The sequence below is a fragment of the Pyrgilauda ruficollis genome, unplaced genomic scaffold (assembly GCF_017590135.1).
Source record: "Pyrgilauda ruficollis isolate IOZ18807 unplaced genomic scaffold, ASM1759013v1 scaffold123, whole genome shotgun sequence".
NCBI lineage: Eukaryota > Metazoa > Chordata > Aves > Passeriformes > Passeridae > Pyrgilauda > Pyrgilauda ruficollis.
This window is the reverse complement of record NW_024510655.1, coordinates 1,227,428-1,299,516: the sequence shown is the minus strand read 5'-3', so window position 1 is coordinate 1,299,516 and position 72,089 is coordinate 1,227,428. Positions and strand designations below refer to the sequence as shown.

At 44.6% G+C, this 72,089-nt stretch overlaps 2 protein-coding genes across 2 annotated transcripts in view; both read right to left on the bottom strand.

The window, feature by feature from the left end:
* Positions 1-9,356, bottom strand: part of FAM83C (family with sequence similarity 83 member C) — a 22,874-nt gene extending 13,518 nt beyond the window's left edge. Inside the window, exons 1-2 of the mRNA XM_041490479.1 lie at positions 8,679-9,356; positions 1,679-1,846 (exon numbers count right to left, since the gene is read on the bottom strand). Coding sequence (XP_041346413.1) covers positions 1,679-1,846; positions 8,679-9,233 — 723 coding nt within the window. The 5' untranslated portion in view covers positions 9,234-9,356. The remainder of the gene's footprint in view (positions 1-1,678; positions 1,847-8,678) is intronic.
* A 7,780-nt stretch (positions 9,357-17,136) lies between these two features.
* LOC121365917 (ubiquinol-cytochrome-c reductase complex assembly factor 1) lies at positions 17,137-64,023 on the bottom strand. The gene is made up of 10 exons (XM_041490503.1): positions 63,975-64,023; positions 59,721-59,825; positions 58,268-58,372; positions 53,478-53,585; positions 51,103-51,175; positions 45,697-45,754; positions 39,444-39,552; positions 22,829-22,906; positions 21,354-21,467; positions 17,137-18,297 (listed from the first exon to the last, which is right to left on the bottom strand). The coding sequence occupies exons 1-10, from the start codon at positions 63,996-63,998 to the stop codon at positions 18,163-18,165; spliced, it is 909 nt and encodes a 302-aa protein (XP_041346437.1). The 5' UTR covers positions 63,999-64,023; the 3' UTR covers positions 17,137-18,162.
* Positions 64,024-72,089: the final 8,066 nt, after the last annotated feature.

The window sequence follows — 72,089 nt, the reverse complement described above, 5'->3', positions numbered from 1 at the left end:
CTTGGAGGCAGGAATAAAATATGTACCCTCATTCCACTCAGATGTGTATTCAGCCTGCAGGTAATGGACAGCATAGGTGTATCAGCATAAGAGACACTTCAGATGGAGAGCTGCTAGTGAGTCATGGAATGGGGAGGCAAGTGTTATTTACCCATTCAAGCACACGACATGACATCAGACATAACAAAGAGACATAGACACCTCCATGGATATAAACTGATTCTAATTTTAATTTTTAAAATGGCCACCTCTTGGACAAGAAGCAATAAAATATATTTTGGAGAGATGGAATTCATCTGAATGCACCAGGTCACTTCAGTGTGGAAGCTATTTATGGAAACAAACATGCTCCAGCATGGAGCAGTTTTCCTCAAGAGCTGCCATCTCAAGAGTCAGGATGAAATGGGTCTGGCTTGTAAGAAGCAAGACAGGACAGAGCTTCACCAGCACAGTGGAAAAATCACAGAATCATTTAGGTCGGAAAATACATTCAAGGTCATCAAGTCCAACCTTGTCAACTGGACCAGAGCACTGAGTGCTTCTCTAAAAAAGCCTCTGTAAATTAACCTTTGTGTAGACAGGTTAAAAATCAGGGAAAATTAAGACATCTTAGCTGCATCTATTTAGAATATCCTGTGAAACATTGGTTTTGCATTGTCCCTAGCTTGTTTTTAGCTAGGAATACCTTTGAGCTAACTGGAAAATTTCCAAGTGTGCCATGAAACTGGTGGCTGGAGTGGCGTCGGTGCTCCAGGGAATCTTGCACACCTAGGGAAGAAGCAAAGCCAGCACTGCTGGCCTTACAGGAATAACAAATGACAACAAAAAAACAACTTCCATTGATAGGTGGTGGCCAGAAATTGGGATCAGCAGGATACTGGCGTGCATCTCTGAGCCTGCAAGTTCCCAAGAGAGCTTGTGGCACTGTCACATTCATTTTTACTGTTTATTTGCTCTGGGCACCTCATGCTGGGTGATGGGCACCCACTGAGCAGGAATTGGGTTTTTCACAAATCCAAATCATGGACCCACAACTGAATTTCAAAGCCTAAAAGCAGATCTTAACATGAGATTTTTAACCTGTGGGTTCAGCAGAAGGGAGTGATGGGGTTTGCAGCAGGGCATCTGAGGGGACTCACTGCTGCCCTTGCCCTCCCAGCTATTGCCATGCAGCAGCTCTGGGCAGAATTTAAATCCCTGAGCTCAGGGATCTGAACTATGAGCAATTTAAGTCGTGCAATTCTATGTCCTAGAGCAGGGGCTGTGTTCTTTCCCCCTCCATGTCTAGATGATACAGGTTAACATAAATTAAATTTCCAGGCCTCCCTCTGCATCTCTGCAGCAGCCCAGCAAAGTGTTCAGCAACTCACTGCATCTCATTGGCCCCAGCTCCCCAACTTCACACTCCCTGCATGGAAAACTGAAATGAGGACCATAAAACATCAATATATGGGACTAGGAGGCTCCCGCATGCCTTCCTCTGTGCTTCCAGACAGATCTCAATTTCCTAGAGCAAACAGCCTTGGTTTCTTAGCCTGGGACAGGGAGAGGAGGGATGGATTCTGGGGAGAAGGGAAGAGTCCTTATGGACTAGGCAGGGGTAACAGAACATGGGGTACATCGTTTTTATCAATTCCAAGACCGGTTTATCATATCCAGTGTGTGACTGAAAACTTACTGGGAAGCTGTCCTGAGTAAGAGCCATTTTATTGCACATTTCCACAAAATGCTTCAAGTACTCTTCATCCAGGATCAGGTAAACAGGGATGTGCCGTCTGCTCGAGGCCTCCAGCAGGTCACACAGAATTTCCATGTCCGTAAACAGATCCATCACAATTGCTATCACCTAGCCAGGAGAAAAGAGGGAAAGAAACACAAGAGACTGTTGAAATCTCATGCCCAAGTGAATTGTGCTTTAAACTATGTGCTATACACTATTCAAACCTCATGAGTTACTGAGAACCTGTGACCACCTGGAGATGATTCCGGACCTTTGTGTTTAACAACCCTTACCTCCCTGTGGCAGCTAAAATCAAATTTTAATAACTGTGAAGACAACCCCCACCTGGGTACCTCCTGTCTCATCTGCTATTCGCAGAAAGGAATAGCTGAAAGAGTAACACATGCACAAACTCTGAATTTCAGTGGTGCAACAAGTATGTGTTGCCTTAAGAAAATATGCCAAGAATAAAGCATATAAACAAGAGCTGAGACTGAGCAAAATCATTGTTCAATCAGGAAGAGTGACTCTAGATGACTGGCAGATAAATACAAAAAAGTACAAATTTTTTTCAGGACAGACACACTGCCAGGTGAGGGAGAAGGTATTGTGATAAAGTATGTGCAAATCCTCATTTCAAGATTAGATTCTAGGGGGTGCCTAGACAAAATCAGAGAATAATGTGTGTGGAAAGGATCCCTTCCCTTTCCCTGCTGGCAGAACTCCTGCTCATGCAGCCAGGGATGAAAGTGATGGGTATGAAACCTGACAGGAGGAAGAAGGTATAACACTAAGATTATTAAAAAACAAAAATATATGTATCTCAATAAAGCAAAGATAAGGTCTTCAAGGAAGGTGTTTTAAATAGGAAAAGAATTTTAAAGAGAACTGCCAGTTCTTTAAAGAATGATTCTGAAAAAGACCATGGCAAGCCATTCCACTGGAGATGGAGTGGGAGGCAGCAGACTGTCACGGCTACGTGAATTCTCCAAAAACTGGAATGAAAATTCAGAAAACAGAAGGTAAGTCATGACAAGCAGCTACGACAAGTGAGTTGACCCAGGACCAGACAATTCAAAGCACAGAATGACCTTCAACAAGAACAATGCATCAGAGAAATCAGCCATAAATAGATTCAGATGGGATTGGAGACCCTGTTGCTCTGTTCCTCATGGAATGAAGTTGCCAGCAGACAATGCTGAGGGGGCTGTTATTTGGATGAGGAAGTGACTGTTGGGATCCATCTGTTGGCTGTCACTGTCAGGGTCAGGGGGACACCTTGGAGAAAGAAGGAAGGAACAGACAGGAGAGCACTTGCTGAGCAGTATAATTTGTCACTGCACCTGAGGGTGCAGAGCACCTGTGACTCAGATCTTGAACCGTCAGCAGTTAACACTGAGAACGCATGGAAGATGGGAACACACTGCAGGATGGAAAAGGGTAGGGGAGGATTTACCATCAGCCAAACTTCTTTTCAAAAGCTGAAAAAAACCAGTGAAACTACTGCCCAAGTACTTTAGTCCCAGTCTTTACCATATCATAGTCAATAAGGTAACTGGTGCTCGTAAGCTGGCTGTATATCCCTGATTTGTGTTTCTGCACCTGCCAGAGAATGCCCAAATAAAGATGACTCAAAACCCACTAAATCTGGGAGTGAAGCTCTAATAGCCTATTCTGCTTCTCAGTGTTCATGCCCTGCAGCACAGCTGGCACAGAAAACCCAGTCAGTCCTGCTGCCATCATGCCCCCCACGATGAGGGAGCCTGTTTGCCAACACCTCCGCTGCCTGTGTTATGTGCATGGCCACAAATGCAACTCTCCATAGCCCAAATCACCCCGTGGATCTCACCCCTGCAGGGTGAGCCTTCCTCTGCCACTGCTGCTCACCTGCTCCTCTTCAAACCAAGAGCTAAATGCAGAGGATGGCAGTGACGTCAGCTTTTACATGTGCAGTGATTCAAGCTTTAAATAGGAACAGGGGAAATTGAAATCATGGCATGGGGCTGATCAGGAATAGCTTCAGAAAAGAGCAGAGGAGCTCCAAGTTTAACTGTCTTTGGATTTGTGCTCCAGACTGCCACACTGGCCCAGATTGCTCAGTGCCCAGTAGCTCCTCTGCTCTGTTTTCATTAATAAACTGCCTCTTTCCAGGCTCACATCCACGAGCAGTCACAGGCAGAGCAGGGCCCAGGCAGAGCAGTCGCAGACTCAGAGGTCAACAATTTCAGAAGGCTGATTCCTGCTCCCTTGGGAATTGAGCCCTTTTGCAGATGGACAATGATATCGTGGCTCTGTTTTGTCCCCAAAACCCATCCCTGTGATGATGCCCAACACACTGTTGGGCAACATCTTGTTGGGAACATCACTGTTCCTCAATATCTTGCAGGAGGCCCCAGGCCCAGCTCACCACAGCAGGGTTTGGGGAAGAACCTTCCCAGAGGATGGTGTGATCCCAGACATCCATATGGGACACAAGGAAGCTGTCAAGGGCTAAAAATCATTCCTGCTGTCCAGGCCAAAACCACATCTCCACACTCTCACCCTGGCTCCGGGAGATACAGGCTCTAGAATCTGACTCCGAAGGGCACTTCTTCTGTAGCCCTTGTCAGTGTTGTCTTCCCAGAAGCCTTACAAGGGTTTGGCAAACTTCTGCCCTCTTGAAACATGCCCATGTCTCATAGAGAACAGTCAGCCCTGGAGGAGCTCTGCAAGCTCTGAGAAGCATCTTCAACTTCCCAGATTAATGTTGCTGCTGGTCTGTTAGCACAAGGTACCACTGAGACCCACAGTATAAAAGCACTTTGCCACATCTCTGCACACTGTCCTCCAGCCAAAGGCCAACTGCAATTTAGCCAAATTTCTTTGATGGGTCACACATCCTCTGATGATGAAGCACTGTGAAAAAATGATAGCCCAGACCTTGTGTAAAGCCTCAGGCAAGTCCCTCTCAGCCAGACTTCGACTCATGATATTTGAGCTCATCTCAAGCTTAGGTTTGAGGCAGGTTTGTCCTGGGGAAGTCTGTCTGCTTGGGAAGTCAGTGTGATGGAGTCAAGGAAGACCGAAGCTCCTTTGTCCCCAGATCCCACATGTTGAGGGGCAAGGCCTGTACCCAGGGTGCACAGGAGGTCCACACCTTTCCTCTACAGTGCTCGCAGGCTTTGGCAGGGCTGGTTGCCACAATTCAGGCTGATCCTTGCCCCAAACCAGCACTGCTAGGGCCTCAGTGCTCACCGTGAGAGGGATGGGGCTGAGCAGGCAGCAGCACATGGCACAGAATCACCCGTGGCAGCCGATGCCCAGGCTGGATGAAGGTGGCCAGGCTGTGGTGTCAGCCCCAGGCAGCGGGGCCAGCTTGTGCAAGCTGGGTGGAGCCCTGATAGTCACACTCAGGCTTTCCAAAGCGGGTCTTGGCTTGGTCTGGAGGTGGAGCAGGCTGCAGCTCTGCTCACACCTTCCTTTGCAGCGCTCCCGGTGTGCAGCACAGCTGGTGCTGGGCAGGAAGGACAGACCCCGTGAGTGCTGCAGTGGGGACAGAGGGGAGGCTGTGCCCTCCCTGCAGGGGGAGATGCCCACATGGGGCTGTTCATTATAACTGAGGGTATCCATAAGGGCACTGAGATCAGCACACCCTTTTGGAAATCAAAGCAGGCAGCTCTTACAATAACATCAGATCAACCCCAAAGCCAAAAAATTTTGGGGGAAGAAGACCCTGGAAGTTTTTTCCCCTCAAACCCCCTAAAGCAGTGGGAGTTGAGTATCCAAGTACCATCTGCAATTCAGGCTCCCAACAGCTCATGTCTCACATTTAAAGCTTTATGGACATTCAAGTCAATCAGACCATACAAACCTAAACCTGTGTCAGTGCCTCCAGCCCCTCTGTTTCAGTGGTGGGGGCTGCAAGGCTGGCTTGGGGCATCCCTGCTCCTCACCATGCTCACCACGACCTCTGAGCCCATGGCTTGGCCTTGGCAGGTCAGGATGTTAGAGGCACAGCTGCCCCACAGGCTTTACAAAAATTTACACCTTGCCATTGTAGGGTTAAACCATGACATTTCCAAATCCACTTCTGGAAACTCACAATTCAGCAATTACTGGAGTCATCACTTTAGGAATTACAGCACTTACCAGATCACCACTGGGGTTTGCCATCTGTCTGGTTTCTAACCAGCACAGCTGGTTTTACTGGTATTTGCCAATAGCAGTGTGGTTTGGGTCATTACTACAGTGGTGCCATTTGATCTCTTGCTTCCCTGGGGACTATCAGGGACCCTTCTCCCACCACGCACAGACACGAGTATGCAGCCAGAGTCCCAGGGGCACAAGAGGGGTTAAAGAAGCAGCATGAACAGTTCAAACAAGACTGGAGCTCATCCAAGAGCAAAATTTTAACAGTATTATCAAATGAAGGCAAAGGTGTGGCTGCGCTGCATCTTCTTATGTCTGCAAAGAGAAAAGCCCAAATCTGAACATCTGTCTTCAAAGAGAGTTGGTTAAACACAGTGAAGGCAAAAGACCAACCTCACCAGCAAAAGACACCCATGAAACAAATGCTCCTTTTGCTAATTTGTCAGCACAAATATGCTGTTGCAAGAGATGTCAGCTGATGTTGTTCTGTGTGACTCTACCAGGAAGAAGCAAACAGCATTTCAAGACACACACCTCCCTGTCTGCAGGACCTGGGAAAAGCAGTTGGGGATCTCAACATCCTTCCCACATCACACCAGCACTGTGTCCTACATGGGAGGAGAAACTCTCTAAAAGAGGGATCTATGACAAGAGCTAAAAGTCTAGTGGCAAAAATATTGGAAAGGTAGAAACAGTAGCTGCAAACCAAAAACCAGGTGGTTCTTCAAATGGTTCATACTGGCACTTCAAGCAAAGGAAGTTTTTACCTCTGGTTGTTCTTTTGTCATTAAGACACCTAAGTAACATCCTTTTGGATGGTTTGTTGAGCAAAATGATCAGTGAGTACTTAAATATGTATAACTGGGGTCATGAATGAGCTGCAATTGCCATCAGTCAGGGAGTTAATCATGGGAAGCACTGGCCAGATCTGCTAACCCAGAAGCCAGTAGAACACCAGTAATAAATCAGTAAGATACTTAAAAACTCATTCTCACATTTTACACATCAGTAAAAACACTGTGGGAGACCCCAACTCAAACATGAAGGGCAGAAGATTGTCAGGGCTTTGTCAACCCAAGCAAAGAAAGCAAAAAGCTCAGAATGTACTGGAAGTACAATAAAGCAGCCACTGCCCAGGCAACTTGCCCATAGCAACTGAGAAGTTCCTGTGAACTGAGAAAGCAGCAAGATGTTTTTCCTGTGGCTTAAAGGATCATAATATCACTGAAGATCCGGGACACGTGCTGAGTGACGGGAGGACACTTCTTGGTAGTCATTTACTCTGTGCATTCTACCATGACAGTGCCTTAATCCCCACTGCTGACAATGATGGGGTCAATATCACAGAATTTTTCAGATCATTTAAACTACTATAAATCAGCTGCCTGCAAGGACAAACAAAGCTTTTTGTCACTTATTTCCTGGACCAAAACTTCCTGTAATTGCCTATAAGATGGAGTGGAAGTTCAGGCATTAAGCAAGGGCTGCTTACAACTGAGCACCAGCTCATGTGGCAAAATGGTGTTTTGGGCAAAAGAAAAAAAAGATCTCCATTCACCTCATATCACACCCAAACTTCACTGATATGTGGCTCTTTGAGGATGTTTTAATGCTGTGCAGCAATCTGAGCTGCTGGGAATACATAAATTCATTTGCTCAGCTCTGCTGAGGGTTATAGAAGATCACACTTGAGCTGCAGTGATCCAGGTTATTCCTTATCTCCAGCTTTTACACAAGCAACAATGAATATAAGGAGTGACTGAAGTTAAATAGGAACTAGTGGAGTGATAAGAGAAACTGCCAGAACCTGACTGGTTAAAGTGAACTTTGCTCTAAATGTTTCCTCAATATCTCAACACAAATACTACAAAAGAAGATTGATGTGAAACAGCTGAAAAGAACCATGAAGAGGACAAAAAGCTGAAAATGTGTCTGAGATAGTTGTTTGAGCTGCTGCTTTCACACAGAGTACAGTGGCAAAGCGAAAGAAACAACAAGCAGCATAACTGAGTGAATAAATTCATGCCAGCATTGTGCTTGGTAGGCAGGCACTGTAATCACCCAGTTTTTATTACATCCAAGGGTTGTAATAACACACCAGAAGCTCTGCAATGGGGCAAAATGGGCTGATCTTACTCATGCCTGGGGAGGCACAAACATCCTAGGAGACAGGATTCTAACTTAATTCAAACCACTGGCAGGGATTTTCAGTCCCACAAATTTGCTCAGGTCATATGTGGTGAGGTCCTGGCCCAGGTTGCCCAGAGAAGTTGTGGCTGCCCCATCCCTGGTAGCGTCCAAGGTTGGACAGGGCTTGGAGCAGCCTGGGATAGTGGGAGGTATCCCTGCCCATGGCAGGGCATGGAATGAGATGGTCCTTAAGGTTCCTTCCAGCACAGATAATTCTGAGATTTTCTCTGTGACAGCAGCTGACCAGTGGTATTGTCTTGTCCAGCTTAAAATGATATCCAGGGCTGGAGAAGAGCCCCAGCCATGCAGAGGGAGGAGAGCTGGCTGGGACACACAGAGCCAGGGACACTGCAAGCCCTGCCACACACCCTCCTGGGCTCTGGGACTGCTCTGCATCCCTGCAGATATGGACACAGACAGCCTGCGAGGGCACTCCCTGGATGACATGAAATCCAGGCAGAAAGAAATGACAAGAAAGGAAAGGAGCAGGAGCAGCTACAGGTCTGCTGCAGAAAAAGCAATCACATCATGCTAGACATGTAGAGAGCAGTGACAGTGTGGAGCATGTGGTGTGGAGCAGCCACCAGCCCCGGGCACAGTGGCACAAGGCTCCCCTCAAGGGACACAGCTCTGTACGTACCGTCCGTGCCCGGCTGATCAGAGACCGGACCAAATCCTTAATGCTGTTCGTTTTGTTTCTTTGGAAAATCACAGTGGCCTGAGTCTGGCCAGAGACTGTGAGAAGAGGTGTCCCTGGCCACCCCAGCTCCAGCTCTGGAGGGTGCACATCTGACATGAGAGGGAAGTAGGTGCCCGATGTTAGTTCAGAGCTGAGGGAGAATCTGTCTCCAGTGTCCGCATCACCAGGGTCAGCTTCTTTGTCTTTCATTGCACTGGGGTCTGGGAAGCTTTGGTTCCTCTGATGGCTGATGTATTCCATGTCCAAGGTGGAAAGAAATGGCAGCTCCCTCTCCTCGGCGATGGCACTCAGGTAGCCACGCTCCCCCTGCTCCAGAAAGGCGTCGATGGCCAGCCTGGCTGTCTCACTGTGCTGGAGCACCAACGGGGTGGGCTCCCTCCACCACGGCTTCTTCAGCTGCTCCAGGCGGCTCTTCAGTGGCCCAGACACCCCTTGCTGGCTCCCATAGCTGCGGTGGAGCTGGGGCCTCACCTCGACTGCCAGGTAGTTGAACATGACTGGAGCTGCTGATGCCGAGAGGTGTCTCTCCTGCTGGATTAGTCCTGCGTCTGTCTTCACGTCTTTTCTGCCCCTCCTGCGCTCCTGAGCTCCTCCCAACAGGTTCCTTCAGGACTCAGCATAAGCTCAACTTCTTAATCACCAGGTACAGCCTCCCACTCCGGGGGAGGAGCTGCCTTTCCCCAGCTCCCTCACTGGCTTCCCCAGACACGGACCTGATACTCGGTGCCCAGAGTGTCCCCTTTGCAAGGAGAAGAATATCAGCTCTTCAAGCTGCTCCTTCCTTTTCCTTGTAACTGATTAATGTACTGTTCTGCCCTTCCCTTCCCGTCCCTAGAGAGGTCCCCACCCTTGGCCTAGCAGGCTCTAACCTGTTTTGTCCCTCACTGTGCTCGCAGAATAAATGCAGATGCTGGAACTTGTTCCTGCTTGAAATTTGTTCCAAATCAAACACGCTGCTTAGTTTCAGTTGTAATGAAACACAAATATCCCAAGTGGGTAATCAGACTCAGCAGAGAAACTTACTCATCCCTGAGCCACAGATAATGCTCCTCCTTAGCATTTCTTGGGAGCTTGGCTCTGGTCTAGAACAGACCAGAACAGTCTATTTCTTGACACACAGAGTCATGGTGTTTGTAGGAATCACAGCAGGAATCTTGGTCATTAGATACTGCAGGCGAGAAGAGCAATATTTCACATGCTCATTTAGCATCTCCCTGGAAATCCTTCAAGGACATTCAGCCTTAGGAGTCTGGTGCTGTGTGAATGATGATACTGCCCACATGCTGCTTATTGGGGATTAGTTAATTCCAGCTTCCCAAAAGCACAGTGGAGTTATTTTTGGAGGAACAGTACAGGCAGCCATTGCTATGTGAATTAAGGCACTGTGTAGGAACACACCATGAGAACACAACATGTGAAGAACTGCAGAGGAGCAGAGATCAGCTCACCCTGGAGCTACTGAACTGCACACAGGCAACCAGGGAATGAAAAACTGGCTGGAAAGTTGATGTAATCAATTGGGCTTTTATCTACAAAATCCCCTGGGATTAAATTAAATTACGTAATGTAAAAGCTAAATGTGTGCCCTGAAATAATCATGGGGTGATAGTCAGTGGAGTAGGGACGGCCATGCCTGAGTGTGCACCAGCACATCCAGACACCAGGCTCTAAGTCAGCTGGGATGAATCATGTCCCCAAAGGACTATCACTCTCCATGGACCACAGCTGAGTGGGATGATTAGTTTGGATTAGCTGTCTAGTCTCTGGATGCCTGAAGTCAGGATGAAGCCTGAGCGGACTGCAAATGGCAAGAACATTGCACTGATTGAATAAGAAAACAGAAGTTGACTGCCAGTTGGCTGTGATGCAGTGAGCAAGGGCAAAGTAGGGATGGGATAAAACTATAACAAAGCTGCTGGCACAGAAGTGTTATGGGTGAAAGTAAACATTGGAACAGCTTAAAGAATAACTTAAAATGTGAAGTGAACAGCCAACCCAGTGTAAGGAAGTTTGGGGAAGTAACAAAGGGAAGGAGCTCTAACATGGCAGGTGTTTTTCTGGAGCTGCTTTGCCAGGGTGATAACAGAAAACAAGTGTACCATCACCCTACTTTTTGCCTTCCTAAAGAGCTGGAAAGAGTGTGAATTTTAAAAGAAGTAATCAAATGCATATTCTGCTGCTGATTCTGTAAGGGGGATTTGCAAAGGGATTTGCACTGTTTGGTAATGATCTACTCTCCCTCCAGTCATTTCTTATGGTCCTCAGCACATGAAAGCACACACGATGTAAACATCTCCAGCCCAGCTTGTCAGGCTGGGCTCCTCCAGGGCTGGTGGGGAGAGGCAGAGACTTCCAGGAGTCAGTTACCTCACCCTGCAGCAGATACCTGGAACAGGTTGGATGAAATGTGCCTGGGAAGCTCTTACCTCCCCCCACTGACAGCAGGAGCTGGGGCTGCCCAAGTCAGTGACAGAGGTTTGCCATGCAGACATCTAAAATTAGATGAGAGGTGTCCTGTCCCTGCTGTCTGGCAAAAGCGCTCTAATTGGCACTCCAGAGGCTGATTGGCCAACACAGGATGTGGGAATCTCATCAGCCCATTTTTACCGGCTAAAAGCAGGGATCTTATCTGGAAGTCTTGTCTACACACCTTCTGCAATCAGCAGAGAAAGACAAGGGGAAAATTCCCTCTGGCTGAACGCACACCCCAAGTGCCACTTCCAAGTCAATGTCCCTGGGCAGCTCTGCTCTGGCTGATAACTGAGCTCAGCCAAGCATTAGGCAATACTTCATTCTTCCATCCCACAGATGTTCTTGGAGCTCAGCAAACACAAACACCTTGCCTGGGCTCTCCACAGAATGTACCTGCTGCTTCCTCTTCACGCACACATGGGAGGCAGCCTGCCCGCCTGTTTCCTGATAGATCTTGGAGAGCGCTCACCCGGGAACAAGAGAAGCCAGATTTGCTTTTTTTTTCCCCTCTATTTCAGACTGAAATACAATCTTCCATCTTGAAACATCAGGGTGCTCCTCAGTACTGTACCAGCATTTCTGGAAGGCACTGCATAGCAGTGCTCCACTGCAGAATTCACTGGCCAGAAGCACTCAGCCAGCACAGCTGGATGAGAAAAGTCCCAATTTTAGTTCCTGCACTGAGCTCTGTCAGCACTGAACCCACAGAGCAAAGTCAAATCTCCCCCTTTTTTTGTCCAAGATTCCCAACCATGGTGTTACAGAATCTAAGCACAGTGGCAGGACACAATTCCCATGTTTCATCTTTACAATTCATTTGTTAAGACCCTCTCACATCAGGGGAGAGGCAGCCTCACACCTGCACAGCTGAAGGAGGGCACTGGACCAGTTGCCAGGCACAGACCAAATGATCCAACCACAAAGGATGTCAGGGGAGGCAGGGACCCCCCCAGCCCTGCTGCTCCTGCCCAGTGGTGTGCCCAGCACAGAGGTTCTGTCCTGTTGCAGCTCCAAGGTCTCCACCACCCCTGTGCCATGCTGGGAAGCCAATGTGAGTCCATGGAGCTGCTGTGGTGGTCCTCTGAGGTGCAGCCCCAAGCTGCTCAGGGGGCTGATGCACAGCTGGCAGGAGAGGGACCACAGTGTGCTGCTTCCTTCAGCTGCTGTCCCGTACTGAACATGGGAAAAAGCACTTCCAGATACCCCTTCTGTGTTTCCTTCCAAAGGGAATCCACAGAGACAGAACTGGGTGTTGCAACATGACTGGGTCTAGCTGCCAGCAGGAAGAGGGTGCACAGGGAAGGATGTGGGACACTGAGTAAATCTGCCTAAGATGCCTGGTTTTGACAGGATGTGGAGCAGCCCAGGAGCTGGCAGAGGGGATGAGGCATGAAGGAGCCCAGCTCTTTGTGATGTAGTCATTAATGAAGGCTCTGAGTGTGCAGGACTCCTCACTTCCACAATGAGCATGAGGGAGCTCTCACCTCTGGAAGAGCTGCAGTAGCTCCCAACAGGATCCAGGCTCAGCAGCTTGTGCAGGGCCCTCCCAGATGAACACACCTGCATGAGACAGCAACAGCAGGACAGAAGATGTTGCTGATTACAGATGCTGCTCTTTACATGACAAGTTAAACTGAGGAAGTTTGCCTTGGGGGAAAAAAAAAAAAAAAGCATTTTTTGTACACAGAAGGCTTTCTAAAAGAAGATTTTAAAAAATTCAAGGCAGTGTTTGGGAGTGTCTCCACTAACCTACCCCAGGTCCCTCTGGCAGATCTACTGCCACTTGTCCTGAACTCCCTGGCTGCTCCCAGCATGTCACATCTGAACAGACACTGAGATGTAACAGCAGAAGGTGGAATCACTCTCATGTGAGCTCTGCATTCCCAGTGGAAGGATGAGGCCCAGCCATCTCTTCTGTCCCACAAATGAGCAGAGCAAGCTGCCCAGCAGGTCGAATGACTGTAAGCAAAACAACTACTCCCTCAACATGTTCAGCAACTTCAGGAAGAACACACGTGGGATGCACAGGGCAGCCCTGAGCACCTGAAGAAGGGGCAGTGGTCAAAGAAAACCTCACCAGATGAGTCTGGGAAGGATCACAGGATTGTTAATGCATAACTGCCCCATCAGGGTGCCTGGCCTCCACAGGTGACAGTCCCTCTGCAGCCAGAGGAGGGGCAGGCACTTCATAAGCAGCAGAGCCCACTGGTCACTTGTGCTGAGCCTCAGGGACTTTCCTATGTCCTTGCCAACTTTCCCAGGCACTCATGTAAGCTGCTGTCCTCTCCTTGCCTTCCCAGACCTTCAGGAGAACACGGAGCAAGCTGAGGGCCAGGCTGTGCAGACACAATGTGCCCAAAGATGGAGATCCTGTTCCCTCTGGCACAGGAACATCGTCACCAGAGAGTTGAGACAGGTGTTTCTCCAGCCAGAGAGAGCTGGACACAGTGCAGGTCAGTGGGAAGGACAGGACATGGGTTCATCACAGCCTCTTGCAGAGAAAAGAGCAAAGAAGCCTTGATTAGAGTTCATTAATCAAGGAGACAAGAGATCAGACAAAGCAGGGCAGATGTGAAGAGGCAGATGGGGAGGGGAGGAGCCCATACAAGGAGGTCTCCATTAGGAAACCTAGACAATGCTCTCAGGCACAGGGTGGGATTCCTGGGGACCTGTGCACAGCCAGGAGCTGGACTCAGTGATCCTGATGGGTCCCTTCCAGGTCAGGATGTTCCATGATTCTATGATTCTAAATTAGCTGCCACCAGTATCAGCCAACAAAAATGCTCGTGCACAAGGCTGTGGCCAGGACCAAACCTCACACTGGGGCCTGAAATAACCACTGCATTTGTGGCACAGCTCTTTGCAGAAGAATTAGGAAGACACAGCAGTTCTAGGTATGGATTAACTTAAACACTTACAATTCCCTACACTGGGACTTTTCCTGAAAGGAAGCACCCAGTGCAGCTTTGGAGCTCAATGCCTCATTCAGGGCCCCTGGAGAGGGGATCAGCAAATCTCTCCAAATGCTCAAGCAGTACTTTAGCACATCCCTGCGATGCAGACAACCACCAGGATTAAACCATTCTCCAACAAGTAAGAGAATGTGGAAAGTACAAGTGGCTCACAAGGTAGGGCATGGCTTCCACTGCTCCTGAGTGGTTCCAGGCACTGGCAGTGGCACCTTTCACAGGGACCAAGCTTGCACAACCAGTCCCCTCCCAGCTGATGCTCACCCCCCCCCACATTTGCTACTCTTCACCTACTCTACATTCATCTCATTTACAGCTCTGGTTCTTGCTCTTAGTGTCCAGGTTCTGCTTCCCACATTTTCCGGGGCATGGGCAGGGAGACAGGACAGTGCTTAGTTCCGACTGCCAGGTCAGGAGCAGCAGTTCTGACCTAGGGCTTGGTGGGGCAGAGACACGACTGGCAACATCACCTTGAGCAAGGTGAGGACGGGAGTCACAAATCTGGGAAGTGGCAACTGCACTTAAGCACTGGCTAGCACAGGAATGTGGAGATCATCGAGGATGCCTCTGCTCTCAGCACTGCAGCACTTCGAAGCTGCAGGAGGAAGCAGTTCAACACCCAAAGGTGGTGTAAGCACAGCAGCCAAGGTGACACAGGAAAACATTTAACCATCTAAAATAAGAGAGTGGGCATTGAAGAGTATCAGACAATTCTCCCCTACCCCAAAACATCTCAAAAAAAGACACTTAAAAAGCAAGACACTTCCCAAGTTTGACCCTGAGAGGCAAAACATGCTCCTACTCTCCCATGGTGCAAAACAGAAGAGAAAGAAGACAGTGAGTGCTGATCCTTCTACCCACAGAGACCAACCCAGGATCCAGCTGAAATCATGGATGCTTCCTAGGGGCTCATGTCTCTTCATTTTAAGATACCTGGAAAAGTTGAAGAGTAAGTCCATTGGAATCCTAAGGGATGTCCAAATGCTGTATATGAGAAAGGAGATCAGGCTGGATGATGAAGTGGTTCCTTCCAGAAGAAATTCACATGGATATATTAATTTAAATACAGTAAGTGCCTCTAAGCTGGTGGTCTGAAACCACTTTCCAAAAACCCAACAGCATAAACAAAGAACTGTCCATAGGTGAAATACCTTCAATCATTCCCACTGTCAAACTTTGAAAATAGGAAAAGATGGGCTTTAAAATGTTTGGTTAAACCCCTCTGTTCTGCTGCCTTTGAAGGAGAGCTATGCATAGGAATCACTCACCTGCCAATCTCTCCTGCTGGAACACTTGCAGAGGGCAGATTTTGCTACTGGGAATGCATTTTCTTTCCTTCTGTCTTATATAAGACACTGGCAATGGCAGCTTTCCAGCTCACCTTTCTTCACCTCTTGAGAGAAACAGGGGTCACATTAAAATCCCAGAATGGTTTGGGTTGGAAGAGACTTTGAAGTTCATCCCATTCCACCTCCTGCCATGGCAGGGACACCTTCCATTGTCCCAGGCTGCTCCAAGCCCCATCCAACCTGGCCTTGGACACTTCCAGGGATCCAGGGGCAGCCACAGCTGCTCTGGGCACCCTGTGCCAGGGCCTCCCCACTCTCACAGGGAGGGATTTCTTCCTGATATCCAATCTAATACTGCAGGATCCTGACTCTGGGTAACTAATCGCTGGGAAGCAGTCTTGTAGCCTCAGTGGATTTTGCCTCTCTAACAAATTACCCTTTTAACTCAGAGACAGTATCTGCCTTGTTTTTTCACCAGGCCCCACATGCCCAAGCACAGCCCACTGCTGGCTCAGCCCTTACAGCGGGTGGGTGAAGGCATCTCACAGCCCAGCAGAGCCATGATTACAGGCCTTTATCCTCACCCTAATAAAAGGTGCAAGGGCAGATGCCAATGACTCCAATCTGGCACCATCACTTGTGGAGCCTCCTGCCCATAAACACAGGGGAGGGTTCAGTTTGACCACATGCTGTCCCACATTCAGAGCACAAAGGTGTTCTCTCCTCCAGGCCAGCCGGCCCAAGGATTCCAGCAGCTCTCCAGCCTCCCCGCAGCCACGCACGGTCCCTGGGCTGGGTGGTGCTGTGCTCCCAGCCCTGTGTTCCCATGGTATGGAGAACATGAGCTCAGGTTTAAATTACACAGCAGGAAAGGGGTTAAAGTTTAAATAACTGTTTTGTATATGAATTAATGTATGTAGCTTTGAGCCAAAATATCTACCATTAATTTTTCCACCTATTTCAGGAGCAGTAAGATACACAAAGTAAAGTTTATTTTGGTACTTGGTATACTTCACTCTCATTAAAAATAAATTAATCAGCAAATTCCTACACAGCTCAGCCTTCTTTTATGTAAATACAAGCCAGCTGTAATGAATTACAAGGTGTTATTATCTCACACACACTGTATAATACTTCACACATAAGAGGTTTCTCTGCTTAGCTCAGCTTTCAACAAAAGCATCTTAAATAAACTGCAAGCAAGTTGTTTGGGCTGTAATGTTTTCACAGAGAAGGGATACACCTCACACAGAGAGAGGGGCTCTTTACACGCCTCATTTTATAACAAGTTAAACTGAGGAAGCTCATTCTGGAAAAAAAAAAGCCTTTTTATACACAGAAGGCTCTCTGAAAGAAGATTAAAAAAATCCCACAAGTCAGTGTTTGGGAGCCTCTATGCTGCATCCCACTGCTTTTTACATGGGGAAGGGATGGCAAATATTCTCCAACACACACACAAAGAAAGCAACTTGAGAAGGAAGAACAGTCACAAACAGGCACAGTTTCACTTTCACCTGACTAAGGAGTCACAAATTAAGGATTAAATTCATAAATTAAGGATTATCACCTTCTACTTTTCCTTAATACTTTTATTAGGAATTAGTCCTGATTTTATAGGGCTTATTCTTATCAAAAGCACACATGGCACAGAAAACAAACACACAGCAATTTAACCCAGACTGACATTTATTATTGACTCAGATTTTGGACAGGAGAGAAATGAAACCTCTTTTTGCCACTGACCTGGAAACAGCCTGGTGAACCATCCACCCACACAGAGCACCCCAGCCTCTGCTGATCTCATCAGTGCAGCTCCTGCTCCCCTAATTACTGTGTTGGCACCATCTGCCTGCACAGCCATAGAAAGTTTTCACTGGTGTTGAAGGATCTTGCTAAAACGCCCTGGACCGCTGCTTTGGGGGACGGTGGATGGCAGAGTCCTGTCACGGGGACAGGACTCTTTTTTTTGTTCTTTTCACAAATTCCTAGAGCACAATTCTACAAAGAATGTGGAAGTATCAGCAAGGCAGACTGAACATCAGGTTCTGGGGCAGGTTCTGCCAGCCCAGCCACAACTGGGGCTCTAATCTCCCTACGACAGCCAAAGTCATAGAGGATTGCTGGGGACAGTGCATTATTCTTTGCATTCTCTTCTCCTTGTGCAACAAAGTGGAGAGCTCCTAAAAGGGATTTTCACAGAAAACCCTTCAGAATGTGCTAAAGCAATTCTTAACTCCACTAAAGCATTCCATCTTGGTATCAGGCATTTAAAATATATACTTAATATCTAAATATGCAAAGTTCAGATTTACATTTACAACCATTCAGGGAGCAGAGGACACCACTGTGTCTCTGAGTAGCAGCTCTTTAAACAAGGCAAGGGACAGAAATGTCTTTTTGAGAGAACTCTATGTCATGTGAATACCTGGTTTCCTAAAGGCAGAAGGCAGCTCTGTCCATTTGTCAGCAAGGGCCACTTGGGTCCATAAAAAGGACAGAGGTTCTTAAAACAATGAGCATTTATTTGCAGGTGAAGTTTCGGGAGTACGGCTGTCCAGGAGGCTACCGAGGCACCATGGATGGGAGAGCTAATGAAATGTTTTCCTTCCAACAGCAAACTGTTCTTCCCAACCACACAGCCTCAGCCCAGTTCCATTGCAGGCATGCTTCCCAAGCTGTTCTGGCACGTGGATCTCAGAGTCCTTCATCATTGTAAACAGGGGACAGGGGCTTGAGGATGCTGCGGGCGTTGCTCTCCACCAGCGGCCGCCAGCTCACCTCGCCCGTGAGCAGCAGGTCCTCCCCGCTCAGCGCGTCCAGGTGCTGCACCTGCAAGCACAGCAAGTCACTGCCACGTGCCCCACTGCCCAGGCAGCTCCCTCAGCAGCTACACAAACACCTCTTTCCAAAAAGCAAGCACAACAGGGACATTTCAGCCTACTCTGCCATTTGCGTGAGGTGAACCGAAAAAGGTCACTTCCGACTGCGAAGCGTCCTGAGAAGGCCAGGATAAGGATCTGCAGATCCTCTGGAGTCTCCTGCGTCACTGATGCCTCCTCTGAAGGTTTGGCAACAGGGCAAAGAGGAGCCACGCAAAGGTGCAGTGAGTCACTTCATCCTCCTGGTGGTTACTGTAGGGAACACTGCCTGGGCCAGAACCCCATGGAGGGCTCCCATCCTGCACAGAACCGAGGTTTTAGCTACAGAAAAATGGCCTGACCAGCAGGGAACACCTGGGATTTATCACATCAAAGCACATGAGCTGGAAGAGATGAACGTGCAATGAACGTTTATCCTCACAAAAGAAGAAATCCCTGAATGGTTTGGGTTGGAAGGGACCTTAAAGCCCATCCAGTCCCACGGCCTGCCATGGGCAGGAACAGTTTCCACTATCCCAGGGTGCTCCAAGCCCTGTCCAGCTTGGCCTTGAACACTTCTGAGATGGGGCATCCACAACCTCTCTGGGCAAGATATTTGGGATCTATTGTAATTTTAAGCTGTAATGTAAGCAATTTTTTTTAAACCCTCTCATCATATAGCAGAGGGTCAACTTGCTGCCAGTGGTCACCCTATATATGGGAAATGGGGAAAAAAAAAAAGAAAAAAGTCGTTCAAGGATTAGTCAAAGACAACCCATGTCCATTAGCTCAGGAAGGCTGGGAGAGCTGACCAGGGGCACAGTACATGCTGTCCTGTCAGTGTGTTCTCCTCTGGCATCCACTAATAGTCATTGTTAAAGACAGGATCCACAAGAAACTGGGGACAACCTGGTACACAATGCTACTAGAAACAGGATAATTGGACAAGGAGTTTCTCAACAGGGGAATGAATGCACCCATGGCCACAGAGGGTCACACTGGAAAGCCACCTAAGCACAATGTCCCGTTCCTGACAGTCACCACCAGCAGCCTCCCCAGGAGGAGTTAAACACAGTACACAATGCTCTTTTCCTTGTTCATTTCCTCTCCCTCTCAAAATCTGTTCATTCACAGAGTTTGAGTCTGAAGTGGTTGTGGATTTAATAGCCCTGGGCAAACTTTTCTTCCATAAATCTTGCCAGTGACTTTGGAACTCACATGCAATTGCAGCATCCCAATCAACTGTGCCAGTGTTCTGTCCCCACATTCCTGTGTCCCTGAACGCCTTTCTGTGCTCACCTTTCACATGCCTTCAGGACTTCCTAGAGATGTCTCCCATTTTTTCTCCCATTCTTTTTTGGGCAGGGCATTCTACTCATTGCTAATAAAGGAGCAGTTTCACTGTCACCCTCAGTGCTCTTCTCTGAGACTTCTTCAGTTAATGTTTTATCTGTTCTGATGGTCAGCACTCAAACCAGACACATTATGCCAGCTCACAATGGTACCAGACATATAAAACTGGCACCACAGCAGTGTTTTATCCTCTATTTCTTCCCTAGTAGTTCTGAGGATTTTACATTCCTTTAAACAATATAGAGTGCTGAACTGACATTTTTATAATAGAACTGTAATCTCAAGGCCTCATTCCTGTGTGGTAACAGTACAGAGCTCACTGGTACAAATGTGCAGCTGGGAATGCTTTCCTCAAGTGCACCACTTGTCTGCAGGAATGACTGTCTGCACAGAACCTGTGCTCATTCCTCCCCAGTGTGCCACATTTTCCTGCCTGATCACTCTTTCCTATTCAGTTGCTGATTGCTTCAGACCTATCCTTTGCTTGAATATCCAGAAGTGCAAAAAATTCCCCATCTGGCAAGAAATTATCCCAAATTACATACTTTTTATATGTGTTTGTCCCCAGCAAACTTTCCTCCAGCTTCACCACTGAGCATCAGCAACCTTCAGCATTTAATTAAGCCAGTCCCTCCCGAGAACTCTCTGGCATTCCCAAAGTGTCCTCAGTCCCTTAGGAAGCTCAGCCCTTTATTTCCCATTTTCTCAGACAGACACTTACATACTGTCTCTCCATAACTCTATCTGATCCTGAATATGGCATTGGAAACATTACAGAGAATGATGTTGTGAAAGTTCTGGTCTTCAATTTCCTGTCCAACACCCTCCACTTTTACTCAATAACCTCTCTCTCTCTTCTTTGGTGCCCACATGGACTTTATCCCATCAACAGTTCTTAGAGATCTGGTTCACAAACCTCCTCAGGACTGAGAGGTCAAACAACTAGTCAGTGCTGTCTCCTCCAATCAAAATAATTCTGGAAAACAAACCTGTTTGTTTCTTTTCCTCAAAGGTCACCAAGAGACTTTCAAGCTCTATGTACTATTTCACTATGAGGAGAACCCCAGCTCTCTAACATTGATAAGAATTCTGCAGCAAGTTGCAGCCTATTTCTGGCACATTTTGTCAAGCCCCTCCATAGAATAGGTCCAGAAATAGCTGAGCAGGATTGCTTTCAATATTCCAGCAATTTCTCTGCAGCCATTTGTCATCAAACTGCAGTAATGATCTGTTCTCTCTAGTGACCAGGAACAGGACCCAGGGAGTGGCTAGAGCTGTGCCAGGGCAGGCTCAGGCTGGATATCAGGGAAAGGTTCTTCCCCCAGAGGTGCTGGCACTGCCCAGGCTCCCCAGGGAATGGGCACGGCCCCGAGGCTGCCAGAGCTCCAGGAGCGCTGGGACAGCGCTGCCAGGGGTGCCCAGGCTGGGGTTGTTGGGGGGTCTGGGCAGGGCTGGGCTGGGCTGGCTGATCCTTCAGAGTCCCATCCAGCTCAGGACATTCCATGACTCTAATAATAAGTATCATCCAGTTTTCACATTTTTCCTTTCTTCTCCTTAAAAATGATCACTGAATATGAAAATCAGGTTTATTTATGAGACGTGAGCTGCACAGGCAAGCAACAGAAGCAGGCACTGCCCGTCCTGAAGCAGAGGCTGAGGAGAGTGGGGCTGTACCTGTTTGCGCACGTACTCCACAAGCAGCTCCAGGTGCCGAGGGTCATCACAGTTCCTGTTAAAAAGGTTTCTCCAAAGAGCTGATGCCAGAACACGATCATCACACAAGATTCCCTAAAGGGAAGGACAGGGAGAGATTAAAAACTGCACATGAAGAAGGGCTGAACATGAGACACCCCCACTGGTGTACTTGGCCCCTGGCCACAGCACCTGTCCCAGAGCCCACAGCTGCCGTGGGCTCTGCACATGGAAAGGCAGCAACATCACTCTTTCCCAGAATGGAAAAACAGCCCTGGCCTTAAATTAATTTACAGAGCAGCCTGTAACCAATTTTCTGGCAAGTTAATTTGGAAAAAACCTGTGTCAGGGTATTCCTAATGTCAGAGTTGATAACTGCATTTCTATGTTATGAAATCTTTACCATAAAAATAGTGATCTTACAGAGAAGGCAGCACCACCTCATGGGAATGTGTGAAGCCTATGACACTTTAAAAAGAAAAATTAAAGGATATTTAATCCAATGCTTCAGAACTGTAGTCTGGAGTTTGCTATTTTTCTTTGCTTTTTTACTTTTCATTCTAAATGAGAGAGAAATCCTGTTCATCAAGAGCTATCTAGATTTTTACAGTTAAATCTAATATTAGCTTTGGCTTATACAAGAACCACATCCATTAATGCTTTCTGTCCAAATTCTCTTGAACTTTTATTGTCTTTTTAGATTATGTGATGTTGTCACCACAGGCTCGAAACTCCTGTCTCCTGCTGACACATTTACCAAAGTCAAAAGTCTTTAAAATATTCAGTTAAAAAAAGTCAACATTTGTCTTTAATCAAAGCAAACATTTTGTTTCCAAAAAGATTGTCAACAAAGCACAAGCAGACACATCCTGGCTATACTTAAAACTAGATGAAACCTTGCATGTGTAACACTGTCCGCAACTCCATGAGGCTACATTTACAATATAATAATAATGGAAACCACTGTGCAAAAAATAATATCACAATGTGAATAAGAGCATCTGAAGAGCAACACTCACAAGAACAAAAAAACCAATGTAATTGTATTTTCCTCTTGAAGGTCCTGCACACACTTGTGCAGAGTGGTGCTTTTGCCTCCCTCTCTTATTAGGTACTGGCTATAAATATTCTCACATAGACCTCCTATAAATACTCTGTAAATCCTCTCTTTGCTTTCGAAGTACAGCTGAGTAGTAGCAGGATTCACAGGAAGAAATTACTTAGTGGTGGCCAGTAAGGGATGGTGAAGCAGCAGAAAGAAAACCCTATCTTCCATGCCCATGGTTTAAATCCATATGCTCTGTGCAGTTTTCTTCTAAGAAATTTCATTCAAGGCTGCTTCCCTAACGTAATATTTCTCGAAAGAAATGGACAGTGAATGTTTTCTCCATGTGGATTATTGTGTGTTCAGGAATTAGATGGTCTACTTGCACAGTCTCTGAAAACAGCCTTCTTACCTCATCGTATCCAAACAGAGCTGCATAGAAATTTTCTACCATCCTTTTCAAGTCTTCCTTTAGAACAGTAGAATTAATCTGAAAAACAAACCAGAAAACCCTCAGTACAGACTCTAAGGAAGAGGTGAGGAGAAAATATTCCCAGTTTCACTGTGAGTGGACAAAGAAGCACCAGTGCTCCAGCCCACCTGACTGAGATTTGGCTGCAAGCAGGAGTCAGTCACTCTGGAACCCCCCAGACACAGCTCCATTAATTCTGACACAGCTGAGGTCCGTGTTACTCAACTCACAACTGGCAGGAACATCCCAGCCAACAGCTCTGCCACCAGCTGCAGGAGTGGAGAGAAAATGCTGCTGGGGGAGTGTGAAGCAAGGCTGCCCTTGCAGTGGCAGCACAGCCCAAGAGCATGGAGACCCCTCTGCAGTCAACTATTGAGCAGCTATTCCAGACCTTCATTCATCCATAGAAACTCAAAGGTTTTTCAATGTTTTTTTGTCCCCAAAACACTGCAGGTATGGATGCGCTACAACAGTGGAAGTACTGGAATGCTAAAGACAAAGACACCACCCTGCCACTGCTCCTCCTGTACTGTCCAGACTGACTTTCAGCCAGCAAGAACATGAATTCTGCTTCTCCAGCATCTCTAGCAGCTCACACTCACAAGTTTTTGACTATGATTAAACTTCTTTCAGAATCTGTGATGACGCAGCAACTTCCCCCATGCTCTAAGTGTGACTCAGTCCAAGTTCCACACTGACCTTTAACTAAATTTAGTAATTGCTTAAGTATTTGCCAGGTTGGCCTAAGCCATCCATTGGTGTGAGAACTGACCCCATGTCAGCTTAAAATGGGACTGGACCAACTGCTGGGTGCAGAGGGATGGCTAAAATGCCTCCTGTGCATCTCCCTCACCCACACTGTCTGTCCCTCTTGCCTCTACTCATTACCTCTGCCAACAAAGTGATGCAGTTCCTCTCCCAAGGGCCCAGCTACACTTTGGTAAAGCTTCTTTGTGCTTTGGACTCCCAAGAGGGATCCAAGAGACACAAGCATTTCTTTTCTACAGCTCTCACATGCTCCAGAAGTACAAAAGACAAGGCCCATAAGCCCTGCACAGCAGGAGGACACTCAGGTGTAACACTGCACTTTGCAGAGACAGGATTTACACACAAGAAACACCAGCCCATCACACCCACCACCCTGGGAACCCCTTGTCCTGAATTCTCTCTCAGTATCCTTAAGAGTATTCACCTTGGCAATTAAACAACAGCTTTTCTATCAAAATATAAGTGAGTTTCTATCAAGTGAACAAATTTCCAGTTCATACTCTCTTACCTTAAACCACTGTCTTTTTTCATCTGTTGATTTTTATAGCAATGCACATAGTGCAAACACAAGGAAAATTCCTTTTATGTCAGTTACTCATATTTTTCCATTAATACAAACTATTAAAATTCATGCAGATATTTTATAGGCTATCAAGATTTGGAGACTAGTTATTACTGAATGTTTAAAAAAAGAACTAAACATAAGAAATCAGAGGGTTAAATGATGACTGCAACTTCTGTAATGACTTAATTAAATTTTTATTGAGTACATAAACTATGATGTCATTTCTACCCAACCATGCTCAAACCTTCTATGCATGTCAGAGATCGTGGTTTTTCTCAATAGAACATACTTCTAAATAAGCTGCACTTCTACAGCTCTAATAAGGGGGAGCAGGTCTCATGTAACACACTCAATAAATTATCCTTCCATTTTAAACAAACAAATTCCATGAGTTATTATATATTTGCCACGCACTTTTTATGACATAATAAAAATGTTACCTCAAGGATTACTTAGCACATACTACAAATGTTACAGCAGGCAACTGCAAGGGGCAAAGAAAACAAATAGTCCCATTACAGAGACAAGTCCTGGACTATACATCCCTGGGGAAGCAGCTTTCCCTACTAAAACCAAGGAGCAGCAGCTTTAAGTTAGCAAGAAACAGACTGATGAAGGAGATAAGCAAGTTAAACAAACATGGCAATAAATATATCTTAAAAGACAGTTTCAGATTAAAAAAATCTGAGTTAGGGGATGGAGCTGTATCTTATGCAATGAAATGATATTTAAAGAAATATTGCAGTTTCTGAAGAACACAACTGGCATCAGTCAAGTACAAACACTGAAAGAAAAAATCCTTCTTTATAAATAAAGAAAAATGAGCACATCCAAAGCAGTGTTTGCTGGAAGTGCTTCCTCTTTACAAGTTCCTACCACTGGCAAGTTTCAGGATCTGGTTGGTCATGGTTCTGCTGACTCTTCCACAGTTTGTTATTAAGAAGAAAAACTGCTAGAGAATTCCAAGTGAGTAATTGCTAATAACAAGGAAAAAATCAGTAACATCTGGAGCTCTTCTTGGGACTTTGCCCCTTTGCCTTCCTTGGAGCAGCCCAGTGCAGAGCTGTCACTGGACAGATTTATGTGCTGAGTGACACAGGACTATGTGAGTTCAAAACAAGGAACCCATTTTTGGTACACATCTCACCTTTACAAGACCTCTGAAACAAGGAAATGTACAGCTAACATGATCTCCCTGCTACAGGTCACAACTGTTCTCTGAAAGGCTCCATGGGCCTTTCTGTGGGAGCCTTTCTGTTCTGCCTGTGGGACAACTGCAGCAAGCAGCTGCTGGATTTTCCATGTCACAGTGAAGAAATTGTCTTCAGCCTCAGGGAGTTCATGTGCATCATCCAACAGCCACGTGCTGAGGGTGACTCTGCAGCAAAGTCTCACAGAAGGTTTTGTATTCTAAGAAGATTTCTAGGAAAGTAAGAGCACAGTGCTCTCCTGTACTGCGGGACACATAGCAAAAGACCTAACATGTGGACATGGTATTTAAAGTGAATGCTGCTCTAGAATTAGTCCATGGCAGTGTCCTGTGAAAGACCAAGAGCTTCCTCTGGTAATGAATCTCCTCCTCCTCCCCACTTGCTTTGGCTCATGGTGCAGAGTAGGATCAGTGTGCACAAACTGGAAGGTAACAAATGACAGAGCAAGACGAACAGCCTCATGTTGTTCCAGGAAAGGTTTAGATTGCACATGAGGGAAAAGAAACAACAGAAAGACTATTAAAACATTGGCACAGGCTGCCCAGGGCAGTGGTGCAGTCACCACCCCTGGTTCAAAAAATGTGTGGATGTGGCAGTTGAGGACATGGTTTAATGGTGAACATGGAGGTGGTATTACATTGACAGATGGTGACTGCATGATCTGGATGGTGTTTCCCAATCTTAACAATTCCATGGGCTCTGATGTGCTCTGCCTACTCAGAGCCATCAGCCCAGGGGCTGAGGCGCAGCCCATCCCCTCAGGACAGGGGATCCCTGGCAGTGTCACTGCACATCTGTGTCCTGCCAGCACTGCCCCAGCTGGGATGGCCACGGGCTGCATTGCCTGAGAGCACTGCAACAGGAGTTTCTTTCTGCTTCAGCTTCTGCCAGCATGTGTTGCACCCTTAAGCTACTTTAACACATTAATCCTTCCATAGACTGTAAAGCCAGAAGGGGCACTTCTAACTGCCTCATACAAGCACTAGTCATTGAATTCCAGGCAGCAATTCCTCTCTTTAGGCTGTAAGTTATGCTTGAACTAGACTTTTTTATGAAGAGATTTCAGCCAGAAGAAATGATTAGATCATAGAACCTGACCCTCTGCATATCACAGACCATTACATTTCACCGAGTTCCCCCTGTACTAAGCTCACTAAGTTGTGTTTGGCTAAAGCATATCACCCTCACAGTTGAACATGTGTATCTCATTTCATATTTGAATTTTCTGGCTTGGGTTTCCACCCCCTCATTCTCATTATACCAATCCTGCTAGAATAAATAGCCTCTTCTGTACAATGTGTTTGCTCCTGTACCTGTACACGATGGATGTGCCAGCAGAGTCATCTCTTCAAACCAGGACTGGGCTCTTCCAGGTGCACTGTCACACCACACCAGCAGCACACTCCTGGAGTGGTCGAAGTTGCAACAGCAAAGCAGTGGTTTATGCTGATACAGTAAAAATTAATCCATCCCTTGTGCAAAACAAGTTCCACAGGTCTGAGTACACTCATCTTGTCATGACTGAGTCCACTCTGGGGACTTCTGCAGCCCCACTGCCATAAACATCAGCCACTCTCACTGACACTTCTGACTGCTGGAGCAGGAATACCAGCAAAAGTTCCTGAAGGAGATACAGGACCAAACTTTCATGGTAAAAAATGCCACTCCACAAATATTCAGGGTTTTTTATGCCCCTTCTCTCAAGTTGCAATAGGACAGAATTACTTGTAATATGGTTTATGTTATTTATAAATAATATATAAGCATTTACAGTTATATATGGGCTTTTTGAGTGTTTGCTCAAACCACTGCGTTAAAACACACGACATTAAATAGGCAAATGCAGCCTTTTTATTTCATCCTATAACATCACTACTACTTGCAGGACAGTAGTTTTGACATGACTGAGACTATAGCAAGAATCAAAAAGATTAAATGAATAAAAAAGATTAGGAAGATTCCTGTAGCAAGGGGCCATAATGGCCAGTTCCGTCAGGCACATACTTGTGAGATGACAGAGATATTGAAGAAATTATTTTTCCAATCTTCAATTTTTGAGCCTTTTATTAACTGCTCTGCTACTTTGTCTGCAAACCAGATCACTGCTTGCAATTAGCCACAGCTTGAGTCCTGTATGCTTTAAATATTAACTCTTCCGATAATTCTCTATTTTTTTAATTAGAAGTAATTTTGTAACACATCTCCATAATCATTAACTTCAGAAAACAATCTTTAAAGCCTTCTTCAATATTCAGTAATACCCTATTTCAATATTATTTTAACCTAGACAAAAGGTAAATGTTGGGTTGTAGCATAACCAGCTCCTGCCGAAATCTTCAATCCATAAAAACAACATGTTAATGGAAAAAGTTGTGTGTGCTCTACCTTCACAACAATTGTGCAATCATCAATAAGGCTCCTCAGAGCAAGTTTATTCCAAGAAATTTCAACACAGGAAAGCAAGTTATACAACATTATATACCTACATCTTTCAGCAAAAGCAGATGCTTACCCCTGCCTTTCTGCTACCCAGAAAATGAGGTTTGTTCCTATCTTGCAGTTTTTTAATTTGGAAGCTCTGCCATGGTAACAGTTACAGATGCAGAGGAGATCACTGTACAATCTGAACTGTATTCAATGGCTTATTCCAAATTCCTGCTTCTCTGCAGAATGTGGCTGGCAGAGCTCACTGACAACCTCTCAAGAGGAGGATCAGGGAAAAAAGGTCAAACTGCTGTGCTCTGTCAAGTTGTGCTGATTCTCTGTAAGGTGAGCAGTTGTCAAGGGATTTTCCTGTAATGCATCTTGAAAAACCTAGCTGCTAAAAGCCTAAGGCTAACCAATGTGTTTCTGAACACACCAGAATCAGAAATTCAACCCAATAAACTGATAAAGGAAATTTCCGAACAAGTTTGAAAGAAGCACTTGGAGAAGACAGTAACAAAGGCAGATAAATCATTAAGGCAAATATGTGCCACGAGCACTCACGGAGTTCCGGTAAAGCTCCAGCTCCCCACTGAGACAAACCTCAGGGACTGTCAGAAAGTGTCACACACCAGGAACACTGACCAGACCAAGGGGGCACATACCCGGGTATCCTGTCTTCAACAGCAGCCAGAATCCCTGAGAAAAGGCCAGACCCTAGAAAAGCTGACATATGCTTCTTCCAAGGATTCTCCCAACCAATTTCAGCTAAGGATACTTCCCAACTCTTGCTATTTGTTTAGAGAGTAACCTCCAAAAGGTCCCCATGTCCAGCAGCTTTGTCCAGGGAACTTTCCGCACTCACCATGTGCTTCAGCAAGAAGCACCCTGGTCTGCTACCCCTGAGGAGATCCATCTCCTCCTGTGGCTCTCCCCTGAAACTGGCTCCTGCTGTCTTCATCTGCTGCCTCAATCTTTCCACAGGATCAGGCAGTGAATACTCATTTCTCCATCACCTTCTCACAGCACTCATGATTTTGGGAGTCAGAGAATGATCCCAGACTGGTGTGGGTTAGAAGAAGGGACCTTCAAGCCCATCCATTTCCACCTCCTGCCATGGCCAGGGACACCTTCCACCAGACCAGGTTGCTCCAAGCCCTGTCCACACTGGCCTTGGACACTCCCAGTCCATCATATTGCAGGATATATGATCCACCCACAGAGAAAGGCATCTGATAACTTAATAAAAGTCAAGAGCAACAAAATTCCAGGGTTCATAAAGTAGTAAACTAAATGAAACAGCTTGGCTAACATTACCAGGGCTGCAGAGACAGGAAAGGTGTCATCCATTCTAAAAAGTCTTTCAGCAGAAACAGATAAATACAAATTAGTAGAAAATACAATAAATGAAAATAAAAATCACAGGTAATTGTGACCAGTGATATTCAATGCTGATAAAGGTACTTGTAGTAGGTGTTTAAAAAAAAATCCACAAAACCTATTTAACAACATGCACACATTTGGCAGCTACAGTTTTGAAATGGATTTTTAAGAGAAAAAAATTAAGTTGAACAATTCCATAGTGAAGAAAGATACATAAATTTTTGGAATTTTTATGAAAGGAATATAAACTAAAGGAGGAATCCTATTCTGAATAAATCCATAACATACTGCATATAAAATTGTGGCACCTTTTAATCTCTGAACAAATCTAGAAGTAGTCGAAAACACATAGAAAAGACCATGATGATGTGATGACACATATCAGCAAACATTTAGGAAACTTCAGGATGAAGTGAGGAAGAACAGATGATGGAGAGGCAAAATCATGACTGGTATCAAGCAGATCAACAAGGAATTATTGTCCACTGCTTCTCATTAAAAAAAAAATGTAGAAAAGAATCTAATGAAATGACCAAATAATATTTAAAAATACAGCTGTTTTCTCATGCAACACATTTAAGTGGCAGAAGTCATTGCCACAGGGCATTAAAGAGCAAAGATTATGGAAGAAGTAAAAAAGGGCTGCACATTCCTGGAGGATTCCTGTCAGTAATTCCGAACTGGCGGTCCCCATGCAGCGCTCGAGTTACTCATTAGTGAATGCCAGGAGAATGTACCAGAAGGAACTGACCCACAGTTCTGTTTCTCATCCTTTATCCCAAACATCTCTGGTCATTGGCAGCCACAGCACACACTGGATCTTCACCTGACAGGAACAGGAGCTCTGAGCATGTTCAGCTTTGTCCATTTTTTGCTGGCCTTTGCAGATATTGGCTGGTATCTCTCCTCTCTGGGTCTCTGTTCTTTCCTGCCCTGACTTCCAGCAGGACAGGCACAGTTCACTAGATGATCCTGGACACCAGACATCAGGTCACTTTGCTGACTTGGCAGGAATTTCACCTGAAAAGTGCTAGTGCTATTAAAAAAACCGGCTCCCTTACCATAGCCTTTAATACCCTCATGGGAAGAGGCTACATTTTATGTAGTAATATGAGCAAGAATGATCCTGCTTATAACCAAACAGGTCATCCTCCCCAGGGGAAAAATAGTTAAGAACACAAAAAAACATTTTTTTCTCCGGAATTGAGACCAGGTCAAGCTTCTGATGGAGGGGAACAGCAAGGCACCCATCTCCTCCCCTAAAAAAAACTGTCAAAAAATGTTTATTTCATTTCAAATGGAATGACAACTGCTAGAGTCCACACAATTAGTCAGCAATTAACCAGCCTAATCCTTACTGCTAAAATCTTTATCCAGTAACAGAGGCCAGGATAAATGCAAATACTCACAATTACTATCCCCTTTTCAAATTCATTTCTGTATGGCTGGCAGACTGGCTGATTTGTGTTTGTTCCATCAGCCTCCCCACTCTCTCCTGGCAGGGCCCTGCTCATACGTGACCTGTTTGACATTCTCCCATCAGTTCCACATTTGGGTAAAATTCTAATTTGCAGTCACATTGCTTTCACCTTCTACCAATATTCTGCACCTTCTGGTTTCAATCATAAGCTGAGAAAAACCCGATTTCCCCAAGCATTCCTCCTCCCCAGGGCTTCAAACACACACAGGCCACAGAACAGTTAACAGTTAAATATTTTCTTGCCAATATTTTAAGAGTGCAGAAGGTTCCAAATTGCTGGTAAAATAAACAATGCCAGACTGTGAAAACTCCTGCCTGCCATATACTCTGATGTTAACAAGAGTTTCTTTATTACTGTAACCTTTCAGGAGAGAACAAAAATTATTTCTCTACCCTAGTTCTGCCCTCAAGTAAAAGGCAAAGGAGGAAAGTGAACCATGAAAAGTCTGCATGGTAAGATATTGTGAGTTTTCCATCTTCTGCACTTCATTCAGATTTGATGCTGCTGTGAATAAATAAACTTCCAGAAGATCCTAAAAACATGGGCAAGGATTTTTCCTAACACAGTTTCCTGAATAACACAGATTTAACCTATATATGGGTTATCTTCCCTCCTGCAAGGACATAATAAAACAGGAAATACAAAAGGGTAAATTTAGGATGCTCTCAAGGAGACACATTATTTTTAAGCTCTTGGTACCAGGCTTTGTCCTCTGGGGCTTTAGTCCTGTATTTCTACCAATTACAGGGGCTCTGACACTTACCCACTTTAAAAAATGAAGTCTTCAAACAGCACCTCCAAACAGAATTGCTGCTACTCAGCATCAATGATACAAGTGACTCCAAACCTCAGGGGACATTCCCTAAACCCCTGCTCACCCACATTGCTACCTTCTGTTCCCTGCCAGATCCTTCTGGATGCCCAAGCCCTGTGAAAACCCAGTCAGATCAGGGTTGTTCATTTCACATTGACCAAGACTGTAGTGACCCCATCTCTCATCCATGACATCCCAACCATAAAATTGTCCATTTTATGTGCACTTATTCTCCTGGCCTCAAGGCCTCCTGACTAACTTGAAAATCAACATGATGAACACTTCGCTACCAACTTAGAGAGATCTCCAAGATTAGATATCCTGGTATTTTAAGCTTTGGCATGATTTCCTGACCTTTGAATGAAATAAAAACATTCAAGCTCTTACAGAAGTGTAATCAGAATTAAATAATTAATAGAGATAAAGCAAGTGCTGTGTAAGACCAGAAAGAGAAGAGGAAGACTGAGGACAGAAAAAGGAATAGAATCCATTGAGATTCTCAGACCAGAATGGAAAACAAAAAACCACCTCAGTTTCCCTAGATGTCTACAGAAGTATCCTATGCTGTTGCTTTACTAGGGTTGTAAAAGAAACCAGAGGAGTCAGCAAGTGTGGAAGCAGGCACTGGGATTACTGCAGGGACTGCACTTGCACTTCCTGATCATTATCTTTTCTTATCCTGTGGGAGCAGTTAGCAAAGGCAGTCAAAAAAATGTTTCAAAGAGCTGCCAGTTCTGTAAATGGATAAAATGGGCTAGAGAACTCAGAAAATGGAAGAAAAAATAAACAAAACTCTAGCAATAAAATACAACACTCACTCCTGAAGTGGAAGCAGAAGATATCAGTGACTTTCTATCTGCAGAGAAAAGAACAAGCAACAATGCCATTAAAATGTATGGGAACAACAGAGAAGCTCTCAATGGCTTGTTTGGTTTGATTTAGAACAGACTCTGGTCTTGGTATTATTTCTGTTATTATGGAGAAGCTTGAAAGCACATTCTGGGGGAAGAACCTTTCCCTATATAATGGACATAGAGTAATATAATACTGAAAAATACATAATAATGAAAAAAGGTATCTCTAGAAAAGGTGCCACAAGGCTGCTTCCAGTGTAATTCCTACAGGCACTCAAGCAAGACACAGAACAAGCCAACACCACCACCTTACCACAGTAACAGAATTCAACACATCTACGAAATTTAATTTTTTTTTTTTTGTGCCAGAATTTGTTTTTTTTATGCCAGAAAACTGGGGCAAGCTGGCTGAAGAAAACCCAAGCATTTATTATATCTTGATGTCAATACCAGATATCCTCAGCATGGCCCAAACATTTCACCCAGGTGTGCTGGTTCCACAGATGCTGTCTCTAGAACAACTACATAACAAACAACTTGAGAAGGAGACCCATATTTCAAAGCTCCATGTGCTGGTAAAGCTACATTTGCATCATTACAGTTTGTTCCAGACATCACTACAGCTGAGATAATTCAAGGTAACATTCCATGCATGTGCACTATCCTACATATTTAAGTTATTAACATTTCCAGAATCAAATTTACTGAATTTCCTCTGGAAAAGTACCTACTATTATTCATCCATGAAATTACAAAGTACTAGAAACTTAGTGTGAACTTTCAAGCTATTTGAGAAAGGATCATGGGTTGATGAACTTTTTTTTGGTGATGTTCTTGAAACAATAGCTTCAGGTAAAACTAATCATACAATGTCTGGTATCCTATTTAAAAAAACCCACAAAAACTATACAGAACAATTTTGTATCTCGCTACATTGGCAAGGGTATAGTTTCTTTGGTTTTTTTAAAGGGAACACTAGAAACTGGTGAAATGTTATATATTCCAGGTGGTCATCAAAAATCATAACATTTTTCTCCTTAAAATGTCCTAGTAAAGCATTTCAAAATATACATAGATAATTTAAAACTCAAACTTCTCTTCTTTAGTTTTATAGGGTTTTAAAAACCTTTTTCAACTGAACACTATCCTCTGTCTCACATCCCAGTCCATTTCCTCAAACAAAATCAGTACCTTCTCTGCAATGTTTTGCTTCAGTACATTTCCTTAATCCCAACTCGCCATTCCAGCCCTAAAATACTGCACCCACTTTCCTCCTGCCCCATTCTCTCTCAAAAATGTAGTTTCACTCCTGTGCATCCAAAACAGACTCCATGACTTCCCATCAGTTTTTAGAGGCAGGCCTGGAGAGGACCTCTGAACATCCCAGGACAGCAGCTTCCCACTTCAATTCATACAAAGATCAAGTTCTGTTTTAAAACTGTATCCATTTTACACCCTGTCCTTTCATTCTCATTCTGCAATTTGCTGGTCTCACCCTTCTGAGTCTTTAGTCACAAGGCTCAAACTTTTTCTTCTCTGCAGTAAGAATAACTTAAACAGAATTAAACTCAGTTTAGGAAATTCTGTAGCTCCTTAATTAAAAATAAGCATTTTTAATCAACTGAAATTTTCTATTTATGAAAAGAGTATCAAGACAGAAAATGGTGCTCAAGTTCCCAGAGCCAATTTCAGCTCTCAGTTATATGTATTGATTCTGATGCTGTTACTTCAGATGTACATGAGTGTAACTGAGAGCAAATTATGGGTCACTGGGTATAAACAGCTCCAGCTAGAAGTGTAACAAAGGCTGTATTGTGCTACACACAGCAGAGCCAATAAACGAATTCAAAAGACACCTAGATGTGTTCCTGGAAAAAAAAGGGGATAGGAGTCTAAGTGGTCTGGTGGGAAAACAGGAAAGTGAGATTATGACAAATTAAAACATGTTTGGCACGCTGGGCTGGACAGCCCCTCCTAGCCCTATCTCTTTTAGAAAAACTTATTTATTATAAAATGAATTGCAGCTTATAGGACATTTTTATTAATTATAAAATGAATTGCAGCTTTTAGAACATTTATTAATTATAAAATGAATTGTCATTTTGCACTGAAAACAACTTTAATTCATTTCAGCAGCAGAATGCCACCACAGCAAACATGACCAAGGCAGGTAAAGTGAGCTTACAACCAGTTACAAGTATTGGAATAAAGCCTGGTGGATCTTCCTGAGACAGCACAGGATTTGCACCCAGAAGTATTAGTGTGGGGTGTTTGGAGGAGGGAGAAGGGGCTGTGGAGGTTTTTTTTGGGTTGGGATTTTTTGAGTAGTTGAAAGTCTGTTATTTATTTATATAACCCTCATATCTCCTGAACTGTTACCAGCTGAAATCCTGTTCCAGGGAATGTCCTTCCTACCAACTCTGCAGCTTCATCTAAGGGTATTAAAACACACTTAAACTTTTACAACTTTTAAATCCACACAGTTACCAAAGCACAATACTGAGATCAACCAGGTTAGTTCTCAGGTGGCTCCAGAACTTCCCTTAGGGAGAAAACAGCAGCAATGTCCAGTCCTGAGAGAATTCCCTTTCCAAACTGATGAGGCAGCTGCCAGCTTGTAAAGTATAGATCTACTCCCTGCAAGCCACGAGGTGGAGATCTCTGGCAAAGCAGGATCCAAAGGAAGTCTTTTACCCAGCCTAATGTTACTATTAACACTTGGAGCCATTGCATCAAGCCAATTTTTCTGTTTGTTTTTAAAGTTTGATAGAAATGTCACTAATGGAAAAATTAAGTAAAGAGCACTGGTTAGCCACAGAACTGGACACACCTGGCTGCAAACCCACCAAAAGAGACTGACTTCATTAGTACTAGGGACAGCAGAGTAAAATTTATATCTGAAATATGCCTGCACCAGTAGAATTTGCTGAGGCCACAGACTCTCCGTGTGTTTTTACAGCTGTGTCAAGTTTGGGTTTCTGACTCTTGCCGACATTCAGGAGTGCTGAAGGAGCTCAGACTAACAGGTCCCAAAACTTTGTAGCAGAGATTTAGATCTCAGCAGTTTTAACAACCAGGTTTTGAAATAATACAAACTCAATGTGGAGCTGGAGCTGATGTAGATTTGCAGTTAAAATCTTTACATTCTACCCCTTTCGGCTCCAATGAACCAGTTAAGAGCAGATGGCACTTTTCAATAAACCATCAGTATCATCTCAGGAATATAGTGTCCATTTTCTGCATCAAGTGCTGGCATTGTTGCTAGATTGGAAGCAAGCTAAAGAACTGCAACTTTGTATGTCAGCAAGTTAAACTAATTGCATCCAGGCAGCAATTCCATCCAGGTGCTCTGTCACTTGCACCAAAACACAGGAATCAGAGTTAAATCTTTACCTTTGATACACTGCATGAGAGAAAAGGCAAGGAATGGAATTTCCTAACCTCCTAAGATTTATGCAGATGTTAATTTAGTTCTCTGAATGTAGTCAGTAAAGTTTCTTTTCACTTGTCTTACTTCTGAGAAAGACTCAGATTCTGAAATTTAAAAGCATTTACACCAGAACATTAATGTAATCTTCTTTTTATCTACTATTCTTGATGCATTTGACCACCTTCTTTTGGAGGCAGAATATACTGATTGCAGGACTACATCACTTGAAAATAAATTGCTGCTACACGTATCCTTCCATCAGGTCACATATCCTCTGTCACTACCTCAGCTTCAGTTTAAAAAAATCATTAGGGATAAAGAGGTTAAGATGAATAAAAATAATGTAGCACTTGGGAAACTGCCCTTTATTGGTCACTCAAAACTCCTTGCAGTTGCCAAAGGTGAGAAGTGAGAAAGACTACAGTCAGGGTACAGCTCTGTGAAGGGACAGAAGGTGAGTGGAGAAAAGTGAACAAGCATGGAAAAAACAGGAACTGCCCATACAGGGGGAATGAGTGAAGTGGGATATGAAGCCAGAATCACTGGCAATGACGAAGGAAAATGAAGCAGTGATAAGGAGCAACGGAACTGGTAACATCTTTGAACATCAGGACATAGATAATTTTCATCTAACATACAATAATTATTACCAGAAGAGACCAAGAAGCTTGTTCATCTCAACAAAATCCCAGAAATTTTGGGTTGAAGGTCCCTCAAAACTCATCCCATTCCACCTCCTGCCCTGGGCAGGGACACTTTCCACTATCCCAGGCTGCTCCAAGCCCCATCCAACCTGGCCTTGGACATTTCCAGGGATCCATGGGTAGCCACAGCTTCCCTGGGCATCTGTGCCAGGGCCTTCCCACCCTGACAGGGAAGAATTCCTTCCACATGTCTAACCTAAATTCCCCCCCCTTTCAATGTGAAGCCATCCCCCCTTGTCCTGTCACTGCAGATCCTGAGGAAGGGTCCTCCTCTGGCTTCCCTGTAGCCTCTTCACATTCTGGACAGGGGCTGGGAGGTCTCCACACAACCTTCTCTCCTCCAGCCTCAACAGCCCCAACCTTCTCAGCCCTCTCCATAGAGGACTCACTACGAATAACGACTGAAAGACCAGGAATAAATAAAAGATTAAAAAACCAAACTAAACCAAAACAAACCACTGCAGACAACGAAAGCCCTCCCTAACACTACAGTGAAGAGAACAGTCCTGATTTCTACATTTATCCTCCAGGAGAGTCCACTCTGCTTTCTCACCCCCCCTCAGTGCCTGCTCAGGAGTTCACTTCTCACCCAAGGAGGCTCATTAAACCAAGGGGCCCCTGGGCAGCTCAGCTGTACTAAATTCACACACAGGTGTAACGGCCTTGCAGATTAATCCCTGAAATGTGCAGGTTCTTCCTCTGAACATCTGCTCTGGCCACGTGAAGGCTGTGTCAGCACCAGGCCACAGTCTGGTGTATTACAGGAATTACAGTTGGGCAAGCTAAGCACACTGGAGATTCCACTGCAGGGTCATTCCTACAAAGACTGCAAATTTAAATTCAAGGATAAACTGACCAGATGCCTAACCTGACAAGGAAGGGAATGAATGGCATTCCAGCAACTTCATAGCTCCTTGCAGTTGCATCACACAGCAACCATGCTACTACTTGTATAAACACTTCGGGGTACAGACTGGATGAAAAGATGAAGACACTGATGGGTTTTTTATACTCCAAGGAATTTTGTGGAGAAATGGAATAGTTTAGTTTGCATAAATGGAAACCCTGTGCATCCCTTTAAAAATAACTGACTGCAGTCCCCTAAGGTTTACTGTAAAGCTCTCAATATAGGCCTAACCTCCAGCATTCTTCACTTTGGAGCCCTGCATTGCTTGGAAGGGCAGCAAACAGCCAGCTCTGCTCCTCTTTTCTGTCTGCTGCTTCCAACCCTGCACAGAAAACTGCCAGCCAGCACTTTGTTCATACAAGACAAAATCTGGTTCAAAAGAAACAGACAAATCATTTTCTGCTCCAAAGATAATTTTCTCCATGGAATCAGACAGATACTTCAGGTGCTTTCGAAGGTGACAAGTTTGGCTGGGGTTTGTTTTGGGTTTGGGGGGGTTTTTTGCTTTTCAAGAAGAAGAACCTTAAATTTACACCCAGAGTAAAGATCTGAGCTATGTATAGCTCCTAGAGAAAGCAGAATCAACCAGAGGTATAATATGGAAGGCAATGGATAAAGACAAAAATGCAGAAGCTCTTTCATTCAGTCTTTTTCTCCAGTCCATCTGATTTATCAGGTTCACTCACATTGCCCTTCCAGAAATTCCAGAAAGAGGAGATTCCCACATTGGAATTTATCTAAGCACATTAACATCACAAAAAATCCTCAGATGTACGAATTTAGATTTAATTCAAAAGAAGATTAACAGGATGTCTTGTCTTTAAGAGCAACATGCAACAAAGTAAAGCTACGGAAGTCCCAACAACTAGGAACAAATCCTATTGCTAAAGGAATACCTGAAGTTATACCAGAACCAACGCCTTCTAAAACCACATACAAAGTAAAGAATCAGAGAGAAACTTCTTGTATTTCTAATGTGATTGCATCCAAAATCCTAAGTCACTGATTAACTCCCTAGTGGTCTGGCACTGCCAAGGAACATCCTGGCGGCTACTCCAATAGAACTGACAGCTAAGGCTTGAGAATTAGAGAATTAATTACTGCTATATGAAAATTGCCGCTTCTCTAACAGCATAATTTATTTTACTCAGAGACAAACCTCTGTTTAATCACTGAACAGTTCTCTTCCTTTTTGACAACACAGATGTTGCCAGTGCTGTTCTCCCACAGCAGTGCCCTCAACACAGGCAGCCTCACCTGCATCAGGTCTGCTGTCACCTACTTCCACTGCCTCTGCAATGCCTTCTCGTCAGGCAATGACCAACACAGGACTGGAGAAACAAGTATGTTTTCATATTTTAAGTACAGCAACTACCATTACAACCAACTACCACAGCCTTCCTCAGAACAGACCAGAATGATCCAACCTTCCTCTTCCTTCAAACTTGCAAATGAACTCTCCTTGGAACGACCCTCTCTTTGCAACTTCCTTTTTTTTTGTGATAAAGATCAGGTACACTGAAAATCTAAAATGAAAAATACACTAGGACTACTGTATAGTCATATATTTGTCACTTGACAAAAACCCCTTGTTGATTAACTTCCCTTTTACCATTTTAGATATGGAGAACACTCAGAGCTTTGCTGGAATTACTGAAGTTGTAGCTATAGATTTGGCAGCAGTCACATTCCTCCCTACCACAACTGCTTATTCCTATCCCCATTCTGTTGTAGCAGCATCCATTGCTGCAGTCACATGGCAAATCATATAGGAAATTAATCAATTCCAGACATATCGATACCTTTATCCAGGTCACAATGCACTTTCAGAAACAAGGACACTGGATCAATACAGCAGCTCAGAGAATGAATGGTCAGGAGTGAGGGCTGCAGGTACCACATAAGCTAGTAAAGGAATCAACCACTTGGATTCTCAGGTTTCTATGATATTTAAATCCAAAAAAGTACTGAAAGATGGGAATCATCAGGATTAACACCAGCAGAGAGGACTTACCCCCATCACCTTCCCACGCTGCTCAACATCCTCCCACATGCAGTGAACGATGTAGCGGCACATGTACTTCCCCGTGCGGCCCTCCTGCTTCAGCCGCACCAGGCACATCCTGCAAGAGCACACAACACTCAGCTCCTGGGCTTTTTTTAAAAGGGAGAGCGCAAATTAAATACATTCCAGCTCATTTAAGATTTTTCTTACAGTGTACGTTTGTGATCAGGAGGAAAATACACACGGATTTTTTTTTTTTTTTTTAATAAACCACTACAAACATTTCCATTCTGTACTCAGGAGCTGTATCTGCTGGATTTTGGCCAATCCAGCCATGGAAGAGTGACAGTGGACTCTATTCTTGCTGACAGTACTGTAATCTAGTTAAACACTACTGCAACCTAAATTCCTCAGCCTTAAGAACACCTCACCCTCTGGAGCAGGAACACATGGCTTGTCTAAATCCCAGGCCCTGAGCCAGCTGTAGCTCAGTTGGTGCACTCAAGTGCTGTAAGAGACCAACTAGCCAAGCTGGGAAAGCTTAAGCAAGTTACAGATTTCAACCAATCCACATTAGCAATGCACTAAATTACTTCAGCTACAGGGGTATTAGGATGCATGTCCAGCCACCTGGCAAAACCTCCACATGCAAGACCAGCTCAGAGGTTCGTAAGTGCACTGTGAGATCTTATTAAGAACATCAGGTTGAGTTGTTTTACTTTGTTTTTAAGCATTAAAGCCACTTAAACTTCATTGCTGCTGTTCTGTCTACAAAATAAAATAATAATTTTATTTTGCCTCTTATAAAACATCTGTAAAGAGCACAAACTGAAGCCCAGACTGATTCCTCAGTGGGCTGGGACCAGTCCCATCACCTGTCCCATCTTCTCATTCAGCAACTCCTGTGCTGAAAGACAGATGTGCTTGTCCAGGACTGGCTGAGTGACTGCAGACGAGGTGATGCTCAAACACTGGAGGTGAGAGAATTCACTGCTTTTCACAGAAATGCTAGGAAGGAAACTGCTCCCTGTAAATCCGAGACAGCAGAGCTGCTGGAGGCCACTGTGGAGCTGGTGCACACTAACAATGGTGAATGTGCCACAAGAGCTAAAAGGAAAATATGATTATTTATTTGTTAATAGGTTCATTTCTTTAGTGAATATAAGATCTCCAGGCATTAAAAGTATTTGGTGACCCATGAATGCCAGCTCCACAGGGAAAATCACAAACACCTGAAGTATGCTGAGATGACCTGTAAAAGGACAGATGTCCATCTTTATGATGGGTTCTATCTTGTGTACGGATCAGTCAAGGAAACATATTTTTTAACCTGTTAAAAGAAGTAAAACTTACTGCCAGGGACAGTCAGAGACAAAAGCTGAAGGCAGCAAAACTCACAGCAGTCCTATATTCTTCTTGCTAGTCAGAATCACTGTCCCACCACACAAATGCAATTAAGATGGTACCAAAACCAAACCCTCATTTTCTCACAGAAGGATGGCAAAGCTTTCTGTTTAAACAGTGGTCAGAGAACAGCTGTCAAAGAACAGCTGTCCAGGTACCAGACCTTCCACAAAACAAATGCACAAAGAGCTTAAAACTTTCCGTTTACTTCTACCAGTTTCAAAACCTTTGTTCCTCTTGTGCATTTACATAATTGAACTGTACAAAAAGTGAATTACTGAATTGAAAATTCTTACTCTTAACAAGTCAAAGAGAAAAAGACTCCATTAAAAACACTAATTTTATGCTAAGAAAAACATTTTTATACTTCTCTCGCTGAACAGCTGAACTCAGGGGTGAAAAACTCCCCCTGAGCATAAATAGTGTTTCCTATCCTGCGCCTTCGGAGGTGGAGAAGCAGGATGAGAGAGCAGTGCAGAGACCAACAGGCAACAACTGGTCAGTGATGAGCAGGACTGGACTGGTGTGCAGGGGAAATCCTGCTACTCGTGGAGCTTAAAAGGGAGCTCTTGTGTTTGGATGCACAGTGCTGTCACAGAGCTGTTCTGCAACAGCACAAGCGAGATCATGGAATTTTGCAGTTTATTTGGAAGTTTGGTAGTTTGTTACTACACCTGCTGTCTGAGGCAACACAGACTCTTTAAAGCCTATAAACCTCCTAACTAGATCACCATAGCGTGAAACATTTCATCGTTTCACTGCACAATCTGCTCTGTAGTTTAGTCAAATACTGACTCCTCTTCATCAAACCCTGAAAGGAAAATTACTCCAAACTATCTTTAGAAAGCTGTCTACCTCACATTAGTTGGGTTGGATAATTTTTGCTGTATTTAAGTCATGCAGAGAGATTCTCTTAGAAGAAAGGATAGCTGAAAAGGATCAGGAGCATCTGTAACTCAACCCATGTCAGCTGAGATGTAGTTTCTCACAACAGCCTCAGCCAGCTTCTGTCAGTGTTCCCAGGGTGCCAGACTGGCCTAAACACCAGAAGTGGTGGCTGACACCCCCCAGTCACCGCTGTGAGGTGCCCTGAGCCATGCATCAAGGTGTGATGAGCCATTAAGGGTAAAACCCGCTCAAACCTTCCTGTACCTGGCCACTCATTCCTGCTTCCTCAGTTGCTCCAGAGCAACTATTTCTGCAGCTATGCTATAGCTGCTCAAAGAAATTACTCTGGCTTAACAACACAAATATCAACAGCATTTTTGGAAGGCTTTATTCTGTTTAACCCACTCATGAACAGCTGCCAGCTTGAGGGATGCAGGAAACTCCTGAACTGACTTTTCCATCAGCTCTGTTGTGACATTACGCTTCAGGGAATGAAGATTACCAGCAGAATTCTGAACAGGTCCTAATTAGGTTTGCATGTTCTCCTGTGCTCCAGTCTGGCCAGCTCCCCACCACTGCTCTATCCAGCAGACAGAGCCCAGCCTGGCTGTGCAGCCTCCTCTCCCCTGGGGCCTTTGCTTAGGCTGCTGTGACCCAGTCCCTCACGTTAAGGCAGGAGCAACTAAATGCTGGAGACATTCCAAATAAGTTTATTCTTAAAATCCCTCTCAAGCAAGACCATCCTGATGCAAGTAAGACACAAAATATAGACTTTATTCCCCTTCTTCTGAAGCACCACATTTCAAAATGGCACTGTGTCCTCAGGCACCTCTATGCAAATTAGAGAAATCTTTTCTGGCAGGAGCTGTTTTCTACATTTACTTGGTGGTTTTCATTCCCCCCTGGACTTCCTGAGGCTGATCAAAACTTTCGTAAGTGCAGATTCCTTAAGAAAAACAATGCTCAGATGAACTTTTGCAACAAGTCTCTGAGTCTTTCAGAATAGGAATTGTAGCACCAGTCTACTTGATCCTAAATACTTCAGAGATGTCACCATGCTTGGTGTGGTGAAAATATGAAGGGAACTCTAGGTATCTACATGACAAATACCGAACCAAGACATTCCACGGCAGTCACCCAAGTAACTTCTTTGGCAGTTTGGTAACAGCTCTGGATTCAGCCAATACTCCATTTAGATGCATGGGAAAATGCAAACCCAGCAGAAGAAATAAAGAGCTTTTCTAAAGTTATGGACTGTTGTATCGTGCTTTTTGTTTTATCAGTGGGTCTATGGTTTGATTTGTGATTTAGTAGTTTTCCTTGGTGCTGGTATTTCTTTTGTCTCCACCCTTTTCCGCAATGAATTGAGAAAATGAATAAAATTATAGATAAAGTATATAATCAGTAAAAACAAGACAAGTATACGCTAAATTAGACATATCCAAAATTATTTGAGTTTTTGAAAAATTTTTAAAATTTTAATTCGTTTTATTTTGCATTTGTAAAATTTTATGATTTATTACACTAACATTTTTTGTTATTTTAGTCAAACTCCAATGTTCATTTTGTATTTAAGAACGGGCAATGGACTTCTAAATATAAACCAAGAGTCCCCCTGACATCAGAGGAGTGGAGTAACAGAAACAGCCTATGCAAACATGACCTTCAGGAAAGAATAATCATGGGTTGGTTTTCCAAGTAATATTGATGGGTTGACTTTTTAAAAGCATGATTTTAGCACTGCATTGGAAGGCACTGGAGTGTTTCTAAAGGAACATTATCTTAAAAGAAGCTTGCAACAGCTAAAGAGGCTAAACATAAGAATCTGAATTCATCCCTTTTTGAGGGGGGTCAGTAGGAACATTCTATTCACAGACAAGAAGAAGTAGGAGCCAGAGATTCAAAGAGAACCCACCTGAATGTGTAACACAACAACATGCCCTGACAAGCACCTTAAGTCTGTAAAAGCTGGGATGCAAAAAGCATGGAAAAATTGACTAGAACATGCTGGGCAATGGCAACAGTAAGAAAAGGAGACAAGGTTTACCAACGTAGGGAAAATACTCAACTTCTCTGGCTCCAGAAGACACTCTAAATCAGTTGAAAATAAGCTGCTGAATAAGAAGGAAGAAGTAAGTATCTAAGAAAATTGTGCAGACTGCTCTGCTAGGGGGAGCAGGAGCAGATGGTGTTCAGAATCTCCTGGCAGGCTGTTGGCCACCAGATCAGGAAGGTTTCTAGCGCCTAAGGCAAATGGTCCAGCAAAAAAGACGAGAACTGGAGCCTTCACACAGGGGTAGGATGTCCTTGACCTTGTCAAAGCTAGCTGAAGCACTTCTGCTCCCACTTTACTGAGTTCAAACTGCCTAAAGGAAGAGAACCCTAGAGAACAGCAATAAACCTGCCTGGGAAAGCAAAGTACATCATGGCAGGATGCTGGTCACTGATCTCATCACAAGCAAAGCCTACAGCATTTCCCAATGAGCCAGGCAGTGAGCAGGCCTGTCACAGGCTTCTCTGTGTCCTGGAATATCAAACCAGATCTCTGATTTGTGGTCCAGAATGACAGTGCTGACAGGAACACAGAGGATCCAGGCTCATAAACCCTAGAAAAATTAACCCCTAGTGCTAACTCCACACCTGAATTTTCACTGCTGCCACAATGAGGCAGAGGGATTTGGTTCTTTCCTGCTTGTGCAGGATATTGCTGTCAACCTGTCCACCATATCTCACATATAAGAGTATTTCAATTCTCAGCACATCTCCCTACATCACCAGCTCAAAGTGCAGCAACTCTTGGCCAACTGCAAAAGAAGCCAAGGTAGCTTTGATCTTAGAAACTTGTGCCTATCCTATACCAGTTTCATCTCTGTCATAGTTTTCTTGCTGATTTTTATAATTAATCTTGAATTTGATGCTGTGTATTAATCACAGGATACACTGTCCTGTCAATGAGAAATCAAGATGAAAAAAGTGTGTTCTCTGCAGATTCAACTTTAACTCTCTTTGGCTCTCCCAGATACTTACAAACAGTCTGGTTTTTAAGATTTATTACACTAGTTTTCAAAATACCTATATGAATTATTAGCTCATCAATTCATTTTTTCCCACAGGGAACAGTAAGAAATAAATAAACTGCAGATTTCAAGGGTCTTCCTTACTTTGTTCCACTGATTTCATTAACTGATTATAATTTCAATGGTTTTGCTCATTGATTCACTCTTCAGTGTAATGATCTTTCACTATATTGAGGAGTCAGGAAGTAAAAAGGAGAGAAGGGAAAAAGGAGGAGGCAAGGAAACAAGGGGCCTTAAATGCAGCTATTTCAGTACAAACTTCCTTTCAGCCTTTGGACAGCTGAACCCAAATCTATGGATTTCAGTTCCCTGAAAGATCTGGCACTTAAAAAATTACTGTACTCCCTTGTGCATCCTCTGACCTTTATAAGTGTGTAATGCTAGATGAAAACCTGATTTTTTTGGCTACTATTTTCACAAATGAAAAAGGGAAAAAACTTCACGGTTAAGGTGTTAAAATATTTTTACATGCAGCCAAGCTGGCATTCACCACCCTGCACGTACCTTTCAGAAGTGAAAGAATAAATGCCAGTGCTATAATTTGTTAAATGCTTCTCATCACCACAAATTCTCCCAATTTAAATGACTTTTACATAAATTTAAACCTTTCCTAAAACACCCAGGTAGGATTTTTCCACATAGCCTGACCAATGCTTTTAGAAAATGCATGGCAAAGATCACTCCACTAGTGAGGAATTTTGAGATGTAAGAGATGTCAGCTTCTCCATAGGGCCTATTGTTCTTCAGCAAAAAACGGCTTAATTTCAGTCATCAATAAAATGAATATAACCTCTATTATCAACCATGGATAGAAGGCTGTACTTTTTCTCACATTAAGTTGCATATAACTCCATTTCCTGAAAATAATTGTATTATTATTTTCTTTCACTTACCAGACATGAAGCTGGGCTACTAGAAACCATGAATTCAAAGTATCAGGCATTTGGCACCCTTGATGGAAGGGAAAAAAAACCCACAAAGTCAAAACAAAACATTAAATTAATTTAATCACATTTTGTGCTAAACAGAAATTCACTGCACCAAAATCTAAAAGCACTTTAGTAATTTATTTTCAGCAATAACAGTACATACATACTGGAAGCAAACATCATTTACTGTCACATTTGTGCTTAAACTCTAGAACATGCAGCCAAAGGATGCTGTGGATTCTGAAAGATTTCAGGTGTTTAGAGCTCACTTGGATAACTTTTACAGAGGGGGAAAATTCCACAATGGAGAATGAGACAAACATTCTAGTGGCTTCTAGCTTGGAGAGTCTCAAAGTAGCAGTGAGTAACACAGAGGAATCAATGGATGCTTTGCTCCATTCTTATACTCTTCCTTCCCATGTGCTGCTGTCTCCTGCCAGGGACAGAATTCTGTGTTACCTGTGTCTCTGTTCCCACTCCACTGGTTGGATTCATTCCATGGCTGCACAACCCACAGCACTCTGAGTGTTCCAGCCAGGCTACATTAGGATTAAACCCATCAACCAACCACAGAAACAATCTGTTTCCAGATTCAGCTCTACTCCCACAGCCACTGTTTTCCCAGAGATGGCTTGTCCATATGTGTGTTCACATGATGGATTTTCATGTGTTAGGATGTGAGGCTGGAGATTTAGGCCACGTGGCACAAAAACCATATTCCTCTTCCTAATGCTTGAAAAAAATGAACCTGTGAGCTCTGTGCAGGCCAAATCCTTTAGTTCCTGTCAATCTCAAACCTTCCTCCCAGGCACACTTCAGCATCTGTTTCCTGGAGAAGTTTTTAAGGCAAGTCCCTAATGAGAAGGATCTGAGGCAGCCACCTTGGCCTACCCAGCACTTGGTGTTCTCTGCTGAGCTGATCAAACCTAGCTGGAAGAAGGCCAGAGAGCCTTGAGAAAGTGACTCTACAGTCAGATGTGCCCAAGGGAAGTCAACCTCATCTTGTCTGTGCTAAATAGATTCCTTCCTGGCTCCTACGCCTCCTGGCTGTCAGGTATTACAAAGGAGATTCACCCAGCTCATGAAGCAATGCTTTCACAGCCTCTTTCTTTTTATATGCCAGCTCTGGTCAGAAGAACCAAACAGATCTCCACTGTTCCTCCCTCTCCAGAGAGATGACTCCATCAGTCCTAGGAGGTGCCAAGGTTCAGCACCACTGCCCATACATCACCTCTAAGACAGTACAAAGACACTAACAGTCCATGTTTGGAGATTAAACACAAGTCTCCCTCACCCTTCTACCCTTCTGGCTCTCTCATTCCTATTAGAAATAATTCCTGTGCCTAGAAATGACTACTTTGACCTAAAGCCATGCCAAGGCATCTCTAACTAGGGCAGGAGCACACAACGCCTGCATTAACCTAACCACCTCAGTAAATGAAGGTTCCACAGGCAAGAGGCAAACACTCAGTTCAGATCAGACAGAGGTTTCTCCAGTAGGAGTTCCCATGGATCAGTCCCCCACCACAGAAATCACTCTGCAGTGGAAAGCAAAGCTCACACCTCTACTCCTGGAAATACGGAAAGTTTTTAAAGACCTATTCAGTCCCCGGGAGGCAAGAATTTTTCTCTAACTTTCCAAGAGTTGCAATTCTATTTTTATAAATCATTTCTAACTTCTATATTTGGACTGTCTGCACAGTAAATTTAAAGGAAGGGTGGCTCCTTTAAAGCAAGAACTTTTTCATGATGGATCATCTTTGCCACTACCACAGCTTTAGGAAGGACACAATGGGATAACATCCACACATCCTGCAAAAGAACAGGTGTGCTGTGTCAGTGTTCCCCTGAGTGTGGCAAGCAGCAGCAGGAGCCTGGAAGGCATCGAGTCGGGTATGGGAGACATGAGAATCAAGAGTCTTGTAACCTCCAGCCTTTTTGAGCTGCACTGAGCCGCACTAGGAGCCATCCAAAAGGCTGATTTGGTGGGACGAGCTCTCTACTGCTGCTGCCGCCTGACTCTAGAGAATTAACAGCATTAATAGTTCAAGTTCAATTCAAGGTAACCCTACAGTCCATATTCATCTGCCAAACTCCAGTTCAGCTCTGAGTATTACCTGCCTGATCCTAAAAGTTCTTTTGACCTTTCAAACCTGAGGTCAGGCATGAAACTCTCTCCTCATAGGCTGCCTCCTCTGTTGCATCAGAACTATCCAAGCTCGGTGCAAAACCTGGCACCAGCAACTTTGCTATTCTCTTTGCTGCTTCTCTTTTCTCCTTTAAACAAGAAACAGCTGACATCCTAAAATAGCTCCACTTTCCCCATAAGCAGCACAGTGCACACATTTGGGAAATGTGCTCTAAAGCAGAGTTCCAAAAGTTTTGTCCATGAGTGATCCGATATTGAGAGACAAAGGGATGGCAAGCATAATAAAATTAACTGCAGTTTTATACTCAAAAGTCTCAGTTAAAACCTTTATATCCCACAGTGGCCTCATGACCTGCACACCTACAGTCTGTATTTTGGGAACTGCTGTTCCAAGACATATACAGAGACAGTTCACAGGGCTCTCATACTGTGCCACAAAAAGTCTCAGAAATTCCACTGGGCATCAGCAGGAATGCAGTGAGATAGAAGAGAGCCCATAAGACATGAAATGCTACCACTGTCCTAGCCCTCCACCACACTATCCACTCTTTACACTGTCACGTCTGTAAGAGAGCTACCCTACAAACTCCCCACACCAATCCACGTTCCAGAAGGTCACAGTGCAGTTGTTTCTTATGCCACAACATAACCACACCACAAAAGGACATCTAGAAAACACTAAGGAGGCCTCTGTGAAGAACTGGCTCTGCTCACTCAGGTTAACGAGCCCATGAGTGGTTTCACACATGAGTGGCTACAGGTTTCCCAGGTCAGCTCAGCAGGTTAACAGGGCTCACACACAGCTGGGAAGGAGCTAACAAGCTCTCCAGAGAGCAAAGCTGACTCTGAGCAGTTTACCTGATATTAACACCCTCCAGCTAGAGCCAGAAGGGCAGCCGAGCACAAACACAGCACAGGTCAGCACATGGCTCAGACAGCACCATCCCACCCTGGGGCTCCCCGTGGGCATTGGGAGGGGAGCAGCACCCACAGAGCACAGGCTCAGGCACTGCTCTGCTGCAGCACCACGACAGTTCACAGGTACCTGCTTCTCTTCCTACCAGTCCCCCAGGCTGCTCCTTCAGGAGTGAGCAATGGGCTTAAGCAATGTCCATATTTAATTGCAAGAGGGAAAAAACAGCTCTCAACTGACACAGTTTGATGAGGACATGATAACCTCGAGCGAAAGTTGGTTATCTTGCTCCATGCCATGCTCCCCTCTCTATTATGCACTCCCTAGCACCTGCTTTGTGCCACAGCTGCTCTCCACCAGACCCTTCTATGTGCCACTTTAGCTCACCAATACAGCAAACCAGGATGTCAGTAAACTGGGCTGTTCTCCTTCAGTGACCTGAACATTCACCAAGGACATACCTGTGCAGTCCAGAACAGGGGCACAGGAAGATGGAGATGTGAGACTTTCCCCTTTGGCTGCTAATTAAACTCAGCTGCCCATGGAACCACAGCCTAAAGCTTCTCCATGGCAAAATCCTGTTAAAAGCTTCCCACCCATCCCACACTGCTGTGTTTTAGGGAAACTACTTTTTAACATGGATCACAAGCCTCTGAGCTAATCCCCCAAAACAGCTTTATTTCTATGTGACAGAAGTAAAAGAAACTTCTTTTACCTGTTTTGATATGAAAACAATGATTTCTTTAGAACCACAAGCACCGACCCCCACACCACACAAGTTCTTATACCAGTAACAGGTGCATCACGCACTCCATCAATCTCAGAGAACTACCTTGTTCCTTCGGCAACAACTGTCTCAAGTCCATGCAAACATATCCTACTCTTTAAATACATGTTTTCTTTTTAAGACAGTAAGACAACATCAAAAACACAACTGAAGCTATTTTACTTCGTATTGAACCTGAAAATCTGTGCCAGAATTTTTTCCACAGACAAGTTTAGAAATTCCCTTAAATTTTAAGCTAGGGCAACATTTATAGATCTTTGTACAATTAAACAGGGATAGTGAAACACCAGTTAAAGACAGCAAAACCCTTGTCTGAGAGGTAAATACCACAAACAGAGCAGACCCTATCTGAGCAAGCCTGGGAGGGGACTCAGCTGGGAGAGGGTGTGCACAGGCAAAATGAGGTTCTCAAGTTTTGATCACTAGTGATGAATCCTACTGCTTACAGAGTTCTCTCACTCCTTCAACTGCCAAAACCACATCACAGGTTTGGAAAATCTTCTGAAAAACACTTGAAAATTTTGCAGTAGCAACACCATGTAACAAACCACCCTCACTAAGCTCTGCACTGGATGAAGGTGTTACTTCAGCTGGTCTCTCATGAAGCAGCAGCCCCAGCCTGTGCTGTAAGAAAGCATCTGGTAGCTCAGGAATCCAGGCCAGATCCAGCTAATGGGTTTACTACCAGCTAAATCACACTGACATGGGAAATAATTCACATAAGAAAAAAATACTATTGCAGCTTACATAAGTCTCAAAGTAGATCTTCCCCCTTAACCAGCCAGATTTGAAACTATTCAAAGCTGCAACAAATTTTTTAGCTTATAGTTAAAAACCACTGTGTACAACATCAAAAAAAAACATCCCAATCCCAGCCACTAATATAAACTTATAGGAGGGACTTATATCTCTGTTCTAGTCATACTCTCTACCCAGTCAAGAGATGTGTCTTGATTTAATGCTGTCAGGGTCAGTAAAAAATATAGAAAGTCCCTTAAGTTGTACCCAAACCTGCCCCAGCCATGATAGAGACAGGTGATCCCTGTGACCTAACTGACCTTGTATCATTAAAAAGTCATGCATTAGGAGATGGGGGTGATTCCCTTACCTGCATCCCAGTTGTACTGAGGATGGCACAGGGTAAGACACAGAGACCATCTGACCACGATAAAAAGGGAGGGGATATTTGGATTCTTAGTTTATCCCACCCCTGATAATAAAAAGTGGCAATATCCCTTGAAATCCAGGATATTCCTAGTTCTTCCCATCCCACTCCTGTTCCCCACTACAGCAGGGAAAATGTAACAAGGCTAGACTCCAGGGTCTGCCCTTGTACCCCTGTCACTCCAGAGCTTAATGGAATGCTGCAGTACAGTCCCCTTCCAGCTGACTATGCCCTGGTAACCTCTGACAAGTCTTTTTGTTGTTGCATTTACCATCACAAATATATCCAGTGATGTAACTCCACTGTGTGCTCCCTTACCAGGGCAGCAGCTCACACACCATCAGTCCAGCACTTACTATTAAAGAACTCCTCGTAGTCAGTTTTCTCCACACAGCACGTGTACATGCGCAGCGCTGCCACCTTCAGCTTCTGAACAAAAAGAAGAGACAACACTTGAAACATTCATCACCAGAGCTGCTGAACATTGCTGGCTTTGTCCCTGAACACTGTGAACACTGTCCCTTGTCCCACACTGCCATTTTCTGAAAACACTTCTTTTGAGAATCACCATCACTTGAGATTTTCAGGAGCACATTAAACTATTAGATATGCCAGTAATGGCATGAGTATAATTAATTCTGTCTTGAAGAAAAGAAAAAAAAAAAATGTCTTCCTGAATATCCTTCCAAATCTAGTGTGTTAAAATACTTGATATAATTACAGAAAATATAAATTGAATAGTTTTCCTTACAGAGTCTCTGAAGATCCCAATTCACAACTCCTGATTTCCTCCAATAAATTTAAGTGATCTATACCATTAAGAGTGTTTTGTGTAATTTAAGTTTTAAATATTAAAGAAGTCACATACCAGACATGTCCTAAAAATAGCTTTTTTTTTTTTTTTTCTAGAAAAGTGACACTTGGCTGATTATAAAAGTGAGAAAGGAATCCCAAATGATGAACAACATGAGGCATTCCTCCGTGCTTGGGCACTTCTCATTTTGTTCTCAGCCTGCCACTGCACCCAAAACACCACCAGTGCATCATCTAGAACACAGGCACATGTGCTGAAGCTTCAAGAAGCACAATAACTAATAGCAAAAATCTTAAAGAGAAATAGGATTGGGTTTGGATTGCTCTGATTTGGTTCTTTGTTTTTTCTAGCGACATATACCATTGATGAACTCAGTGCCCACCATACTGCAGGGATGAGCACCTTGCCTGCTAAATGGCAGCTCAAATCACCAAAGTAATTATTTGTGTCTCCTCCAACCAAAAGGAAAATAAAGAAATTGCAACTGATTGCTGAGGAAACACAGAAGCCCATTATTTTTCTTATTCAGTAATCTCAGGCTTCTGTCAAAAATCAAACAAACATCTAAACTTCTTGAAGTAAAATGATTTACATTGCTTACAGGAGTTCTGAAGGTTTCCCTTTTAAAGGAAACACTGCCTGGCCTGTGAGCAGAGATCTCCCTGGTGAGAGTCATTGCCCCAGAGCAGGCATTACTAGACATTAAACACATATTGTAAAAAACAGTCCCTGCAATCCAGCCCTTAAATAATGCAGGTAACAAAGGAGAAACTGATGAAATTTAATCATGGAAGTTTTAGGGTGTAGGAGAAGTGTGGGGGAAGGGAGAATAAAACGGAAAAAAGCAAGAGAAATACTAAGAAACTTCCCAAAGATCTCCTAGAGAGCACAGGCAAGGCCAAAAATGAACTCAGGTCTCTTGGGCTCTAACCACAAAATAACTCTCTCCCAACCCAGGATCCTTAGCCAAAAGCAGGCAGTAAAGAGCAGCAATTAAGGAGAACTCTGAAATCAACACTTAGAGCTAACAAGAATCTTTATTACAACAATATGTACACAAGCACATGGGAGAGAAACTACACTCTCAAGAGGTTTAGCATCATCTGGTTAGAGCAACTGATTTTAACCAAAATAACTAAGCCTGTTACAAGTCATTTATCTTTGCTTTACACTTTCTGAAGAGCAGTATGCAATCAGCAACAGTTTCAGATCAGTCTCTGAAGAGGTGCACTCTGCCTTGCAGCTATTCAAAGCACCTTAAAACTTCCATTATTTTTAATCTTTTTATTCAAATAACTGGTTTTAATTTCAACACAATTGAGCTCAGTCCTTCTTTCAAGCCACCTTCTCCTCTCATTCTTTTGTACTCTTCCTTAGTTCAGAGTAAAGAAATTATGAATTTCATATTTTTCTTCCACATAAGGAACCAAAAGCATCTCTCACAGAGCTGCTCTCACTTAGTCAATGTTAACAACCATTTTATGAAAGGGCTATTTAAAAAGAAAAGGACAAAAAGCAGGACCTATTTGTCACTCTGCCCTGGTCAGCTACCACTGAACAGTGATTTGAACAGCAACCACACCATATCTCACCACTACCTGCCCAGCAGACCCTCCTGGTAAGGCTCTTACTATGTTCTTTGGTGCACAAATGGAGTGAAAATTAGATAGCTGAAGAAATTCAAGAAGGATTTAGACTCTACCAAATACAGTACTGTTGCATATGTCAATGATGGTAATATATACTGGAGGTTCAAGATCTGGATTATTAATTCCTTACATCAGAAAACAGGAATTTGCATTAAAACTTATCCATTAAGTACTGCTCCTAGCATAAGAAAAAAAAAATGTGGAGTGTGTTTGGTCTGCTTTTTAGAACTATGAAATAAACAAAAGAATTATTAAATTACTGCTTTACCCATCTGCTGTACTTGAGTGGTCCTGTGAACCCCATCGCTTCCATTATCCTTGTAAAAGCACCCACTTTTTCTTCAGATGACAGTAAGGAATCTTTTGCAGAAAGATGCTGTAAAATTGAAATAGCACATATTTCAGTCTCAGCACTTAAATCTGACACATTTTAGTTAGCCAACTTACAAATTTAACAGAGAATTTTAGGGCCTTTTTGACTGCTTTCTTTGTTCAAAACAAAATACTGTTTAGGTCTCCCCTGAAAATATTCCACTGGTTTTCATGTATGCCATTCCTCTGTTTATGAATAAAACTTTGCATAACCATTGTGATAATAACACCCCACTGGAAGCTCACATTCAAATACTTAGAGAAACCTGCTTTCCAAAATATGGCTCCTATCCTAGACTCCCATATTTATTCTAGGTGTCTTTACTAGGGTTTAAGTCTTTTGCAGGTAAGATGAGCAAACAAATCACAGAAAGAGAGTAAATAAAGCTAACCTTTCACATTCCCTCTCTTTCTCTCACAGGCATTCTACAGTAATTATACATTATACAAACCAATCAGCTCTGTTTTAAAAGCAATGAAGATACATGAACCCATCACTCTTACCAAAGAGCTCCCCCAGACTCTTATTCCCATTACAGTTAATCTACAGAGTACCTGCAGAAAATCCAGGTCAGCAAAGTACTTAGCAATAATCTGCAGTGTCTGCAAACATGAAGATATATGTTCTCTTCCAGACTCACTACACACCTTAAACACCCCTGGGCTGATGCTGTGGCTTTAGCCCAGTGGACAGGTGGGGATAGGGGAGAAAATTCAGAGGGTAAAAGTGAGAAAATTGAGCTAAGGGCAGTAAAACAAAAGCCAGAGACACAAGCAAAGCCAAAGGAGGAATTCATCCCCCATTTCCCCAGGGCAGGCAGGTGCTAAGCCATCCCCACGACAGCTGGGCTCCATCAGAGTAACATTACACCAGTGTCCCCCACTTCCTCCTTCATTCCAAGCTTTATATGTGAGAATGATGCTGGATGGTCTGGACTGTCCCTGGGATCAGTTGGGATCAGCTGTCCCCACTGTCCCTGCTGTGACCCCACAATTCCTTGTGCACCCCCAGCTACTCCACTGGTAGGGAGAGGAGCAGGAAAGGCCTCAGCCTTTTGTTGGCCCTGCTCAGTAACTAAAACATGCCTGGGATATCAGGGCTATGTCCACCACAAATCCAAACCACAACCCATACCAGCTACTAGGAAGAAAATTTACTCTCCCCCAGCCCAAAGCAGCAGAACTGGTAAGAGAACTTAATGGCATTCTGCCTCTAAGCACCCCAGCAGCAGCCATCAGCCAGCTGTAATCAACACTGGTACTCCAGCAAGTAATTTCCATGAATTAACTATGCAGAATAGACTTTTTCCTATTAACAAATTACTTTTAGCCCATCTATTTCACAGGAACCTCCTATACATGATTTGAGGAAATAGAGCTGAGAGCCATTGTAACGTGTGAAAGTAATGAGACCAGGATGCCAGCTCCAGCAAGGATCAGGAGCAGACTCTTGGGAATGACACAAAAGCAGAGAAATACAGCACACACACACACCCAGCCTTCTGGGATGTACCTGCCCAGCTTCTGACAGACACTCCTGCACAAGAAAATGTATCTACTCACTTTTTTGTCAGCTCAAACTGGCTACACCTTCAGCATCCTGGCGTTTGAAACTATTCAACCTCACTAACACAAAGTCGTGGTATGTTGGGTTTCACAGTTTAATTATGTTTAAAAAAATCCCTTGTGCTTTTTTAAAATCCAGCCTTGTAATTTGGACTAGATGACCTTTAAAAGTCCCTTCCAACCCAAAGTATTCTATGATCCTTGGATGCCTCCAATTTTCCCATAAGAACCTGCAAACAACTATTTCCTATCCCACTTTTCAGTACCTTTTATAGGCAGTATCATACATACATTCCTTAGTTTAGAAAGGCCCTAAAACAGGCTATTCTCATATTGAAAGCTTTTCCACTTTCACATCATTCTCCACAGACTTCCTAGCACTAATATAGTAGCTTTTGAAAGGGCATGAATGGTTAAGTAAATGCATATTAAGATACAGATTAAAATACAGATCCATACTCTGCAAAAGTTGCTATAATTAACAAAAAACTAACTGTAAAGATGACAAAATTATAGCTCTGAGACAGAATCCATCCCTGTGTATAACCACACACAAGCCTGAGCATTTGAAATAAAACACTGTGCATTTGTGCACTGTCCATGGATGGCTGTCAGTGCCTTGAATCCTGCCATGCACAGTGTTCAGGTAAATGGGGAGAAACACACCCAGCACCATTTTAATATCTGTCAACATCCCAGACAGTATAACACTGCCCAGGACCTCCTGTGATACTCAGCTCCTCCTCTGAATGCTGGTCATTAAACCTGTTCACCACATCCCTTCTTACCAATGTCTGCAGAGGCACATCCCACCCTCTGCCACACATGATGGAGCCAGTGATTCCCCTGACACGTACATGGGTATTTAAACAGGATTATGCAGTGCAATATTCCCTGCTACACTACAAATGGCTCCTAAGTTTCCATCACAACTTCATAATCCCCCTCCAGCCAGGCAATGATAGGAACTGCTCAAGGCAGAGCCTGTGTCCAATAAGCACTGCCACGTTCACTAAGTCAACATTCATCTCTTCCACAGGAATTGAAATCACACTGAACCTCTAGAGAACCCAGGCAGAACTTCACTACATGCCTCTTATCTATAAATGCATATGAAGTCTCCCTCTGTACAAGTTTTTAATTATGTAGAGAAAATTAAAAACCAAAATTATCTCAATTCATCTCATCTCAATTTAGCTCATCACTAAAACAATGGCTAACCAACAAGCAGGTTTTTCTAGGAAATGCCATGTTTCTTGCTTCATTCTGCAAGGCAGCCTGGACTAGCTCAAAAGATGGTGAAAGGATTTAAGCAGAGAGTGCTTGGTTCAACCTACGGATAGAGGCCTGAAGCTCATCCTATCAAGGCCATGACTGCAGCCAAATGCAATTAAACAATCCTATAAGCATCTGTAAAATCAGATCTAGGAAACACTGGGGTGAGGAGAGGGGAAACTGTGTGGTGCTTAGTTGCCAGCTGGGCTAAAACCACAACACAGAGAGAGAGACAGAGAAAAAACTTTAAAAATGTATTTTATAACTCACTCAAAACAAGCTCATGAAGACACTGTGCAAGGGACATAAGCCTACCTCAGGCTGCCTTTCCTGCTCAATACCTGAAAGGCAGTGTTTAAAGCAAACAATCATTTTAATTTTGACACCAAACATAAACGGAAACATCTGGAGCTCACCATTAATTCCAAACCACTTCCCCACCAGGACTGCATAGTCAAGTTCACATTTCAAAGATGAGTAAGTACTTCTCTCTTCGAAATAATGAAGTTGCAGTGCAAAAAACAACTCAAACCTACAGTGTTCTTAACGGCTTCCCTTCTGGTCATAAATCCTGCCTGGCTTCTTACACCATGGCTATTTTAACTGGGAAGTTTCCCCATCCATCTTTCAGCCCTTGTACCCCTCCCCTTGCCTTTTTCAATACACCAAAAGCAAATCTTGAGTCCTGCCCTGAAGATCTTCATGGCAGTCCTGGTTTGTTTGAGGTACTGTCTTGTCACCCATTGCTCTCCCAGATCTGCTCTGTTAAGTGCTGCCTGCGCAGGGCTCAGAGCAGTGCAGGCAGGAATGGGGATTAGGGGCATGCACCATCTTTGGGAGTCTGGATAACAACTTTAGCTCCAGCCATGATAAATTGTGCAAACCCTTTGTACATGCTTCAGTCCCTGTCTGCAAAACGTTTGGTTTATCTTAACAGCTGAAAAACACTGAAAAATTGAGTAAAAGAAGGAAAAACCCCTAGTTGAAAACTAAATGCAAAGACCAGGCAGGGGCTCTTCCCTTGTACACTTCTGGTTTTACTTCATTTTTTCTATCCATGTCAAAATAACCAATTTAAAATCCTTCTTAGTATGTATCTAACTCCACACCAGCAAAATGCACTATTATCTAGATAGCAAACTGGGATTATTGTTTTCATGGAAGTTTTACCCATCAGTCCCTAACTCTTTTTCCTTCTGTCATCCCACCTCTCACGCATGTGTTCCATTTTGCCAATTTCTTCACACTGGATTAACAAGATATGAGGATATTTATTAGTTGAGAGATGCTAACACCCTTAGTTTAAGTGGTGAAATGATCCTATGGAGTTGATTCACGCCTCAGAAAACTTCTACTCCAAGACAATACATGTACAAGACACATAGACCACAGATTAACAAAACAGTAGAGATGAACAGTAAATTATTACACAATAATTAACTACAATTAGTAGATTGCATGACAATTTTCAGTGTTTAGAAGATAGCAAATCTGTCACCACACATTATTCCCAAACTAAAGAATAAGGAAACATCTTGTCACTTCTAACATGTGACACCTTGACTTAATTTCTTTTCTGATTGGAAGGAAGCCCTCAGCCTTGTCAATGAACCTTCACCCTGATAACCCAACTGTAACTGCACCTTCCTATGCCAGCACTTCATTTTCTGGAAAGGAACAGAATTCCTTCTCCAATTACCAAACCCATTGTCCACATTACACCAAATTATCTTAGAGAAAGGTTGAACCCTCTCCTATGTTTTCTGAGAAGTGTTTTGCCTCCTGTATCTGTAGAATCCCTAGCACTTGTGTCCTCCAAAAACAAAACTTTCCAACTCTTCTCACCTTATTCGTATTGTAAAAGGATCTGTTTTGCTGCGTGATGGCTCCATTGGCTTGAATCAATCCACCACAGAATTTAGAGAGTTGGAAGGTGCCAGCCTTGTGTCTCTAGTAGAAACGATAAAAGAAAAAAAAAGGAATTAACCAGAGACCACTGACTTAACTTTACATCAACCACCTGTAGTTTGCTTTCAAGTCAATTAATTCTGGCTAATCCCGAAAAACTCTGCATCACAAATAGCACAAATTTATTATAACAACTGTTACCAAAAAAAAATGGCTACCTATGCTTAATGCTCCACACCACATTTTCCAATGTCCCATAAATGTACTGATGGAATGGACTGGTAGAACACTGTACTCAAAAGCCACAGCCTCTCTGTTTTGACCCTTACCCTACTTCTAATTATGGGGTTTGTCTCTTAATAAAGAATAATTGCTTTTTCTGACTTCACAGACAAACAGCTACTTTTATCTACAACTTTATAGCCTGTTCAGTTATCTTTGTGGCCAAGACCTGAGAAAACATGAATTGCAGTGTAAAAGCTACCACTACAGCCCCTACCACTACAGCCCCTACGACTTCAATCACAGATCTAGTGCACAACAAAAAAAAACTCTCAAGCAGGAGCAAGTGGGCTCCTCAGGAAAGAAGCTGCACACTGAATAGAACACTTCCACAGTCTCCCAGCACAGCCAACTTAGCAGTACCTTATTTATCAATTAATTCAGACAGAGTAAATATGCTGTTCAGAGCAGCCATCCCCAGATGTGTACTGACTGTAGAGTAAGCCCAACTTCATTAATAATTTCACAACTGCTCATTTCCACCTCTAGTCCCAACATCACGTGCTACTGGTGCAAACTGGTGCTTTAATAGTAGGGTTAGCACCTATTCCCATTTTCTACACATTTTTCACCCCTTTATCATTAACTGCTATTACCTGATGCTCTAGTTGATTTACTCTGGACAGACACATTCTGGCACTATGCTGGTTGTCCCACAACAGTGAACCAAACTGCAAAGCCTCCACTGGAACAACATTAAATGTGCTGTGCAAAGTAAACATCCACCAGTACTAGGAAGTCCAAGGCCACTGTACAGTGGAGATGTTCTATAAAATAAAGTGTTCTCTAAAATAAAATGCTGGAAACAGCATGCAAACATGGCTGGCTTGCAATAGCTCATTTGGAAAAGTAACACCTCCATTTGGACTTCTGCATTTAATCTTCTCACGACAGATAATTTGGATCTATTAAAAGACACACCTGGACATGTAACAATAGTGGGAGCTCACTCTTGCAGCAGCAGAGCTCTAGAGTTGCCTTGGTATTTCCACAATACACAGCGAAGACATCACTTTTGGAAGCCTCTTTATTGAAAAATCCTTACTTTTTCTTGGTAATTTAAGATCATTCAATTTTTCAGACACTTTAACATGCTGTGATGTCTTACCTGGAAAACACTACACAGCATCCGCCTACAGAGGACAGTGACTCCAGTGGTCTGCAGCAATCCATGGCACCCTGCTGTCCACTGGGTCACTCCAGCCTGGCAGCTCTGCAACGAGGAGATGAGCAATGAAGAAAAGGACACAGATGTGCAGAAATAGTGTAACTGTCCCTCTGCTCTCACAGGATTTATTCATTCATACGAAAAAAAACAACATGGAGCTGTGCCAGGGGAGCAAGGGGAAGGGTTTAGGTTGGGTATCAGGGAAAGGTTCTCTCCCAGAGGGTGCTGGCACTGCGCAGGCTCCCCAGGGAACGGGCACAGCCCGAGGCTGCCAGAGCTCCAGGAGCGTTTGGACAACGCTCTCAGGAACAGGGTGGGATTGTTGAGGTGTCTGTGCAGGGTTGGGCATTAGACTCAATGATCCTTGTGGGTCCCTTCCAGCTCAGGATATTCCATGATTCTAACAATCCTCAGATTCAACTCCCAACTTGTGCTTGACAAGAGTATAAATTTTGATTATGAAAATATTTTGCCTTCCAGTACAAGTATCCAACCCAAGTCTGATGGCAGAAACAGATGAATGGAAGGAAATGGTGGGCTGTCTACATCATAAAACCACACCACAACTCCTCTGTCTATACAATAAATTCAAATGCTTAAGAAGCATTCTTCAATTGACTGAGTAAGCGCTAAAAAGCCCTCATCCAACTCAACTTTTATGCATCTTTCTCTTACTTTACTCAGGCACAGCTAAGAATTTTCTTATTCCAAAAGCACATATTGTCCCAATAAATTTCAGTGAAGATCATTATTTTCTGTCATGAAAATGTCAGCAATACAAAGAAGAGGTGGAGCTTTTTTTGCCTGCACCTTCTTTGCACCTTTCACCTTCTGCAATATTCAAGTTAGTACAATATTTGCCTCCTTCATACATGCACTACATTAACACTGGAAATAACATATAGAGATGCCATTTTCTAATAAAAATAGCTTCATTTTTGGTTGACCACAAAGACGATTAAGAAACTGAAGCATCCAATGTATGAGCCGAGAATTAGTTTTGAGAAACGAAGACTTCAGGGAAATCTTATAAATTTGTATTAACATCTGGTGGGTAGGCAGTCAGACTGTCCCTGGGGTGCTCAGTGAAAGGACAGCCACAAGAGCAGCAGATCTGCCCAGAGACAAGAGGAACCAACATAAACCACCCTGAGTTCCTGTCCCATTCCTGTGACCTGCGCAGTCACCGCTGTCCCTCAGGCGTGGCCATCGGCCTTGCAGGCTGTCCCTCAACTCCAGAGCTGCACTTTGAATCCATTAAGGGAACTGATTTGGCATTTTAAACACTGCAAAGGGAGAGATGCTATCCCATGGCAAACATGGTTAGTGTTCACTGCTACTACACCTTCCCACTTCTACTGCAGCAAGACTACTCAGGCTTCTGATCTTTGCACCTAACATCACCGTCAGCAAGTGAAATGATGAAAATGATACATTTCTATCCAAAACCCATTTCAGCTGAGTCCCAATAACTACTTTTTGAGATAATCTAGTGTTGTGGCCTAAACAGTTTAATAAACACTTCAGTGAGAAAGAAGTAACCTTTTTTTTGTGAACAATTACAACAAGATTCCAAGGATCTGACAAAACTTTTTTGAGGCTTTTTCTCATTAATATGCCCAGGTTGGAATATGGCTTAGAGCTTGAACATACTGAGGTTTGGAACTGCTGAAAAGCACAAATGCAACAAAACTGGACAGAGACATATGAAAACACAAAAGTAAGCACAAGCACACTTAAAAGCTGATGTGATAAACAATCCACTAATAAAGAAAACAGACATCAGGAGATAGCAGGGAATATGAGGAGCTAAGGAATTTCCTCTAAGCCAGCATCACTCTGCAGAACACAGTCTTCCTTTCAAATTACAAGTGCTTCTTTGGCTTCTCCCCTGGGCTGAAAGAAAATGTACCAAGCCTAAACTGAACAGGATTACTCAGGAATAGTCTGCAGACAGCTGCCTTGTCAACACAGAGATGAAAGAATATCACTAGTCTTCTAAATCCTCTTGGCAACCTTTCGGAAAGTCTTAGGTAGCAGACAAGCTATTTATCAAGGTATCTTGGGCAAAAGCCAGATTTATCATAATGCCAGTATTAAGGAGCAGAGCTGAAATGTCAGGGCTGGATCATACACCAGGAGCTCAAAGTCAGACAAAAAACAAATTTTCCTTATTTCCAGTAGAAGGAAGAAATACAGAAAGTTTTAAGACTAGTTTTCATACAATCAGGAAACCACTGAACTCTAATGCAGAAGCACGTGCTGAGAAATGCCAGGGATGAGCAGCTCTTGAGCTGAAGCTGAGCATACTTCAGATCACAAAAACAGCAGGTAACTACATCATCTCCTCTCTAAAGAGAAACCTTTCTGGTCAGGCTGAAAAATCAAATCAGCTTACTTTGCCACATGAATGCCAGCAGCAGCTGGCTGAGGAGCTGCCCAGGGACAGGTAAGCCCAGGAGGCAAATTCTTCCCCTTCAGAAGCAGTTTTCATTGCAAACCCTGCCGTGGGGGTGCGGCTCCACAGACAGCTGAGTCCTCCTGATGCCTCACTGCTTCCCTAGTGTTCTCCCTGCTCCCTTCCTGCCTGGCTCCCCCCTCCCTGCCTGCTGACCATTGCCTCTTTAACGCTTTCAAACTGCACAACCTGTTGTTACTGTTCTGCTGCTCCAGCACTTGGATCACGGGGGCCAAGAAAAAGGCAAGCAACAGAGCAAGGACAAAGGACAGGGAAAGGGCAGGGGTGGAAGGAGAAAGCAGGAACTCAAGGTCACTGCATTTGAGCTGCTCTTGGCAGGTTTGTGCTTGGCTGCTCTCATCTTGAGTTTTGAAAGGGCAGGACTCAGCGTGATTGGGGAAACCACACCCTGAGCCATCGGCTCGGAGTACCTGCGGGACTAATTTCATAATTGGATATTTGCCCCCATACTAAAGGCCTTTCATGTTTATGGGACATGTGTCCCCACTTAGCAACGCTGGCCACCCTGTGTGGTGATACAAGATCATACCCAAGTACAAAATTCTGTTTTCTAGACAATATGCTAAAAAGAGGAACTCTGCCACAGATGCTTCAAAGGCTAATAGAAAGAAAAAATGCATACAGATGAATGGGAAAGAAGAAAGGAGTGGAGTCATTGTAAACCCACACTTTCACAGGAAGCCAAACACTTTCAATCTGAATCACAGAACCACTAGGGGTTCTAGAGGGCTGGAAAAGCCCTCTAAGGTGATCAAGTCCAACCATTAATAAACCATGTCACCAAGTGCCATATCCACATAGTGTTTGAACATATCCAGGGATGGTATCTACACCACTGCCCTGTGGTGGTGCCAATGCTTGAGCAAAAACACAAGAATTGGAATCTTTACACTACCCCTGCTTTCAAACAGCTCCAGAGTGAGAGGGAAAGGTCCCATAAGGGCAATGCCCACCCCTTAGGGCACACACTGAGCCCAGCAGAGGAGTCCCACTGGCGGGCATGTGTCTCCAGTTCCCACCAGGAACCCAAAACCTTACACAAAAGAATCACAGGATCAATTAAGTTGGAAAAGACCTCTGAGATCATCGAGTTCAAACTATGACTGCAACACCATCACATCAACTAGCCCATGGCACAGAGTCCCTCAAACACCTCCAGGGATGGTGACTCCACCACCTGCCTGGGCAGCCCCTTTCAATGCCTGACCACCTTTTCAGTGAAGAAATTCCTCCTGATGTCCAAGCTGAACCTCCTCTGGGATTATTTGAAGCTGTTTCCTCTCATCCTTGTTCCCTGGGACCAGAGCCCGAACCCCTCCTGTCTGCTCCCTCCTGTCAGGGAGTTTCTGCAGAACCAGAAGGTATCCCCTGAGCCTCCTTTTCTCCAGGCTGAGATCGCCCAACTCCCTCAGCCACTCCTGATGTTCTAGCCCCTTCCCCAGCTCCGTTCCCTTCCCTAAACAAGCTCCAACCCCTCACTAATCCTTCTGCAAACACAAACTCCGCGGGAAAAGCTCGCCCCGCTGCTTCGCCAGACATCGCGGGCGAGGCCACAGGGCGGGAAGCGGGAGCAGCCCCCGCTGACACCCCTCGGGCTGCGGGGGGAGGCCGCCACAGCGGCGGCGCGGGGACAACCCCGGCTCCACACGCCGCTCGCCCCCTCAGCGCCAGAGCTCTCCCCCCTCCTTCCTCCCCTCCCTCCTCCCTTCACTCACCACAGCACGCGCCAGAGCCGCCATGAGTCCCCGGAGCCGCTTCCGCCGGCGCGGCCCGGCCCCTTCCGTGGGAAGCGCCGGGCGGGTGGCGGCGTGAGGCGGGCGGCCCGCGCCGTGGTGTCCCACCGGATCGGGAGCCTGAGCCGGCGTGCAACAAGCCGACAACGGCACGCTGGAGAGAGTAATTATGTAATTGTGTTTCCGTGCGAAGGAGAGCACCTTTCTCTCGTATTTAAAGCGCAGGTTATAAGCTACCCATGGGAGGTAAATGTTAAGGAAGTTTCCCATTCTGACCATTCTGTAACGCCCTGGCAGTCACAGTGACAAAGGTCAGACACTTTCACTGCTGGAACCGAAGCCCCTCCACAGTGGGGGGCTCACATGAGCCGAAGGGTGTCCCTGCATTCCCCACTCTCACACAGTCAGACCGGGTTTCCCACAGCAGAGTCTCACGTGTCTTGTTCCACAAAACAATTTGTTTGCAGCGCAGGAACACAGATACAGCTCGAGCCGGTGCCTCCAGGGAGGGACCTCGAACCCCTGGGCTGTTACGCCTTCACAGTCCGAGCACAGCAAAGTCTCAGCTCTTCCTGAGTCTTCCCATAAGGGCAATGCCCACCCCTTAGGGCACACACTGAGCCCAGCAGAGGAGTCCCACTGGCGGGCATGTGTCTCCAGTTCCCACCAGGAACCCAAAACCTTACACAAAAGAATCACAGGATCAATTAAGTTGGAAAAGACCTCTGAGATCATCGAGTTCAAACTATGACTGCAACACCATCACATCAACTAGCCCATGGCACAGAGTCCCTCAAACACCTCCAGGGATGGTGACTCCACCACCTGCCTGGGCAGCCCCTTTCAATGCCTGACCACCTTTTCAGTGAAGAAATTCCTCCTGATGTCCAAGCTGAACCTCCTCTGGGATTATTTGAAGCTGTTTCCTCTCATCCTTGTTCCCTGGGACCAGAGCCCGAACCCCTCCTGTCTGCTCCCTCCTGTCAGGGAGTTTCTGCAGAACCAGAAGGTATCCCCTGAGCCTCCTTTTCTCCAGGCTGAGATCGCCCAACTCCCTCAGCCACTCCTGATGTTCTAGCCCCTTCCCCAGCTCCGTTCCCTTCCCTAAACAAGCTCCAACCCCTCACTAATCCTTCTGCAAACACAAACTCCGCGGGAAAAGCTCGCCCCGCTGCTTCGCCAGACATCGCGGGCGAGGCCACAGGGCGGGAAGCGGGAGCAGCCCCCGCTGACACCCCTCGGGCTGCGGGGGGAGGCCGCCACAGCGGCGGCGCGGGGACAACCCCGGCTCCACACGCCGCTCGCCCCCTCAGCGCCAGAGCTCTCCCCCCTCCTTCCTCCCCTCCCTCCTCCCTTCACTCACCACAGCACGCGCCAGAGCCGCCATGAGTCCCCGGAGCCGCTTCCGCCGGCGCGGCCCGGCCCCTTCCGTGGGAAGCGCCGGGCGGGTGGCGGCGTGAGGCGGGCGGCCCGCGCCGTGGTGTCCCACCGGATCGGGAGCCTGAGCCGGCGTGCAACAAGCCGACAACGGCACGCTGGAGAGAGTAATTATGTAATTGTGTTTCCGTGCGAAGGAGAGCACCTTTCTCTCGTATTTAAAGCGCAGGTTATAAGCTACCCATGGGAGGTAAATGTTAAGGAAGTTTCCCATTCTGACCATTCTGTAACGCCCTGGCAGTCACAGTGACAAAGGTCAGACACTTTCACTGCTGGAACCGAAGCCCCTCCACAGTGGGGGGCTCACATGAGCCGAAGGGTGTCCCTGCATTCCCCACTCTCACACAGTCAGACCGGGTTTCCCACAGCAGAGTCTCACGTGTCTTGTTCCACAAAACAATTTGTTTGCAGCGCAGGAACACAGATACAGCTCGAGCCGGTGCCTCCAGGGAGGGACCTCGAACCCCTGGGCTGTTACGCCTTCACAGTCCGAGCACAGCAAAGTCTCAGCTCTTCCTGAGTCTTTGGCTCCTGTCACTCTCTCTGTGTCCATCCACTTCCCTGGCTCCTGCTGTTTCTCACTGTCATCACCTGGACCTGTCTTTGTGCCCTTTGTTAACCAGAGGCTGGCAGCTCATGGCTCCCACCCAGAGCTCAGTCCGAATTTCAATCTGCAGTTTGCAGGCTGAGTTATCTGGACCAGATTTATTTCTCAACAGTAAAGCCTAGCAACAGCTTTCTGACCTCTCACATCTTGTGTAGGAGCAATCCCTGGATCAATTCAGTTTTGGAGCAAATTTTGCAACCAAATTGCAGAGGTCCGGTCCAGAAAGTGAATCAAAGCACCTTTCCTTGGGAAGGGAAACACCTGTTCCTCCTGTTGGTGCTGCAGGTGATCATCTGCCCTGTGGTGGTAAAGGCCAGCAAGACTTTTCTGTCTCAACACTTTTTGTGTGTGAGCAATCTCTGGCTGTATTCAGTATTGGAGGTGGTATCATAAATTTTGGTGATGGACCCCTGAATGGAAATGACTGTGCTTTTCCATGGGAAGGAGAGCAAGTAGCCCCAGTGTTCCAGGTGCAGATGATGGGCTGCCCACCAGGAGGTAAAGGCCAGCAAGACCTTTCTTTCTTGGAACCTGTTGTGTTGTAGCAATCCCTGGATGTGTTAAACCTTGGAGCTGACTTCCTTATGCCAAACTGGGATCTGCATGTAAATGACACCACCTTTCCTTGAGAAAGGAAGCACCTGGTCCTGTTCTTGGTGCTGCATATGATCATCTGCCCAATGGAAATAAAGGCCAGCAAGATTATTTATTTCAGAGTTGTGCAAGCCTGCGAGCTTGGTGATATTCAACAAATCCAGCATGCCCTAGCAGAATTTGTACTGCACTTTTTAGACATGGAAATTCAGAGTTAGTAACTTCCCAAGTACAGCCCCTCTATTAGGATCGGTTAGTAGTTTCCATACAGGTACACAACCCAGGAACCTTTTTGACCTGTAGGCATGATGTAGGTATTACAATGAACATAGTTCACCTATGGACCTTGAGTGTTTTGCCAGGTTAGCAATGTAGACATAGACATACATCAACATCTTGATTTACTATGTCCTTAAAGCTTGTTAGTTACAGGATGTCCATGGGTAGGAGATGAGCCTGCTCCCTGTTCCACTGATGGGGTCTCCTTTATTGATCATATTGACCAGGCATGGAAGTATGCAAAGACCTTATATCAAAGAACACCCTGACTTAAGATAATCTTGACATATTCCACATTTTTGCAACAGCATGGAAGGCTCCAGGTCTGTGCTGGGGTTTGGTTTGGAAGGGGCAGAGGTGGCAGATCCGTGCCTGCCTGCTGCTGTCAGCCATGTCCTGGGGGACAGTGGCTCTGCCCCGGGGCAGCAGGGAGGGCAGCATGGAAGCAGCGGTACCTCCCGTGGCTGAAGTTGGTGAGGCCATCCTGGCTGCCCCAAGCATCAGTGTGACCCTGCACTTGTGTCACCAGGAAAACATGGCAGCATCCCTCACCCAGAGTCCCCCAGAGCCAGCAGCTTGCTGCCAGGAGCCATCCCGCCTGTCCCTGCTGCATATTCCCTGCCAAGAGCTCTCGGGATCTCCTCTGGTCAAGATGACTCCAAGATGTATTAAAAGTCTCTTTTCCCCAAGCCAGCTGTCGAAGAAGGAGTCAGAAGTCTTAGCCTTGTGTTCTCAAGGTTGTTTATTATTTCTTATCTAAAACATTTTCTGTCTGGCCTGCCGAGGTCTGTTCAGAGGTCAGTCCGAGGCACACTGCCCTCCCATGGGGCCGGCGTTGTCTTCTATACTATAAACTACATATTTGATATTTACAGTTATGTTCCAATACCTGTCACCTATGTTAGACAGTGACTTTCTACTTTACACCAATCCAAGAGTGCCCCATCACCAAGAAGATGGAGGCTGGGAAGAAGAAGGAAGAAGAACAGGACAATGCCCAAATCCCTCCATCTTGCCTCCTAGACCCCCACAGAAAAATCCTCAAAATTTCTCTTTTCACCCTATAACTACTACTGTTATGCTATCTAAACTTTTGTGACCTTTAATTGTTCATACAAAGGTGGTAATTTGTTCCATGGGTCGAACTCAAAGTTGCAGGGGTCTTTGGCTGCATGCCAGGGTCTCCAACCCCCCTGCCAGGTTTTGAGCCATCCAGGGTACCCAGAGGGATATCCTGGGTTCCGACAAAGAACCATCCTGCCTGTCCCTGTCGCGTGTTCCCTGCTCCTGGCTGCTGCTGGCACCAGCTTTCATGAGGCCACAGAGTGAGCCTGAGCAGTGGCCCAACGGGGTGAAGCGAGCTGGCTTGTTTTGCCAGGTTAGGCTGAATCTGGATCACATCCACATCACCTCACAAACGCCAGTACTGGTGCAGATGTGAGCAGCAGCAGCTGGGGCAGGGAGCGAGGCTGCGCAGCCGGCGGCAGCGCTGGCTCAGAGGGCTTAGGGAACTATAACATTCTCCTCCTCTCTTTCCCAGCACGTTAACTGGGATGTCAGCTTCTCAAGTGGGCAGTAGCAGCTGCTTTAATAGCCCTGAAACTTCACAGTAGTCCTTAGAAATCGTTCATATGTTCTTAAATATCAGGCCTCAGGGGGCCAATGGAATCACCTGTCTGGACTTCTTATCCACAGGCATCCCAGATCCCTGTGCTTGCAGCTGGTCTTTCTTGAGATGTTCTGACTCCCCACAGCTATCTGCTGAAAGGGGTTTAACTGTGTCTGACAAGCTGTTTAGTGAACAAGTTGTTCTGACACGAGGCAGGATGTTGAACAATGCAGGGGACTGTAGGATCTCTGTTGGGGAAATGCTACATTTCATTTTGTTTTTGTACCAGCAGCGAATTCCAGGCAGGAAGGTTGAAGCTGGTTTTTTTGTTTTATATTTGCTTAGCTGCCCTTCTTGCATTACACTCAAACCAATATTAAATGCCATTGTTAACAGCAAATTTTTTGTGAGAAGGCGATGGAGAGGAGTGGTTACACTTTTCTGAACCCTCTTTGCCATTAATGAGTTACAGCCATTAAAAATGATGATGCTCAAGAGGCTCTAAAGTGTGTAGTCATGCAGAGAAAAGGCTCTTGCCACTAGCAGTGTCTCTCAGTGATGTGACATGGTCTGTCTACTACAGTGGACACTTTCCAACTCAGAGCTGTGTCTGATAAATATTGACACTTACCTGGTTTTGTGTTAGTCCTACCTAATGATGCACAAAAAGATTCTGGCACACTTCAGTTGGAGAAAGTTACTGTCCCACCTAAGATTCCTCTGCCTGTCACTGCTCCGTGGAGCACCAAGCCCTTTCCCTGTCAGTCTGTCTGAACACAGCTCCCTGAGGGAATAGAACAGCACAGCCTTTGATGGGACATGAACCCAGAAGAGTTGGCTGTGGACCTGAGTTTCAATTTTAGTTTCAGTTTTGAAGGGATTCCCTCAGACAGAGCACAGGCAATTTATTCCCCTTTACATAGGTTTTTGCTGTCCTCAAGCTCCTCCACTCAGCTCTGCTCAGTGGGCAGCTCCACAGCTGTGTGGGTCTTACATCTGAGGTAATGAATCTTCCATGTGGAAGATCCTCTCTTCCTGGGAGATTGTCACCTGAGGCCACTAAAGAGGCTGAGAAACTTGTTGCCATGTGTTTTCTGAAACATGTTGGGAAACATCAACAATGGCCTCAGGTGTTCATGTGGCTGAACAAGAAAGAAGGATGAGAAAGGATATGATGATGTTTAATGTATGTAATGAATATAAAATAAATTTCTTATTATTTATAACACTAATTCATTTGTTAATACATTATATTTAATGGGCCTCCTGATTTGGCTTCAATCCTGTCTTCTCTTTAACCTCTCCCAGGTTGGTTCAGTGGTCATTACTACAATTCTTTTTCCTTTTTCTCCACATTAGCAAGGAATGATAAATAACTTTTAAACAAAGACATTTAAATATTTTATCTTCCTGTCCTCATCATTCCCCATCAGCACATAATTTTCTTTTGAATGTTAACATAGCACATGCTCTTCCTGTTTTCACACAGAACAGCAGACTGAGACATTTTTATGCAGGCCTGTGCTTTTATATTTTAAAATGTTAAATATTCAGGTTAACTGACCATCTTGAAATAAAGTCCTGTAAGAGCATCTTGTATTTTTGTCTTCTTGGACACATGAAGAATCAAAATCAACTTGATAAGGTAATTGTTAGCCCAACATTTGCTGGGGGGAGCTCCCTCCTTCTGAAAAACAAACAAAAAACTTTAGACCAGGGCAGAAGTACAAATCTTTCAACTTCAATTTTTCCTCTGCTCATTCTCAAATTTCTGTCTAAGTAAAGATTTTAAATTGTATTAATTTTCCTTCTTTACCATCTGCTCCTACTTCTGCAGAAGTAAAGTCAAAGGAATCGCATGGTCATGTGAGGAAAGAGGATCTGTCCACATTGCCTGGGACAAGCAGGGCTGGGACATTCTAGCTAACAAGGAGGAAAATAATCCATATGGGTATGCCAGGACACTCTGGAGATCATGATAAAGAGAAACCCTTTAGAAAAAAAGCTCAGTTCAAGTCCAGCAGGTCTTATTAATTCTGGTTCTGTGCCAATAGTGCAGAAGTGCCAGCTGGCCTCCACAGCTACGTGAGTGCCTTCCCAGTGCTCCAGGTTCTGAAAGGGTTGTTCTGTACGTACCACCAGAGCCAGTGTGGACCTGGCACTGCATCCTGTCTCATGCACTCCTTCAGGACTGGAAGTGCAGATCAGTGATAACGTATACCTTGGAGCACTGGTACATGTGGATTGACTTCTTCCAGAGCTTTCCTGGATGTGTCTGCTCTGCTCTTAGCAGAACTCCGAGTTCCAGCAGAGTGGTGAGGGGCCATCTGACCGCAGGGGAAACCCAGGTTCACTGGATTCCTGTCTCTGGCTGTTGCTGAAGGAAAAGGGCATTTCTGAGCTTGAACTGGTAGTTCGTAAACAAATTTGTCATACTTCGCTCTTGCAAAATTTTTCTCCTTTTCATATGGAGTGAATCTGAATGCTTTGAGGCCAAGTCCACCCTTAGGAATATGTTACAAGCTGAAAAAGGACTTTTAATGGAAGAAAATTATATTTTAGCAACATAAAGGTGATACGTCTTTCCCATAAGACTCAGTTTGGGGTGTCAGTGTGCATACTTTTTTCTATTGCCATTTCTCAGGAAAAATGCTATTTAAAAATACGAAATTAAGGTGTATTTTTCAATAAAAATACAATGCTTACAATTCACTCTGGACCTTAAAAGGTTTGGCAAGTATGGAGATCAATTCCCTGATCTGGAATTCCTTGGCTAGAGGTGCAAAGCAGTCCTTGCTCTGGTCTCCAGAAGGGAGTTACCCCTCTTCTGCACCAGTGCTGCAGGAGGAAAAGCAGACGTGAAGCAGAACAGGCTGCTCATTGCTGCACCTCACTGAGTTTGGTGAAGCCTGGCAAGCACAACCTGAAGTCCATGGCTGAATTGTTCAAGAGGAGTAGAAATAGGACGTAGTTACTTTTTCCAGGCTTTTATATCCTAGTGGCTGCTGCTACTGTTAAATATGATAAACTCCTATTTGTTCACGTTAGCTGGCCATCAATACTCCCTGTTTGCTGGGCAAGCCCAGAATGTTCCCCTCCCCACCTGTCAAATCTGGAGTGTGCTTTGGCACCCTGCCATTGCAGAGCCTCAACGACTTGAGCAGAAATGAGACATCCCAGTACTTAAGCTGCCTCTGTTTCATGAGCTTTTCTTCCCATCTGTCTGCTTTCAGAAGAAGAAAGTGTTTGCTGGTCAGAGAGGTTTTCCACTTGCGCCTCCTTCAGCTTTCCATTACCTCTCCGAGGTTATATGGGGTGCAGGGCTATACACTGTACTGTACTATATGCAGAGGTGTTCAGACTTAATTTATTCCCTTCTCCTGGATAAAGATTATTGCAGCTGTGTGTTTTGGAAAACTATCAATGAAGGGAGTTCAGCTCATACAACACGCTTTCAATAGGGTACTGTACTCTATATTTCCAGGTTCTGTTTTAATTACACTTGCATATTACCTTGGAGGAAGCTGAAATCTGGAAAATGTTTTCTCATATACCATGTCTTAAACCTTCC

What these genes read in the sequence shown, in the direction of transcription:
- LOC121365917 (XM_041490503.1), bottom strand. Translation starts at nt 63,998, where the DNA reads ATGGCGGCTCTGGCGCGTGCTGTG. An exon ending in AGCGTGGGAAGGTGATGGGG is followed by an intron (nt 22,907 to 39,443) that starts GTAAGTCCTCTC and finishes TTTGTTTTTCAG; the next exon opens with ATTAATTCTACTGTTCTAAA. An exon ending in CTCTGTTTGGATACGATGAG is followed by an intron (nt 21,468 to 22,828) that starts GTAAGAAGGCTG and finishes CCTTCCCTTTAG; the next exon opens with GGAATCTTGTGTGATGATCG.